This window comes from Haliotis cracherodii, unplaced genomic scaffold, assembly GCF_022045235.1.
Source record: "Haliotis cracherodii isolate W230 unplaced genomic scaffold, xgHalCrac1.p SCAF_11, whole genome shotgun sequence".
Taxonomy (NCBI): Eukaryota; Metazoa; Mollusca; class Gastropoda; order Lepetellida; family Haliotidae; genus Haliotis; species Haliotis cracherodii.
This window is the reverse complement of record NW_027266266.1, coordinates 19,557,284-19,629,372: the sequence shown is the minus strand read 5'-3', so window position 1 is coordinate 19,629,372 and position 72,089 is coordinate 19,557,284. Positions and strand designations below refer to the sequence as shown.

The 72,089-nt window shown below is 40.1% G+C and overlaps 2 protein-coding genes and 2 pseudogenes across 2 annotated transcripts; 3 read left to right on the top strand and 1 right to left on the bottom strand.

The window, feature by feature from the left end:
• The first annotated feature begins 13,742 nt into the window (after positions 1-13,742).
• LOC139454922 (zinc finger protein 585A-like) lies at positions 13,743-33,598 on the top strand (annotated as a pseudogene).
• A 775-nt stretch (positions 33,599-34,373) lies between these two features.
• LOC139454921 (zinc finger protein 568-like) lies at positions 34,374-35,489 on the top strand. The gene has a single exon (XM_071236521.1). The coding sequence runs from the start codon at positions 34,374-34,376 to the stop codon at positions 35,487-35,489; it is 1,116 nt and encodes a 371-aa protein (XP_071092622.1).
• An 8,021-nt stretch (positions 35,490-43,510) lies between these two features.
• LOC139456304 (zinc finger protein ZFP2-like) lies at positions 43,511-46,471 on the top strand. Its single transcript, XM_071237930.1, has 2 exons — positions 43,511-43,579; positions 45,152-46,471. Exon 2 carries the CDS (start codon positions 45,251-45,253, stop codon positions 46,238-46,240), a length of 990 nt encoding a protein of 329 aa, XP_071094031.1. The 5' UTR covers positions 43,511-43,579; positions 45,152-45,250; the 3' UTR covers positions 46,241-46,471.
• Positions 46,472-69,584: 23,113 nt separating this feature from the next.
• Positions 69,585-71,635, bottom strand: LOC139454920 (uncharacterized; annotated as a pseudogene).
• Positions 71,636-72,089: the final 454 nt, after the last annotated feature.

Sequence of the window (72,089 nt, the reverse complement as noted above, 5' to 3'; positions counted from 1 at the left end):
TTGTAAGGTCTGCATATTAAGATAAACAAAATAGTATATCATAAATGGGTAATTTGAAATCATTAAGGAATACACCCCAAGACGGGGGCAACTGTTTCCATTTGCATATTTATTGTAAGGCGTGGCTGAACGGTTCCACTTGCACCTTAGGATAGCTGTGGTGACCTTAGGCTATGAACATTATTTTAGAATCGGCATCTTATCGTTTCTTACAATTGATCTCGGAGAAGGCTTCGCAATTTATGACAGAACAGTCTATGGTCGAATCATCAGCAGCTACGAATCAGCTACCCTTTTACCAACAAAGCTTATTTTCAAAGATGAATTTTTGATAATGAGTCAGTCAGTCAGTCAAAGCTTAAGTGATTAATGATAACGTTACTACACTCGTCCCCGTTACATACAGATATTATTACAACTCGTGTATTTCAAAAAGATAGGTTTATTTAAAGGTCACAGGCTCAAAGGACATACATTTCACAAGATATATTATACAGTTCTTCAGATTCTAACACAATTCTACATCGTGATCCATGCATGATTAAAATGTAATAAAACAAAATCACTGGTGGCGTGACGGGTATAATTTAAAATCAACCTATGTATATTTAGCTAGATTCAACACTGCTAACATTCAGAGTTCATTGAACCGACAAAAGATGTTAGTGACAGGTTATTACGCATCTTCCCGAGACAAGAGAGTTAGGCTGGAATTCGTTGGCTCAGCAGCTATTACGAGATATGTCCCTTCTAAGCCTCTCCTATGGACCAGGGCCTAGATTTTTGAATCGATCTTAGCCCTAAGATTATCGTAAAGTTATCGTAAGGAAATCGTAGGCTATCGTAGCATATTTTCGAAACTCTCGTAGCCATAAGATATCTTAAGTTTGTCGTAAATCTAAGATAGCCCTATACCTGTCGTAAGTTTTTTTTATCTTCATCCAAGATGGCGTCATACTTTTCCATAGATATTTTACCAAACAATTAGTCCGCTTTACGTTCAAACATTGACATTTCTTTTTGTAAAACTTAGTGATTCAAATTGACACTTCGAAAACACGAAGAACGCATCAAGGATTTCACGTCAAAAATGTTCTTAATCGCGACAGCGATACACATAACTGTGGAGTCGATAGCTTACATTATTTTTCTATCCGAGTCCATGCTGAAGGAGTGTGAAACAACATACCTTTTCGATAATTTGGGAAGGATAAAAACGGAAGGTGTCGACAGGTTACAGTAATGACCGTGACCTTATTGATAGTTTAGGGGGAGCTAATCTTAGTTCCAACTCTAGTTGAGAGTGGTTTCCCTTTGTATTCGCCCGGGACACCTTGCTCAATGGTACAGTTTTCATAAAGCGCAGAGTTCCGCTGTTATATTTTCTGAGTCGCATTTGTGTCAATGCTTTAGTCTTTATTTTCGCATTTTATAAAATTGTATCAATCTATATGCGTAAAAACAACCATAAAGGTTTCGCATAAGTTTTTACATCTAAAATCGTGTCGGACGGGTGGTTTTAATAATTGAATTTTAACTATACAGTGTAGTATTTATTGACTTAACAAGGAAATACATGTGATCAAATATTTGTATACAATATCTAATATTTTTCTTGCAAAAGTAATTGTAATTTGTTTCGTTTTAAATTCAATACCTACGTTATCTATATCCTCTTGAAAGACAATTATTTGATAAAAAGTGATTAAAAACTGTCTGTTGAACAATTGCATTCTTTAAAAACAGGTGATTAACGGCATATAGATGTATTCCCTTATAAATATAACAATTTACTGAAATTTTGACAGCAAAAGTTAAGCACAGATTTTTGTATTGACAAACAAATCAAATAAAAAATGAGTTCCCATGCTCGTTCTGGTTCTCGTCAAAATGTAGCATAGATTGCACATTGTCTAAATTTCACTTTCAAATATATGCTCGCAGAAACAAAGTTTATTGAATGAAATTTACTGATCAACATAAAATACACATTTTCAACACAATAATCTTTGCATTCAATAAACCGGTTTTAAAATATTTTGATGTTTTTAACATTTAAGTCTACATCTTCCCGTTTTATGTTTAAAAAATATATAGATATACTTGAGACCATTCAAACAATAAAATCGTTGTCACGTTTAGGGTCAACGGACAAATACTAGTAAACGATCCTCAGCAATGCTGTCAGACAAGCCAAACATCATTGAACTACGTTCTGGAATAGATTTGACACATTACAAAGTATTTCGCTCCTTAGTCAGATTTAAATGAAATCAGACAAATCAGTTTATTAACTCTACTTAATTTAAAAGGATAGAAAATGACTACATTATATGTATGTTTACATTAACTTGTGGCGTGTTCAATGAGACAACATAACTTGGCAATTCCGAAATTATCTCTCTTTGCGAACGAAAATTAGTGTCATTTTAAAATTTAGAAAGAATTATGGATATAGATAGATAGATAAAAAATAATTTCATCATCTGAATACTTATAGCTTGATATTGTATTTAAGTCCTTGGTTAATTCGTGAAATATATTAGATATATAAATAACAAAACAAACTTAACAAGCTTAGATTGTTAACAATAGCTTGTGGGTGCGCTGCTTCCTGAACAATTTTTGTTTTGAGTGTTTCCACGTATAATGTTGGTGTTTACACTAATATAAACTTGACTTTTGACATAAACACAAACATATACAGTATACATCACTGAACATCAGACTTGAACACGCATGTTAAATGCTGAACGCATATGCTGTTCGATCAAAGGTCTCGTCATTGTCATTTAGAATAACGTCCCTTACTTTCGTCCTTGACTTTGTATGCGATGTGTTTATATCATAAAGTTCTGCGTGGTCACGAGAGGACCATTTGAAGTGAAAATAGTGAAGTATCTTTTGGCACACTATTTCCATTCTAATAGCTAAAGTGTGGTAACACTCTACTTATTGATTATAACATTTTTTGGCTTTGAAAAATGCTATTGCATGGCACACGAATGCTTTTTGTGTTCGGTTAGTCATGGTATCTTTTATCATAGGAACAACACGTCTACATGTAGGACATATGTAGGATTGTACAGAATTTCACTCAAATATGTGCATGTTAAACAATGTGACCTGACAATGTAATCATGAATTCCGTGTCACTTATCTATGTTGTTGTTATTGTCAGCAGCTGGGAAATCCCTGTGACGTCATTGGGAAACACCCCGCTTTTCTATCTCCAACACAAATGAGTTCTCTGTCAGAGTTACGATTGGTATCGTAGCTCTGAGCGATCTGCGACAGGTTTACGATAGTTTCGAAAATCTAACTTATCTTAGCCTTAAGATATCTTATCTTTAAACGTAAGTTGTTAAGATTTATCTTAGCTAAGATCGTTTCGAAAATCTAGGCCCAGGGGCGGTCTGGTAGCCTAGTGGTTAAAGCGTTAGCTCGTCACGCCGAAGGCCCGGGTTCGATTCCTGACCTGGGTACAATGTGTGAAGCCCATTTCTGGTGTCCCCCGCCGTGATATTGCTGGAATATTGCTAAAAGCTGCGTAAAACCGAACTCACTCACTCACTCACCTATGGACCAATCAGATTCCACCTCTCATACCACTTCAAACAAAATGGCGGCGCTCACTCAAGACGATCTGATCGATAATCAAGATCTATATTGTGATAAAAAAACGAGTCTTACAACAGTATAATAAACTTTATGACCTATAATAACCTTTAAAGGTTTTTGTTTGGTCAAGGCTAATTATAATTCCTAGAATTAGCTGTCGGGAATTACGAGGGACCGCACACCTTAAAACAACCAAGAGAAGCATCTATTAGTGGCCAGTCTTTATTCAGTGTATCTCATCAGTGAGGTACCCGGAATAAAGGCCGTTATTTATACCACCGATGCTCTTAGGTCATGATACGGTCGCATTTTCAATTATGACTTACTTAAACAAAACCTACACAATGTTGCTAATCTAACGTGCTCACTATCTGAACTTAGAGATTACCTCGCAGTTTTGAAGGATATGAGTATGCAGAAATGACTAAATTTACGTAAGTTTTCTTCGAGAGCGCGTTATCATAGAGTAATGTTTACTTTTCTCGCTGGACATGTAGTCTTAACGATTAGCTCATAACGCTTATAGACTAAATCTTGGGAATGAAGCCAGGCGTATATCAACACCGACTGATAATAACTTTGGACGGAACATGCATGTAGTCTTAACGCTTAATACAACAAGAAGAAGAAGAAATGTTTATTTAAGTGTCACATATTGTACATAAAACACATTTTAAACAAAAGCAAGTTGCCATTAAAAGTACAATATCCAGCCTCTAGGGCTTATGAGACACTCTAAAAGCATTTAAAACATATAACATTATAAAATATACAACACAAAATAAAAATATTATATACAATGTTAAGACTAGATGGACTCTCCTTCTATACGTGCTGTATAATGTGCTTGCTAAAAGCGGCTGTAAAATCACTTCTTGCATCAAATAAGATAATTGCTGAATGCTATTTAAATAATAAAAGTCTTGATTTAATTCAGCTGCCTTGTGTAGTAGTTGATATCTCAGGTCACTGTATACAAAACAATCTATTAAAAAGTGTGATTCATCCTCAATAACATAATTATTTTTTTCTGCACAAAATTTACATATTCTATCCCTTAGATAAAACACTTCGATAATCCCTTCGTTTCACACATTTCACATAGTGGCTCACATTCACATCAGATTTGAAAAGTCTGAAAGTCCTTAGCTTGTTACCATTTGGTTTGTTCTCATCATCCCACACTTGTTTACACCATGATTCACTATCTTTCTCTTTCAAGATATCCTTCAGTACATAATGCCTATCGACTACACGCATGTAGTCCTAACGTTTAACACATAATGCTTATCAACCAAACCTTGTGAATGAAGGCCGGCGTATGTCAACACCGCCTGATAATAAACTTTTAGTACACAAATTATTAAGTAATATACACAAAATATGTTGTTTAGTCTTATTTTATAAAGTCAAAATTATTTACAAAAAATAGAAGAAAATGTGATGTATTTTGGAACTATGACAACAGGAAGTGCATCAAATCACGAGAGCACCTTGATTAAAAACATGAAAAGATTTAGAAAATATCTGTTGACAACGAGTTGGCGGTGCACATAATTCGCAAATCCTGGATGACAATAATAACGAACAGGATTTCGATTTCGTTGCGTGATTTTGATTGGACTAATGGTCTATGAGCCAGACCCCAAAATTTTATAAAGCGGTACCACATGGGGTGGCAAAATCTCAGTATGATTTTTTGAAAGTCTTATATCCATAGATGAAAAAAATCTTTGAAAGCAATCTGGGACTCACAGCTTAGTGGTAGTAATCACCACATAAAGGGGGACCCCAGAGTCGAATCCACGGGACTAGATTTCAGGGTAGGGGAAACCAGAAAGTGGAATAACTTTACAAGCAATAGTCATATGGTGAAGTATGACCACTCAAAATGTTGGTAACCTGATGCTCTACATGTTGGTATGTAATATAGGACTAATACAGAAGAAATGTAGGTCACCAGAGGTCAAAAGGTCACAACATTTGACCTCTGCTTAAAATGTTACCACCTGTCAGAAAATAAACTGCACATACCACTACAATGGGACTTTCTTAATCCAAATGGGCTATGATTGAAGCCAAGAAGTACCCAAGTCCGTTAAAAGTCTGAAAAAAGTAAAATTTATTATCTTTTGTGGTGTGGCAAAGAACGGTTTTTGATGCATTTTAAGACAAATGTCGTTTTGCGCTAAAAACATACAAGATTTGTTTGAAGTTGGACTTCCTGAAATATGTCATTATGTTTTGATAAAAAGGTTTTATATATTTATTCAGATGATGGTTAAGTTACATTTTGATTTAATTTGGTTACCACTAATCCAAGAAGAATGCCATCTAGTACCATATATGAATTGGTTTCAACCTGAATATATTACAAAATATAACCCTTTGAGTTAGAATACGAAGGGAAGCATCTGGACCTTTATTCTGCAAAAGAAAAGACAAACTTAATGTTTTGTACTAAAGTTGAATTTTGAGACAACGACTGCTCGCTTTCAATGGCATCCTCATAAGAACAAGAACAGGGATGTGAGCCAGAAGCATTATGTGAGCATTGAATCTTTTTTTCTATTGGAAAATATTTCTATTGCTAATATTTAACTCTACTTAACATATGGGAAAGTTTAAATGATCAAATACACATTTTCCAAGTCACATTACCGGTACTAAACATTCTTTAAAAGGAATCCAAACAGTGTTGTCTGCTTTTCAAGAGAGATAACTCTCATCTATCGTTTTTCAAAAGGGAGCAGTTAATGTTTTTGAAGTCGCTGCAGAAGGACATTTCCATCGCTCTGTCTATACACTAAGCCTGGAAAGACGCCACAAGCCAAATCTAGTGCCGCTGTAGCTTCCACAGACTCTGTTTCGTGCGACCTTGACCAAACAAATACTCAAATTGAACAACATCCATATGGTACCTGATGAGAAAAGCAAACCTTCGGATTATCCAGACAAACATTGACCCACCTAGTCAAAGAAAACCAGAAGTTGAAGGAACAGCTCCTAGCTGCCAAGCAAGACACTTCTCATTTTGATAAAATGGTGATGAATGTATTTGTTGTGCTTAGAAATGAAGTCAAGGGATAAGATGTTACAATGTCTTGGCCAACAGTATCAACAGAAATGAAAAATGCATCTGCCTACAAGTTCCCAAAGCCTTGCGAGAAGGAATATCCTTTGGGTATCCTGACATGGTGTTTGATGTTTATCAAGAAGAATCAATCAAAAATGCAGAGAAAGCCAACAGAGGATCCCAGCATGGCTTACCATTCAGGACCCTTGCACCCGAACATTGGGTCATACAGTGAATGTCCTCCTGAACCTAGAGAACAAGCCACACCTGATTTAAGTACTTGTTGCTGGCTGGAGTGAAGATGAACGGAGAAACAGACTTGCATAAGACTAACGGTGGAGCCAGTCAACAATGTTAAAGCCCTCAGATGTAGCCAAGAAGAGGCAGACACCAGACTCTCCCGTCATGCGAAGCGCTGTACTGATTCTGGCTTTACTGCAGTTGTGATTGTGTCTGGTACGATACGTATGTCCTTATTATTGACTTGGCATTACCATCACAGCTACCATCCTCAATTTACATGAAGGGTGGAACCAGGACATGAAAATTAATTAATGAATATGTTGACGTCCAGAAAGTTGCTGACACGCAAGGCCTTGACAAATCTGCAGGCCTTCTGGGACTGCATGTGTTCACGCAGGGGATTGCCTAAAAGTCGGGCCAAGAAAGTCGGGCCGGGCCGGGCCAGCGGGTAGTACTATAAGTGGATTGCAGAATATTAAAACGAAACGTGCATATCTAGGCAGATCGCAAATGTCCACAGACGTATAGTTTTGTTCATTTAATTGAGTTTGAATCAAAATGCATCTTCAACAATGTAATAAACTGATAATTATTACTACATACCGTGAGTCCTCGTAGAAAAGTCAGTGTCTTGACTGTGTGTTTTCTTTGATGAGAATGTTTCTCACCGACCTTAGCGTGTAGGGATGTGATGTCCAGGGCAGGAAACGACAGTGTTTTGACTACTCTTCTTTCAGTAATTAACGTGTTGGGCATACCTAATTAACCTTTACTAATTCATGTTATACCAACACAGGATGTTTTCTGGAAGCGAATATTCGCGAATGTCATAGGGTTGACACCACACGTGTTAAGAACTGTCCTAGCACTTCTAAAGTCCCTAAAATTCTTTATATCTAAAGACCAATATTATATCTAATTATATACCACTTTATAATGTCACGGAACACCGCATTTAAAGAAAACGGATCCGTTAAAGTCAAGCACTTTTACTGTATTTTCGCAAGAAAATCTGTCACATGTGTTTTCCCCGACTCGGCCCGGACTGTCAAAATCAACTTAAACCTCATATATGTATCATGCTATGGATTCAGATCTATAGATTAGTATTATATCTAACGATATACCACTTCATAGTGTCTCAGATATTTGCAGAAAACAAGGTGCTCAAAGTGAAGCCCTTTTCCCTCTACATTCTCAACATAGTCTCTATCAGAAGTGTTTGGCTTGTGTTGGGTCCGACTTGGCCCGGGCTGTCAAAATCATCTTTAAACACACAGATGTATCATCAAATGTGTTTACATCCATAGACAAGTGTTATGTCTACCTAAATACCACTTTATAGTGTCTCAGATCGCGGTATTTAAAGAAAACAAGGAGCTCAAAGTGAAGCTCCTGTGTGTAATCGGTTTAATTGTACGGTATACATTGAAGACAGACAGACAATAATTTATTAATGTCTCACTTCTGTACATACATAAAACAGCTTTGTACAAATAAACATTGATAGAATGTACAGAACCATTCAAAAGAATTATGAGAGATTATTAACAGAATATCCCACTGCTAAGTATATGATAAATTGTTGAATTAACATTAGATAAGGTTGAGAATAAAGTGTGTGTTTTTTCAATACATCTTAGACAGGTGAGTCGTCTGCTCGATGATAACCAGCCTACTCATATTTTTACCCTGTTCCCCATTGTTGGAAAGTGTGTCGTCTGCTACCCCAGCTGGAGCCATCTGCATGGTAACAATTAATCACCAGCTGTCAATATACAATACATTATAATACATCAAGATGGCAGTTTCCATGTAACGATTAAGTATTTCTAAGCAACTTAAAGATATGTAAATATCTAGTTATATGTATCTTTAATTTGCTTAGAAATACTTAATCTTTACATGAAAACTGTCATCTTGATGTATTATTCTGTTTTGTATATTTGACAGCTGGTGATTGAGCCGTGATTGCTGCCAAGGGCGGTCACACGAGATACTGAGTTCAGCGCACCCTTGTGGCCTTATGTGACGTGACAATGAACAGTTTTCAATGCCTTTGTACAACGACAACATGTGACTATCGGACTCCAAAATTTCATATTTGTATCTATGATATTAAATTAAATATATCGACTTTATTAGGTTCAATAAATTTACTAACAAATCTACCTATTGCGCATTGAGCGATCTCATTTAGCTGTATGCGTGAGTGAGTGATTATCTCCCTTCCCCGAATAGCTCTTTTGCGCACTACCTTTGCAATGTATCGTATGTTATTAAGGCAGCCAGCGAGAATGGTTCCAGGGAGGAATTAAGGTCAAGCATGTAACGCGCACTCAGTCGTTCTCCCTTCACACTGCTATTGCAAATTATTGTTCAACACGATTAAATAGCAGGCTTCTATGAAGCATGACTTTGTTCAATAAACAACACATGTAAAACAACGGGTTTGATATCAGCTATTTGTAATAAGTTGTCTTCACAATCACATGTATGGTGCTTGCTGTGCAGATTTGAGCACAGTTTCAAGTAGTTCACTGTATGATTCATACCGTTTCATATGGCGGTTTATGGTTCTGCATGGTTTATTGTATTGACAGTTGTTTTAACTTCCTACAGAGATTATACACCCGTATAAGATCTTTGCTTCTGGATACATTGGAAATCAATATGTTGGCCCTTAGTTTGCAATTATTCTCCTGAAACATAATTCGGTTGCATGATATATTCACGATGTTTGGCTTGAACATGGTAACATTCTTCGAAACATACTTCAAATTTAAGTCGGGAGTAATCACAACACAAACCCAGTTAACCAAACGGAACCGTACACAAGAGTAGCGAGTGAGTGAGTTGGGTTTAACGCCGCTTTGAATAGTATAATTCCAGTTATATCACGGCGTGTCAGCTTGATGTGGAAGGAAAGCCCGAAGTGATGCAGGTATTAGACGTCCACCACTTTGGTGAAACCCACGAGCAAGGGTATAATGCTGGCAACATAATCGGGGCGAACCAGGATTCGAACACACTGTCATAGGTTTCTGGCGTGCCCCAAGGGACACCACTCTGCATAGCGAATTGCAGCGCAAACGGCGACTTTGGCCAACCGTGCCCCCGTACACATCTGTAACAAACTATCATACAACAAGATGTTGAAGATGAGATATGTATTGCGTAATTGCCCGACTTTTAGGCAATCACGTTTGAAAGCTGTGATACCGTCAGCTGCTTCACTGGAAGAGGAAAGGTTTCAGCCCTCAGGATCCTCAACAGCGACATACACGGCAACACAATGACTTGCGTAGGCACAAGCTGGAAAGTTTCACCACAGCTGTTCCAGGCAGTAGAGTCACAAATGTGCTGTCTATACAGCACAAGGATACTTATTGAGAAGTGAATTGCGGTTCAACCTGTTTTGCGCAAAGAAAAAGGAAGCTGAATCTTGGCAGCTTCCTCCTTGCAATGAAGACTCATATGTGACCACCCTTGTTTCGGTCTACAATAATCAAGACTTAAGTTTCTAACACTAGTGTGATAAAAAAAAAGTTTTTGTGTCTAATTGTGTGATCTTATCAAATATTAATATTCATTATGCAACTGCATGTTATGTTATTGTGGTTAGCATATCCAATTTGACCCCTAATTGGCCTTCAGTGTAATCTTGTGAGCCAAAAACCCCCAGAACAATGTATCTTCAAAACAACTTCTGACTACATCTAATACATGGCCTTTATAATTTGGAGTTGAGAGTTATAAATTCACGTGAACTTATTTCAAGCAGCCCAACCTCATACAATTTTAAATCTTTTTAGCCCATGATGACATTCGTTTTAAGATGTACCAAAAACAGTTCTGTACCACACCATAAAAGATCATAAAGTTCCTTTTATCAGACTTTAAACAGACTTAGGTACTGCTTGGCTCCAATCATAGCCCATTTGGGTTAAGAAAGTCCCTTTGGTGTGGCATCTGCAATATATTTTCTGGTAGGTGGTAATATTTTAAGCAGAGGTCAAATGTTGTGATTGTGACCTTTTGACCTCTGGTGACCTACATTTCTTCTGTATTAGTCCTATATTACATACCAACATGTAGAGCATCAGGTTACCAACATTTTGAGTGGTCATACTTCACCATATGACTATTGCTTGTAAAGTTATTCCACTTTCTGGTTTCCCCTACCCTGAAATCTAGCCCCGTGGATTCGACTCTGGGGTCCCCCTTTATGTGGTGATTACTACCACTAAGCTGTGAGTCCCAGATTGCTTTCAAATGTTTTTTTCATCTATGGATATATGACTTTCAAAAAATCCTACTGAGATTATGCCACCCCAGGCAGTACCAATATCTGGTCTGGCTCATGGACTATAAGCATAGACACGCTAGTCCAGCCAAAATGTAACTCCGCAATACCAGCCTATAGTTCGGCAAGGATGGAAACTGGACCTTTACTCTCAGTTAACTAACTCACTTGCCCCCGGAAGATGTTTGGTCCAGTCTATTGTTTATTTTTAGATCACCTTTTTTAAACATGTCTTTTTACAATGCTGTTTCGGGTGACTTCTAATTTGCATATGGTCATGTGTCCTCAAGGATGTGTGCCATAGGTCACAACAGCGATACATGGCTAACTAACAATAAGCGAGATGTAGCACATTTAAAAGTTAAAAATGCGAAAAAGGGTTTAGCAAAACTCGAAAAAATTAGACACACACTTGATATTGATAATATTCATAGGAAAGAGTGTCAGCTTCTTTTCAAGGGTTTTCTGTCTTCACGTGTCTTGACGTGATACGCCACTGACATTCTTTCAAGATAACAAGTGTTTCACGTGCAACTCATGATTTTGAGTGTCGGAATAAAGTCGTGCAAATCCACATGGGAATAACTTCAAACATTGATACAACCGCCAGAAGTAAACGACTGTCAGAGACACCAACGTGGAATGCCTGTACACCAACATCACGAGGCAATGGGAAGGTTGCAAACTGGACAAGGTGTCTGTCAAATTGCTGGCCACTTAATGTGAATTACAGCTCAACATTCCGCGTGAACCATCATGAACATCAAACAGTACGACCATTGATGGCCAGGGGGCACGGGGGGCCCAGTTGTCTAAGGCGCCGTGATTCGCTGTGCAGAGCTGCGTCCCTTGGGCACGCCAGAAACTTATGATTGTGGGTTCGAATCCCGATTCGCCCCGATTATGTTTCTAGGTTTGTCAGCACAATACCCGTGCTCGTGGGTAAACGTCTGAGACCTGCATCACTTCAGGCTCTCCTCCCACATTAAGCTGACACGCCTCGACGTCGGTGACGTCATCACGAGGCTTGAAGACTTGCAGCAATCGACTGGAACCAACGCAACCGAACACACTCTCCGTAACTTTTTTGTTGTTGTTGTTGTTGTTTAAGGCCGCACTCGGCAATATTCCAGCTATATGACAGCGGTCTGTAAATACGCGAATCTGGACCTGCAGACAATCCAGTGATTGACATCATGACCATCAATCCACGCAATTGAGATACGATGCATCAACCAAGTCAGCAAGCCTGACCACCCGATCTCGTAAGTCGCCTTTTACGGCAAGCATGGGTTGCTGAAGTCTTAGGAAAACCTTCGCCAGGCAACATGTTTACACGCCCCTCGTCCTGTAGTACAACATCGCAGGTATGACATCCATGTCAGAATGTTGAGATCTGATTGGTTCACGTGATCTTGATAAAGTACAACGAATCCCACCTGGGAGGGAAATAAATTTCTGAGCGAGAGGATAAATCCCTTATACCCCACCATGAAGAAAAAAAGCCTGTTCGTGGATTTCTGGGCGGGACAATAAATCTATTGTACCTTGCTACGCCGCGCTTTGTTTAAGAGTCAATGAAAAAGGCGCGTTACACAGCACAAAATCAGATCAAATTGAACAATGGTTTTCTGTCAAATTTCAGTTTGTTTCAATACTTTTTTTCTGAAATTTACAAACCAGGAATATATTTCTGTCTTTGGTTTTTTTTCGTTGTAGAGTTATGGTTGCAGATTAATATTTATTTCAGTCTTTGCACAAACAGTCGCTCAAGTAATGACGTGGCAATTTGTTCACTGAGTCATTAGTCGTGCACTTAAAAAAAGGGTAAAATACATATCAAGGTGATTGCCCTTTCAGAGTTATTGTACGTGACAATAGCACACATTATGGTTACGGGATTTTGAAAAAGTATTTGCTGTGATGGGAAATAATATTCAGATTGTAAATCATCTCATCTTGTAACGTATTACTGCAAGTTTGTTAGGTTGATTGATGTTTGAACTAAGTTCTATCTCTAACATAATTTAATAAATTCCTTTTGATTAATATTTATATTCGATTTTGAAACAACACAAACATTAGTACATTTTCTGTTGTACTGCATGAAAACAATGACACGAAGATACAGAGAGTGTCCTGAGAAATTGTTTTTAATGTGGCCTAAATATAAAGACTCACAGTAATGGTGGTTTGGAGAACAAAGCCATTGTTTTAGTGACTTAGGTCTGACCAGCACCACATCAAAACAGCACCAAGCGAAAATGGAACATTGAACTGGAAAAAACGGCACCATTTTTACTGACCAAAATAACACATTAAATAACACAAGCTGTCATCATACTATGGAGTTGTAGGTATAAATATGGCACATAACTTATCTGTTGTTTTAGGGTAATTTTCTCTTCAGATGTTATCTTGAGGTAATATCAGCAAAGACTGACTAAAACAGATCGAGTCAGTAGGTCTATGGAGTTATCTCCCTTTGATAAATATTCAATGTCTGCCAGTGCCAGGCGCGCTAACCAGAACTAGAATATTACAGATTGCAGCAACTACAAGTGATAAGTAAGTATAAGTGTGACTTGTTGTTTACGTTGGGTATTCGCACGAAAAGCCTCATCCTTCTGTCTTATCTCTGTGAAGAATGAAGCCAGTGGCAGAAATCAATAGTAAGTCCGCTTTTCAATAAGGGTATTTAATTAGAAACTATTAGCAGATAGCCATGTCAGGAATGTGAACATGATGTGCAAGGATAGACAAGATTGTAGTTTTACGGGTACAGCTTACCTGCTGCCCGTTAGGCCTCAGCCAGAGACCTGATAAGAACCCCTGATACATGTGAAACAGATAAATTCACTTCATGATGTCCACTGATCTGTATTAACATGATTAAGAATATTTAATCAATTTTTTCACTTGTAAAAAGAAGGGGGTTGTGTGTATTTTACTTATTTCACATCTTGGACACCCTTTTGCCTTTGGGTGTCATCTTGATGTTTCACATAATAAGCCCAGATCTACACAGATGAGTTGCAAGCAAAATCGGTAATTGATGAGAGGTATGGACAGAAGTACCGTATTTGACCTAATAAGCGCCCACGGCGATATTTGATTATATATTGGCTGGTGAACATCCCAATTGGCACCCCTTCAGATTGATCAATGTACTCAAGACTTATTTATTCGTGTGTAATACACACTCATGTGTTATATGCACCCTTAATTACAGGCAATTAAATTCTGGAAAAATATGTTTGTCATGTATAATACACACAGACATAAACCACGAAATTTACGATCTTTCAACTCTATATTCTAATAAGAGCCTCCTTATTTCTAATTTTAAGAGCGCCCTGGGCGCTTATTACGTCGAATATGGTATATTAAAAACGTACGCTGTTAAACAAGTTAAATTAACAAAATAACATCAAATGCGGGTGCCAGAGTCTATTCACTTCTGGCCATCAAGTTATCTACCAAGCTTGCATTAAAACTGTTATGTGATTGTCATATACATGTACCTTGTATATCAAGATAAGGTTATGGTAATCATGGTTATCTTGCTGGTCGTTTAGATGGATTTTATGTTCAGATTTCGGGTATGGGTATTCATGACATTCTTCACTTCCACTTCTTTAACTGTACAGACAGAGGGGCGGTCGGGTAGCCTAGTGGTTAAAGTGTTCGCTTGTCACGCCGAAGACCCGGGTTCCGTTCCCAACATGGGTACATGTGTGAAGCCCATTACAATGTGTGAAGCCCCACTGTGATATTGCTGGAATATTGCTTAAAGCGGCGTAAAACCATTCTCACTCACTGTACAGGTCACCCATGCTCGTGGGTTTCACCGAAGTGGTAAACGTCAGAGACCTGCATCACTTCGGGCTTTCCACCCACATTAAGCTGACACGCCGTTATATAACTGGAATACTGTTAAAAGCGGCGTTAAACCCAACTCACTCAATCACGCACTCACTGTACAGGTAGACAGTAATACGTGTGCACCTCTTTCTAATTTTGTAGATTTCAGTGCATATAAAAAAAAAATCAATTTCTTATTTGTTTTTAGTTTTTTTAATAATCAGGATAATGTCCATAAATAAATGGGGAATGATAATTACATGCTGGGAGTGTTTCTCAGTATCATTAGACATGATTGACTTGTTGATTGGCGCATGACTGGATGTTCCCCGATGTAAGCATCCTCTTTTCTCTGACAGGTCAAAACTATATGCCAGATAAAAAAAAAATGTCACATGATTATGTCATCATGGTCATACATGTTAAGAGATAAGGATATATTGTTTCACATTTCTGTTTACCGCCAGGATTCACAACCATTGCATTTTACCCTTCTCTCCTTCGTCTCTCCTTCGTTTCCCCACATGGGTACAATGTGTGAAGCCCCATTTCTGGTGTCAGTCGCCATGATATTGCTGGAATATTGCTGGATACTTACTCTATCACTTACTCTCGGTTCAATCTCAAATATCAATCTGAGCTTAGTATGCGATGTTCTTACCATGCTTACTTTAACCAGTCTACACAAAGGGATCAGACACAGGTTGGTTTGCAAAAAAGGAGTCAGTGAACACCCCTCTTGCCATGCTTGTGTGCCTGTACATTGGAATTTTATTTTGTTTGCATTTTTATGTTTTGTGCTTCACAGCAGTATTTTACCCAAATCTCAGATGACTATATCATGATTTTACATAAATTAATGACATATTGCTGTAAAACGTAATAGGAACATGTGCACATAATCTTTGAGTACCCACAGTTGGATGATGTCAAGCCCAAGAAAGCATGACAAATCACACAAATACAGTGATAAGTGGTGTAGTGTGAAACGTAAAGCCTAGAGGTACGGAATCTGTTCAAAGATCGGTCTGTGTAAGAGTAAGGGTTAGTTAGACACATTTTTGAAAATGTTTTACGTGCACTTGGTGCATGTAAAGATACATATTTGGTTGCATTTTTCAATAGTAGGTGGCACTGGTGCATGTTTTATATACCGCTAGTTAAGTCGATTCCTGCAATGGTAACACAATTCTACTGAGGTGGCTAGAGGCACCAGATAGCTAGCAGAATATTAATCAGTCTTTGATTCTGTCACTGACTTTTTAGAATAAGGCTCTGGCAGCCTTTGTTGTCAAGACTTTGTCTTACATTATCAGGATTAGTAGGACACTTATTTTCCAAATATTCTGTTTTGACATGTGTCACAATCATGGAAGGTTTTTTTATCATGTTTATAAAGTGTTTTATATTGAGTGTGTCAGAATCCATTTATCATGTTTAGGATCAACAACATAGGATATTAATTTTGTGCTTGAAACAGGTGAAACACCTAAACGTTATCAAGAGACTACCAGTATATTAATGGTTTTTTTAAAAATAAAAGCATGAATAGTCATGGTACATTTTCCAACAAAAAATATGAAAGCCAAGTGAGTATGACCCTTTGAAGGGATAACTTGTTATCCAGGAGGATATTCTTGTTGGCACATTTCACACACAAATATTTGTAGCCATGACGCCATGGACATACCCATGGGAGGTCCATCTTCCCGAGGCAAGAGCGTTAACTGACTAAAAAAGTCCAATTTCCACCCTTGCCGATTAAGGCTAAAATTCCTTGGCTCAATTGTACTGCCACCAGTTGCTATCATGAGTTATGTCCCTTCTAACGCTCTCCTATGGACCAATCAGATTCCACCTCTCATATGACTTGCATTTGCTCCAAACAAAATGGCGCACCCAGTCAGGGCGATCTGATTGATAATCAAGATCTATGTTGTGATAAAACAGGTCTTACATCGCGAAATGCATCAAATCACGTGAGCACCTTGATTAAAAACATGAAAAGATTTAGAAAATATCTGTTGACAATGAGTTGGCGGTGACCGAAATCTTCATGACACGTTACAAACCGTAATTCGATTTCGTTGCGTGAACGTATCTCCATAATACCATCCTAGTTCAGCAAGGGTGGAAACTGGACTTTTATAGTCAGTTAACTCTCTTGCCTGGGGAAGATGTGAGAGTCGAAGCTTGGTGTTCTTCTACAAGCTCCAGATTACCTTCAAGAACTTTATATCCCTTTGGTAGCCTAAATACACACGATGATCTGCAAGCCAGGTACAGTTCCAAGTGCCACCTGACAGGAACATAGTGCTAGAACCAACAGAAAGCAGACACTGTTCCACATGTTCCACAGAATGATCTTCCAATCAAAGGGAGGAGATGTCAACAGTTGGTGATCAACACTCAAGATCATCCCCTGGGAATGTGCTTTTGAGAAGCAAGTCTGTCTGCTTTTTAATGATACATTCATCCTTGCCCTGAGATCTGCCATTCAGACTTTGGAAAAGATAACGATGACCATCCTGACAGTTCATTCATCAGTACCGGTATTCATGGAAGTGTGTTAATTTGACATGTTTGAAGTCAAAATGACATTTTGAGCGCTGAGTGATACCTCACAACACTGTACAAAACATTACTTCAGGATCAGCATGCAAGGATCAATGAGCATTTGTAACAGCTGTACTGACAAAGTGACATCAGTATCTATATCCTGCACCTGAATTTATTGAGAAGATTCCACTTAGTTTTACTTTATCGTCTCTTGGCCGATGACTGTTCTGCACACCAGTTCACCAGAGAGGTTTGGGGCCGTTGGGTAGCCTAAGGGTTAAAGCATTCACTCGTCTCGCCGGCGACCCAAGTTTGATTCCCAACATGGGTACAATGTGTGAAGCCCATTTCTGATATCTCCTGCCATGATATTGCTAAAATATTTCTAAAAGCGGCATAAAATCCAACTCACTCCAGAGAGGTTTACTGCAATTATGATATTGTCTCATTCATCCTCAATGCCTGTCTGTTCATACTACCGTATGTGTATTCATTTTGTTTGCCCTTCTTGTGATACCGACAACATGTCTTCTTGAAAATACAACTGTGTGTGTAGTACATACCATGCATACCTCAGCTGTGTTAGTAGTGACTCCAGTCATATCTTGTGAACCATCCTGAAGTTGTCTCTTGCATAATGAGGTTAAAATGAAAAGGAAATGTGATCTGCAATGATCCATTCCAGCCTATTTGGACCACAATATGTCCAGGGCGCAATGATACAGGAGGCCATGATATGATACGTATCTCAATACACTGGTCACATTACATGTATCTCAATACGCCAAAATAACAAAACAAGGGCCATGAACTGAAATACTTGTGTATTTCAGATGAAGGGACAGACTGTTCTTCCGAAACCGTTTTGAGTCCATCACAAAAAGAAACCGGGAAGCCAAAATGATCCCAAACAGCTGATTTGCAGGACGCAGACAGCTTTTCAAACTCAAATTTATTCCTATTTGGATAGCGTTATTCTTTCATGAAGTAAGTTGAAAATATGTATTTTGTATTTTAATGTATCTTGATAACATGATACAGGTCTGTATATATTGTGTATCATATCGAAGGATTACTATTGTTGTGTTGGGGAGTTTTGGTGTATCGTTTCTCCCTTGTTATCTTATTTTATGTGTGTAAACTCTGGGACATAATTTGATGATGAATGTTGGCTAGAGTCTCTCCAAGATTATTTGCAATTTCAGTTTTAATAGTTAATAACTGATCACCGTCCTTAAGATTTTGAACCTTTGCCTTTTAATTTCTAACCCATGTTCCACACCTTGGATATGGGTGCACGGTAATTTATTTTGGAGACATAGTTCCTCCAAGATTATCGCTAATTTTGTTTGAAAGCATGTCTTGCCTTGGTATTTGTGATTTTAACCTTATCAAAATTATGGACTGTAGGACGTCTGCGAAATTGTTGTCTGCTTTCTTCCTACATTTAATTGCCTGTTTGCATTCATTAGTAAACCATGGTTTACGCATATTGGGATTCGCAGAGGACTTAGGAATGGTTTGGTCAGCAATGTCATTCAGTTAGTCCGAAAACAACTGTATCTGATCTGGAATATTCTTGAAAATGTCATGTTTTAAGTTGTCAGTACTCAGTACCTCATATAAGGACCAATTAGCCTTGGTAAAGTTCCACCATCGTAAGTTCATTCACTATCCTACTACTTGACGATTATCACAACTGACTGGTGCATGTTTTATACAGTTAAGTCTGCATGTATTGTGCATCATTTTGAATGCCTCATATCGCGGTGTTTGGGAGTTTTGGCGTATCATTTCTCCCTTGTCATCTAATTTTATGTGTTTAACTAAGTTCATTTACTTGACAGTTATCACAACTGACTTGGCTAATGTCAAATGTTGTAAATTCAACATGTTCATGTTAGCTACAGAACCTCATTGAGTCATCTTTCTTTCCAGAAGGTGACAGGTCTTTACCTCCACAGCTAACACCGTAACATACATGACTTCATAATGGAAACTGAAGGCCAGATACAGGAAAATGAGTGTGTCTCTCAGACAGACACAGCTGGTAACACCGAAAGGAAAACAGCACCACCAGCACCAGGAACAAGCCATCTTAGGAAACCTATGTCATGTCCAAGTCGGTTTCAATGTACTGTGTGTGGCAAAGAATTGACAAGAGCAAGTAGCCTTCGGACACACATGAGGTGCCACATTGGAGACAAGCCGTATGAGTGTACTGAATGTGGAAAAGTTTTTAAGCGATCAGAACATCTGCAGACGCACATAAGGAGTCACAGTGGAGTCAAGCCCTATGAGTGCACGGAGTGTGGGAAAGCATTTTCACGATCAGGAACTCTCCAGACACACATGAGGTGTCACAGTGGAGTCAAACCTTATCACTGTACTGAATGTGGGAAAAGATTTGCACATTCAGGGGGCCTGCAGGTACATATGAGAAGTCACAGTGGAGTCAAACCTTATCAGTGTACTGAGTGTGGAAAAACATTTACAATATCAAGTAACTTGCAGACACACATGAGGATTCACAGTGGAATCAAACCTTATCAGTGCAGTGAGTGTGGCAAAGACTTTACAAGATCAGGTAGTCTGCAGACGCACATGAGGTCTCACAGTGGCATCAAACCTTACCACTGCAGTGAGTGTGGCAAAGGGTTTTCAAGATCAGATAGTCTGCAGACGCACATGAGGTGTCACAGTGGCTTCAAACCTTATGAGTGTGGTGAATGTGGGAAAGCGTTCAAACAGTCAAATGACCTTCAGAGACACATGAGGTATCACACTGGTGTAAAGCCATACCTGTGTACTAAGTGTGGGAAAGCATTTACAGAATCAGGTCATCTACAGAGACACATGAGGTACCACAGTGGTGTAAAACCCTACCAGTGTACTGAGTGTGGGAAAGCATTTACAGAATCAGGTCATCTTCAGAGACACATGAGATGTCACAGTGGAGTCAAGCCCCATGAGTGTAAAGACTGTGGGAAAGCTTTCACACAATCAAGTATCCTGATGCGACACATGAAGTGTCACAATGGACTCAAGTAGTATGGTGAAAGAGGGAAGGCATTAAGTCAGAGACAAACCTTTGAGACAAATTTGATGTCCATGCATTTGAATGTCCAAAAGGGGGCACGGGTGGCCCAGTCGTCTAAAGCGCCGCGATTAGCTGTGCAGAGTTGCGTCCCTTGGCCACGCCAGAAACCTATGATTGTGAGTTCGATCCTGGTTCGCCCCGATTATGTTTCTAGGTTTGTCAGCACCATACCCGTGCTCGTGGGTTTCACCGATGTGGTAAACGTCTGAGACCTGCATCACTTTGGGCTTTCCTCCCACATTAAGCTGACACACCGTGATATAACTGGAATACTGTTAAAAGCGGCGTTAAACCCAACTCACTCACTCACTCACTCACTGAATGTCCTAAAATGGAAACAGAAGTGAACACTAAAAAGCTTAAGTTTTACTCAATGAAGTAAACCGCAGAAACATGTGTCTCACTCATGTTTTTTTACTGACGGAAAATAAGGAATGCTGAATTTAAAGTGCACTCCTAAATCTTTTTGGATCAATGACACATTGTTGCTATTGGAAGTTGCTACCTCTTGCTGTTCTCTACTTAGTAACAATCGGAACCCTGCCATTTGTTCTGAGCAAATCTGCCAACACCGCCAGATTCCATGTATCCATTTGACCTACCATTGCATGGTCAAAGGCAAAGGTCACTATGAGTCGAACACAGATTTGTCTATTAACACAAAATTTTATCATGTAATCAACTTCATCAATCTAGTGGTTATTAATTGCCCCAATTCAATAATTATTTCAGTTTTAGATACGTAAACAGTTAATGTTTCAGTTTTAGATAAGTTAGTATTTTGGTGACCTTGAAGCATAAGTTCATCTTTGATGATATGTGCAGGCTACTGGATCATAAGTTTCCCACATCAGGACTTGAATAGTCGGCTGGACAGGGAGGGTCCTCCGTCCAAGTCGGCACACACATTCTGGTAGATGACATGCCACCAGTTGGGCAGGATACTTCCACCTTTTGATGAACACATGGTATCATGATGATTTCAGACCGATTCATTAACACATGGTTGCAGTGTAGTAAAAATCATATTACAGACTCGGCTATGAACCGAGATTTCTTATGATTATGGATATTTTTTTTGTCACTTTTATTTATCAATCTTACCATTCTTGTCATGATGTCAGCATCAGTTTCAGTGTACAAGTAATATTTTATAGTGGTCTACACTTTGTATGACTAATGAGTTATCTCCATTTAACTTTACACACGGTTTCGTGTGAGGCATGAAAGTGTAGTAGCATCCTTACATCATTTGTTGTGTATGTTGTGTTTATGTATGCTATTGTATAATCATATAATTATGCAATGGTTAAGTTAAGGAATGGGTTCTAGAGAAAAGGTGCACAGAGCATCTGTGACTTTTGCCCTAAACATGCTAAACGAATGAAGAATAAATGTACAGAAAATGTCTGTGTCATGTATCAAATCAAGGAAGCATTCTGAGTGGATTATTTCTTTCCAAGTATTGGTTATAATAGGCTGAAGCTATGGATTGTTTTTTCTCTTCTTCACAGGCATCATTTCAGTCTTAACCAGTCAGAAAGAACATGTTTAAAGATGAAAAAACAATTTTTTATTCTTTAGCCATAGTATTTATGTGAGATCTTAGTTAATTTTCAATGCATTCAAGGCGAAACCAAGTACTTTTCAAGAAGAACAGTAAAGCAAGTTTCATTTGATTAAATGTCTGTCCTGTTTTATTATTATAATCTGACGTTTGTTAATCTTCTTGCAACGTTGTTAATGTTTTTCAAACATGACATGTCATTAAAAAAAAAATCTCACAAACATTTGTATCAGTATTTACTAAATGTCATTAAAAAAAAATCTCACAAACATTTGTATCAGTATTTACTAAATGTCTATAGACGACCTCAAAATGTTTTGAAGAGCCATTTCCGCTTACATTGTGAGTTGTCACCCTAAATGGAAGGGACCCATTGACTCTTCAATTCATGACTTTCAGTGACATTACCAGAGACAAACCTGTGAAGATCCGGGGTAGAATAGTTCTTCGGCAACCCATGCTTGCCATTAAAGGTGTCTATGCTTGTCGTAAGAGGCGACTAAAGGGATCGGGTGGTCAGGCCCGCTGACTTGGTAGATGCATGTCATCAATTCCAATTCTGTGGATCGATGCTCATGATATCAATCATTGGATTGTCTGGTCTACATTCGATTATTCCACAGACCGCCCTCATATAGCTGGAATATTGCTGAGTGCGGTGTTAAACAACAAACCAACCAACCAACCAGAGACAAATGACATGATGTCACCAACGTTTGATTGATATCCTTCTGTATCATCACCAAGTTTGAAAAATAAATCTTCAGGACATTATGAATATCATTCAGTCAGTGTACTAGAAAGTGAACTGATCTGAAGCCTTTGTGCAGCACTCTGTGTGATTATGTCAGTTTTCATTATTGTCTGTCCTCAACAACCTTTATCCATCTCGTCTGAAACAAGCAAGTGCAGAATGGATGATCCCACTGATGGTATATCTCAGCATCACTACTAAGAGTATTCCAGGTTAGAATCGGTTCTGGGGCACGGGTGGCCCAGTCGTCTAAGGCGCCGTGATTCACTGTGCAGAATTGCGTCCCTTGGGCAGGGAAGAAACCTTTGATTGTTGGTTCGAATCCTGGTTCGCCCCGATTATGTTTCTAGGTTTGTCAGCACCATACCCGTGCTCATGGGTTTCACCGAAATGGTAAAAGTCTGAGACCTGCATCACTTTGGGCTTTCCTCCCACATTAAGCTGACACGCCATGATATAACTGGAATACTGTTAAAAGCGGCATTAAACCCAACTCACTCACTAGACATTGGTTCCCAGGAATAGTTGAAAGAGGCCACTAATAGACTGGGTGATCAGTCTCTGTGACTTAGCTGATCGCGTGTCATCATCATACCCTGACATCATGAGGTGCTGCTCATGATATCAATCATGGGTTTGTCTGGTCCTTGTTTATTAACAGGCCACTCTCATTCAGCTTGAATGTTGCTGAACAGGCTTGTGCATTACACAAACAGAATTACAGCTGAATCTATTGCAATATCTGGCATCTAAAAGCAAAAGGACAAAACACCATGCTTATCACACTTATATAATATGCATGGTTTAAGTTGTAAACACCAGCAAAACTTCAAGTGCTGCTGTCTGTCCACAAGTTGCTACATAGATAGCTCCAGTGAAGCTCCCACGAACCACCATCCCAACCTGATCACACTTCCAGGTCTTCAAACCAACTACAACTCTTAATGCAACGAGCCCTTCAAGAAGCAGGCCCTATAGTAATTCTTTGGAATTTGCTGATGTTACAGTGTAGGATCAAGACAAAAGAGCACCTGTTAACACATCTGGGTATCATGTCAACATTATGATTATGGCTTAAACTATGATTAAACCTAAAATTTCGAAAATGAAAGGCTCTTATTGGTGGATTGCTCATATATTAAAGCTTTAATACATCTTCAAACAGAAATGAAGAAGAAAGTTGCTAGAGTTTAAACAATTAACCGTGTTGCACAGTTTGAAAAAACATCACAGGTGTTTCGTATTGAATAATTATAAAACTAGTGTTAGGAATATATTCAAAACTTTCCAATGGAGCTCCAAACAGGGGCTTTAGTTAATATTTCATGACTTGAGAAATTTTGAATTACATCAAGGAGAGCTTAACCTGTTAAGCATGATAATCCTTTGAAGGGATAAATCTTTATCTTAGCTGATATCTTATCAACAGCCAATCTGCGATTGTAATGACCAGATTTTATTTGTTACAGGTCTTCATCATATTTGCTGAATGTGTTAATTATTCAGCCTTCTAAACACAGACCTTGTTTGGGACTTCAATACACATATTCCGTAAATTTTAAAAAAATATATAAATTTATCAGCTTAAGCAACTGAACATGCTGATGTTTCAGATAATATTTACATGGTCATATTTAAGAGTATTTCAAAAAGAAATTGTGAACTGCTTAATAGTTAATAATCTCTGTACGAGATCTTGGACAGTACGTAATAGACAACAACCTGTGGTTTAAGAATGTGCATATTGGGTGCGTTTAATCCCTGTTTGATTGTGTCATCGTACCTGTTGGCTTGTTGCTCACAAAATTGATTACTGGTTTGACTGTTCCTGAAAAGGGATGCCAGCATTTTTAACTCTAAAAATCTGTACATGTATGTTCAAATACAACTTTACCATTCCCTTGCCTGCTCTGAGGACATTCATGTTGACGCATAGAGTGTAAAAAATGACATGAATGGACAAAGAAATATTTGGAATAGACAAGTGTGTGAACAATATATTTAAAACTGCACACTACTAAAACATGAGACCGATATGTAACCAACATCACAGCTGTATCATTGATGTTGCCTTCAGAAACAAGCAAACATCATTTTCCAACAAGACAACCTCGACACAGATGGCAAGACCGACAACAGCCTTTTTCAGGAATCACAACATCCAGGTCCTTCTATGGCCCTCCAGGTCTCCATATTGAAACCCAATCAAACATTTATCGGATGCACCAGATCAATGTCAATATGACTGTGAGCATGTCAGCAACAACCACAGAACCTCCGACAGTTGGGACGAGAGATGGAGGCAGAGGGGGTGAACATTCCCCAAGCCACAATTCGGGATCTGATTGCTTCCATCGGATGACGATGCCGGTCAGTTATGGACCATTCAAGATATTGAGAACAGATGACCATCACCTCGGGACAATGACAATTTTGAAGGAGCAGTTACCGTCTGTCTAACTAAATGCTCTTGAGCATCAAATATATCTGGGTGTTTTTTTTTATAAATTCATCCTTGCCGTGAGATCTGCCATTCAGACGCCGGATAAGATAAATTCTAATGGTGGGGATCTTTTCATCAATCCTTGTGGAAGTTCACTTGTGTCATTTGTGTTCTGAGGGTTAAATCACATAACACCTTACAGAACATTGCTTCAGGACCTGCAGGATCTACTGACCATCTGAACAATTGTACTGTCATTCTTAATTTGGTCATCACTATCTCTACATCCTTCACCTGGATTTATCAAGAGTGAGTAAGTGAGTTGGGTTTAACACCGCTTTTCACAGTATTCCAGTTATATCGCGGTGTGTCAGTTTAATGTGGGAGGAAAACCCCAAGTGATGCAGGTCTCGGACGTTTACCACTTGGGTGAAACCCACGATCACAGATATGGTGCTGACAAACCTAGAAAGATAATCGAGGCGAACCCGGATTCGAACTCACAATCATGGGTTTCTGGCATGCCCAAGGGATGCAACTCTGCACAGCGGATCGCGGCGCTTCAGATGACTGGGCCACCTGTGTCCTCGAATTTGTCAAGAAGTTAAAACATTTACTTACTTAAAATACTTGGTGTCAGCACTATTTGATAGTGGTTCATAAACACATGCTCATGATACATTCGGAATTGTACAGTCGACTCGGCTTTTAGCAGAGATTCCTTGTGGCTGTGGAAAGGGTTTTGTCACTTATATTTATCTCTTGTCCCTTGACAGTTCTGCACATCAGTTCTCAGGCGTGCTTCCCATTGCATTCCATGTTTGCTACAATTGTGATATTGTCTCTTGTCCCCATTATCCTCAATGCCTGCCTATTCATACAATGTGTATTCATTTTATTTGTCCACCAAATTATATGGAAAAGATGTCTTCTTGTAAATACAACTGTGTGAAGTACATACCTCAGCTGTGTTAGAACCATCCTGAAGTCTTATCGTGAATATTGAGGTTACAATGAAAAGTAAGTTACAAATGACACTTATTTATTCCCTCAAGTTTGGACCATGTGGAAACTAACAGTTTTAGTCCACTAGTCCTTATAATAATAACATATAGCAAAACCCTTAAAAAGGGCAAATGTCTACTCCTTATGATACCCTAACTATTGGCTAGTTTGGCAAGGACTACGGGACTAGTGCCAATTTGTAAAGCTGAATATACTCTAATTTAATGTGCGGTGACTTTGTGTACATAGTGAGGCTCCTGTATCACCTGTATGATTATCATATTTGAACATAAATCAAATGTTGAAAATCCAACAATCTTCAACAGCACAAGTTAGTCACAGAGCCTCATTGCTCCATCTTTCCTTTCAGATATTTACCATATGACAGGACTCATCTTGGGTATTAGCTGAAGAAGGTGCATGACGGAAGATGACAGCTATTTCACCAACACAGTTAACATTAAATACATGACTTCATAATGAAAACTGAAGGCCTGATTGAGGATGACTGTCTCAAAATCAGAGAGTACCCCTCAAGGGGAGGGTATGGGAACAAGTGCTGGTAAGAAACCAATGTCATGTCCTATTAGCTGAAGAAGGTGCATGACGGAAGATGACAGCTTTTACACCAACACAGTTAACATTAAATACATGACTTCATAATGAAAACTGAAGGCCTGATTGAGGATGACTGTGTCTCAAAATCAGAGAGTACCCCTCAGGGGGAGGGTATGGGAACAAGCGATGGTCAAAAACCAATGTCATGTCCAAGGCTGGTTCAGTGTGCAGAGTGTGGCAAAGAATTGACAAGATCAAGTAGCCTTCGGACACACATGAGGTGCCACATTGGAGACAAGCCGTATGAGTGTACTGAATGTGGGAAAGCTTTTAAACGATCATGTCACCTGCAGATGCACATAAGAAGTCACAGTGGAGTCAAGCCCTATGAGTGCACGGAGTGTGGGAAAGCATTTACACGTTCAGGAACTCTCCAGACACACATGAGGTGTCACAGTGGAATCAAGCCTTATCACTGTACTGAATGTGGGAAAGCATTTACCCAATCAGGTGGCCTGCAGACACACCTGAGAAGTCACAGTGGAACCAAACCTTATCAGTGTACGGAGTGTGGGAAAGCATTCACACAATCAAGTAATCTGAAGACACATATGAGAAGTCACAGTGGCCTCAAGCCCTATCAGTGTTCTGTGTGTGGCAAAGACTTTACAAGATCAGGTAGTCTGCATTCACACATGAAGTGTCACAGTGGCATCAAGCCCTTTGAGTGTGGTGAGTGTGGGAAAGCTTTCACACGATCCAATGATCTTCAGAGACACATGAGGTATCACAGCGGCATCAAGCCTTACCAGTGTGGTGAGTGCGGAAAAGCATTTACAGAATCAGGTCATCTGCAGATACACATGTGATGTCACAGTGGAGCCAAGCCTTATGAGTGTAGAGAGTGTGGGAAGGCATTCAGAACTTCAAGCCACCTGAACAACCATATGAAGTGCCACAGTGGACTCAAGTCTTAGTAAAGTGAACGAAGGAAGGCATTGAAACAATCAGGTAATCTTCTTGAGGTGTCACGATTCTTATTGTCTCATCTGCTATCATCCATCTTGAAGACCGCCTCCGTGGTCTAATGGTAGAGCGTCCACCCGGAGAGCGGAAGGTCCAGGGTTCGATCCCCAGCCGCGTCATACCAAAAGACGTAACTTGGTACTTGTTGTTACCCTGTCTGGCACTCGGCATTAAGGGGCTAAAACAAGGACTGGTCGGCTCGGAGTCATACTGTGTCTGAGTGGAGTATTCAGTGTGCTAGCACTATAAATTGGCATCAGTCCGGACTAGTACAAGCAGCCACACACACACATACACGTGCATGCACGTCAATATATAAGTATATAAGTGCAATAATCTTGGAAGCGATGTTCAACCCCATTTCACCTCAACTCACCACACCCATCTTGTGTTACTCTCAAATGATTGGTTAGCAGCAGTACTTCTGTCATGCCATGGAAGCCTACAAACACACCAGACAGTCAAGTCATGGATCAGAAAGTCCATTCAAGGCATATTTCACCAGGAAAAGTGGTTATTGTTGAGATTTGATGGTCATATGCTGAAAGAAAGTTAAAATAAATCAAGATCAATCATTTGCTGTTGTTGCGGCTTTAAACAAACAAACAAACTGTAGGTCCTTAAAAGTTCTGTATGTAATACTAGAGGCATGGTACTCTGAAAGGTTAACTGTATTCCAAATTGGAAGTGATGAAATTATACTGGAAGTGCAGATGACTTTCTTATGAATTATTAGGGGGCACAGGTGGCCCAGTCGTCTAAGGTGCCTTGATTCGCTGTGCAGAGTTGCGTCCCTTGGGCACGCCAGAAACCTATGATTTTGGGTTCAAATCCTGAACTCTGCACAGCAAATTGCAGTGCCTAAGATGCCCAGGTGTTTTTGTTGTTGTAAACAATCCCTTCTGACTGGTAAACTTTGGCAACTAATTCATACACTGAGTGTCATCTCAATGAATGTGATTAATGTGTTAAATCACCCAAACGTGATAACACACTCATACATTACCCAGAGGTTTCCCGATCACAGATTATAGGTAGTATTGAAATTTGCACAAAAATATTACTGGAGAAGCACCTCGTAATCTGCAAGCTGCAAAAGTTTATACATTAATCCTTTTTACAAACATAGGATTACTCTTTAGTCAGAGGGGGCACGGGTGCCCCAGTTGTCTAAGGTGCCATGTCTCTTGGGCACGCCAGAAACCTATGATTGTGGGTTTGAATCCCGGTTCACCCCGATTATGTTTCTAGGTTTGTCCGCACCATATCCGTGCTTGTGGGTTTCACCAAAGTGGTTAACGTCTGAGACCTGCATCACTTCGGGCTTTCCTCCCACATTAAGCTGACACGCCATGATATAACTGGAATACTGTTAAAAGCGGCATTAAACCCTCACTCACTCACTCACTCACTCACTCACTCACTCACTCACTCACTCTTATGAATTAGCTGGAGGCATTGGATTTTGTGTTTTAACATGATAAAGCCATGACATGTGCTTTGCCAAACCGGAGGTAATGTCTTCTAACATGCATGCATGCAAACTTTCTTGTGAAGGAAGCTGGACGAATGGGACTTGATGTTGTCAGGTCATGTGTTAGCAGAGGCAAGGAAAGGAAGTGTTGTCTGAGGTTGTTGTGGGCATGTAATTCCCCAGACTGATACAATAGCATCAGACATGAAATGCTTGGTGGTATGTTGGGATTTACGGGGTCTTGTGAAAAGGGGGATTGACTTACAAATGCTTCTCTACTTACACTTGGCTTTTTAGGCTTTCACCTAGCCAATGATTACTGAGATTCATTTGCACAATGTAGAGGATAATACATGAACGTTAAGTCAACAAGAGACTGATTTATAGCTCACCTGGCTGAAAGTCAAGCTTATTGTCTGTTGTCAGTTGTCTTTCCAGTTGTCTGTCCATTGTTTGCATTTTACATTTTCAATGAGGCTGAAGTATAATAATTTAGTTTTTCATAATTCAGGTGAGTTGACTGAGATTTGTGGCTCCATTTTTTCATTATAGTTTCAAGGATAAGTATGATAAGTGAGTTTGGAGCAATGTGAAGTGAAAGGGGTAGTACCTGGCGATGCAATTGCATTTGAACCTCTTCTCATGTTTTCATATAATATTTTATTCACTATGTGCAGTGACTGTCTATTTTGTAGATCTTGTATTACCAGTATGATGTATATAATTATCATTTTTCATTTTTGAGCATCACAAAAAATATACAGTTCAGGTTAGCCACAGAGCTTTATCACTCGATCTTTCTTTTGAGATATGTACCCTTGAGACAGATGGAACTTGGGTATCCATCATTGTTCCCATGGTAACACCTAAGGAAAGTGACAGCTCTTTGACCTGTTCCAGTAGCTTTGGATACTTGACATCCAAATGGAAACAGAAGGCCAGATTCTGAATGATGGCTGAGTCTCTACATCAGACAGTGGAACTGAAAAGGAGAGTGTAGGAACCAGCGATGTTAAGAAACCCAAGTCGTGTCCACGTGTATTCAAGTGTCCAGAGTGTGGCAAAGAGTTGACAACATCAAGTAACCTGCGGAAACACATCAGGAGTCACAGTGGAATCAAGTCTCATGTGTGAAGAGAGTGTGGGAAAGCATATTCAACATCAAGTGACCTGAAGAGACACATGATGACTCACAGGGGAGTCAAGCCTTATCAGTGTAGGGAGTGTGATAAAGGATTTGCCCAATCAGGTACCCTCACCACACATGAGGAGCCACAGAGAAGCCAAGCCTCATCAGTGCACTGAGTGTGGGAAGGAATATGTAGAATTAGGAAGTCTTCAAACACACGTTAAGTGTCACAGTGGCTTTAAGCCTTATGAGTGTGGTGAATGAGGGAAAGAATTCCCAAGATCAGCTGACCTCCAGCGACACATGAGGAGCCACAGTGGAGCCAAGCCTCATGAGTGTAAAGAATGTGGGAAAGCTTTTACACGATCTAGTATCCTGATGAAACACATGAAGAGTCACAGTGGAGTCAAGCCTTAGTATTGTGAAAGATGGACAGAATTTAGACAAGCAGGTATACAAATTTGGAGTCATAATAAAATTGAGGAGTCTAAACATGTCCAAAAATGCTAGTGAAAGTCAAAAGTAGCCATGGTAACTTACAGAAACACAAGACTTGCACAACTCACAGTACAGTCAGACATAAGGGGGAATCTGCTGCTGCTACTGTAAATAAGGAGTGCTGCTTCTTACCATGCAAACTGCAATGGCTGCCACTTCGGCCATATTGAAAAGGTGAATTTTGCCAATATATTGTTGGTAGGATGGTCCAGGCAAAGTTTCACCATCCTTCACCTTTCCATACATATATATACAATATATTGTGAAACAAGTTCATGCAGGTCAAAGCTGAGCAAAAATTGTTTTTTCCTTTTCTGAGAAACTGTTGCACCAATTTCCCTTTAATATGTTTAACTAAAGATGTTTGTAACCATTATAAAGTTGAAGTGTCATGAAATGATGTCTTCATTATTCAGGTGAGCTTCAGAGACTTCTGGCTGTATTTTGTTATTTAATATTCGGTTTGTACAGTGACTGTCCATGTTGGAGACCATTTATAACTTGCTTTATGCCTATGATCATCACTTCTTACATTTGAGGTGAGGTGAAATGGGTTTAACGTCGCGTCCAAGATTATTGCACTTATATAGCGACGTGCATGCACGTGTGTGCGTGTGTGTGTGTGTGTGTGTGTGTGTGGCTGCTTGTACTAATCCGGACTGATGCCGATTTATAGTGCTAGTTCACTGAGATACCATGCCGCAGTTTAACATGAATACCTCACTCAGACACAGCATTCTGACTCCGAGCCGACCAGTCCTTGTTTTAGCCCCTTGATGCCGAGCACCAGACAGGGTAACAACAAGTACCATCTTTTAACATCTTTTGGTATGATGCGGTCGGGGATCGAACCCCGGACCTTCCACTCTCCGGGCAGATGCTCTACCACTAGACCACAGAGGCGGTCTTACATTTGAGCATCAAGAGTGGTAACAAATATAATGTAAAATTAGTGTAAACAGTTCAGGTTAGCTACAGACCCTTATTGCTGTGTCTCTCGTTTCAGATATATTCCTAGGTGACAGACCACATTTGGATATTCATCATTGTTCCCATGGTAACGCCTAAGGAAGGTGACAACTCTTTGACCTGTTCCGCTTACTTTAGATACTTGACATTCAAATGGAAACAGAAGGCCAGATTCCGAATGATGGCTGCGTCTCTACATCAGACAGTGGAACTGAAAAGGAGAGTGTAGGAACAAGCGATGTTAAGAACCCCAAGTCATGTCCACGTGTGTTCAAGTGTCCAGAGTGTGGCAAAGAGTTGACAACATCAAGTAACCTGCGGAAACACATCAGGAGTCACAGTGGAATCAAGTCTCATGTTTGTAGAGAGTGTTGGAAAGCATATTCAACATCAAGTGACCTGAAGAGACACATGATGACTCACAGTGGAGTCAAGCCTTATCAGTGCAGGGAGTGTGATAAAGCATTTGCACAATCAAGTGACCTAAAGACACACATGAGATGTCACAGTGGAATCAAGCCTTATCACTGTACTGAATGTGGGAAAACATTTACCCAATCAGGTGGCCTGCAGACACACCTGAGAAGTCACAGTGGAACCAAACCTTATCACTGTACCGAGTGTGAGAAAGCATTCACACAATCAAGTAATCTGAAGACACATATGAGAAGTCACAGTGGCCTCAAGCCCTATCGGTGTTCTGTGTGTGGCAAAGACTTTACAAGATCAGGTAGTCTGCATTCACACATGAAGTGTCACAGTGGCATCAAGCCCTTTGAGTGTGGTGAGTGTGGGAAAGCATTTAAACGATCAAATGATCTTCAGAGACACATGAGGTATCACAGCGACATTGAGTCTTATGAATGTACTGTGTGCGGAAAAGCGTTTACAGAATCAGATCATCTGCAGACGCACATGAGGAGCCACAGTCGAGCCAAGTCTTATGAGTGCGCAGAGTGTGGTAGAACATTTGCACAGTCAGCTACCCTCACCAGACACATGAGATGTCACAGTGGAGCCAAGTCTTATCAGTGTAGTGAGTGTGGGAAGGAATATGTAGAATTAGTCAGTCTTCAAACACACATTAAGTGTCACAGCTGCGTCAAGCCTTATGAGTGTGGTGAATGTGGGAAAGAATTCCCAAGATCAGCTGACCTCCAGCGACACATGAGGAGCCACAGTGGAGCCAAGCCTTATGAGTGTGCTGAGTGTGGTAGAGCATTTGCACAGTCAGGTACCCTGAAGAGGCATGTGCTGAGCCACAGTGGAGCCAAGCCTCATGAGTGTAAAGAGTGTGGGAAAGCTTTTACACGATCTAGTATCCTGACAAAACACATGAAGAGTCACAGTGGAGTCAAGCCTTAGTCTTGTGAAAGAGAGACGGAATTTAGAGAAGCAGGTATACAAATTTGGAGTCATGATAAAATTGAGGAGTCTAAACATGTCCAAGAATGCTATGAGTAATGAATGGTGAAAAGTGATCATGGTAACACTCACAGTATAGTCAGACATAATGGGAAATCTGCTGCTGCTGTAAATAAGGAGTGCTACTTCTATCCATGCTAACTAATGACTGCCTCTTCGGGATATTGAAAAGGTGAATTTTGCCAATAAATTGTTGGTAGGATGGTCCAAGCAAAGTTTCACCTTCCTTCACCTTTCAATACAAGCGAAAAAAGTGAAACAAGTTCATGCAGAACAAAGCTGAGCAAAAGTTTGGTTTTTCGTATTCTGAGAATCTATTTCATCGATTTTCCTTTAACATGTTTAGCTAACTTAAGATGCTTTTAACCAATATCAAGTTGAAGTGTCATGAAATTATGTTTTCATTAATCAGGTGAGCTACAGAGCCGTCTTGCTGTATTTTGTAATTTAATATTCAGTATGTACATTGACTGTCTATTTGGAGATCATTTGTTACATATATTTAATATTCATATTTTTACATATGATCATTTATAATGTTTATCATAATTGGACATCAAGAATGATAATGCATATTGTGTAAAATTAGTGTAGACAGTTCTCGATAGCTGCAGACCTTTATTGCTGTGTCATTTTTTTTTCAGACACATTCTCTGGTGACAGATCTTTGGTATTCATCATTGTTCCCATGGTAACACCTAAGGAAGGTGACAGCTCTTTAACCTGTTCCAGTAGCTTTGGATACTTGACATCCAAATGGAAACAGAAGACCAGATTCCGAATGATGGCTGCGTCTCTACATCAGACAGTGCAACTGAAAAGGAGGGAATTGGAACAAGTGATCTTAAGAACCCCAAGTCATGTCCACGTGTATTCAAGTGTCCAGAGTGTGGCAAAGAGTTGACAACATCAAGAAACCTGCAGACACACATGTTGATTCACAAAGGAATCAAGCCTTACAAGTGTAGTCAGTGTGGAAAAAAATGTTACACGACTAGTGACCTGAACAAGCACATGAGGATTCACAGTGGAGTCAAGCCTTATGAGTGTACTGTGTGTAGCAATACATTTACCGAATCTGGCAGTCTACGGATCCACATGCGATGTCACAGTGGCATCAAGCCCTACGAGTGTACTGTGTGTGGTAAATCATTTGCACAATCAGGTAGCCTGGGTCGACACATGACGAGCCACAATGGGATCAAGCCCTATCTGTGCAGTGAGTGTGGGAAAGCTTTTCCACGATCCTGTTCCTTGCAAAGACACATGATGGGTCACAATGAAAACAGGTCTTTTGAGTGCAGTGAGTGTGTGAAAACATTTTCAACATCTAGAAACCTGCAGCGACATATGAAGTGTCACAGTGCAGTCAAACCCCATGTGTGCAGCGAATGTGGCAAGGCGTATGCACTGTCAGGTAGCCTGCTTGCTCACATGAGGTCTCACAGTGGGAAAAAGCCTCATAAGTGTAGTGAATGTGGAAAAGCATTTACAGAGGTATACCAACTGCGCACACACATGAAGAGCCACAGTGGAGTCAAGCCTCACCAGTGTAGTGAGTGTGGGAAGGCATATCTGGAACTAGGTAATCTGAACATACACATGAGGTGTCACACTGGCATCAAGCCTTATGAGTGTGGTGTATGTGGGAAAGCTTTCGCACGATCGAATGACCTGGAGAGACACATGAGGCATCACAGTGGTGTGAAGCCTTACCAGTGCAAGGAGTGTGATAAAGCATTTGCACAATCAGGTACCCTGAAGCGACACCTCATGAGCCACACTGGAGTCAGGCCTTTTCTCTGTAATGTGTGTGGGAAAGCTTTTACGCGAGCCACCATCCTGAACAAACACATGAAGTGTCACAATTGAGTGAAGTGAGTAAGTGAGAGAATTTGGTTTAATGCCACTTTTAACAGTTTTCCAGTTATATCACAGTGTATCAGGTTAATGTTGGAGGAAAGTCCCAAGTGATGCACGTCACAGACCTTTACCACTTTGATGGAACCCATGAGCATGGGTAGCCTGATGACAAACCTAGAAAAATAATCAGGGCAAACTGGGATTCGAACCCATTGCCATAGGTTTCTGGCATGCCCAAGGGACGCAACTCTGCACGGTGAATTGCAGCTCCTTTGACGGCGCACCACTCGTGCCGGTACAGTGTTAGAGGGAAGGTATTAGAGATCCAGGTTTTAAGTTTATACAAACTCATTAAAATCAGACTTTTGTTCTCGCTATCACTAAACAAAGGTCTGAGGACATTCCATTATGGGTCCAACAGAACGACCTTACATCTGACCAATCAGAGCATCGCTTAGCAGATCTGGTAAGTGACTTTGGGAATGTGTTTTGTAATTCTGCGCCTCAAAATGGTCAAAACTTGGTATTTCGAACGACTGCTATGAGCTGTACAATCGATTCCATCGCAATCATTGTTTATATCTTGCTTTAATGAGATAAACAATTGAAACGGAAAAGATTTTCCATAGCCCGTGGGAAGTACTGCCATTCAATCAAACCCTATTAGACCTTCAAGAATTTGCATGTGTTCAGTTTTCAAAACTTTGAATCAAAATTTATCAAAACATAGTCTGGAATGGGAGTTATAAGTTTGCAGCTGGTGCTGTATAGCAAGAGAAAGCTGCTTTCTGTTTGGCTAATGTCAATTTCTTGTTCATCATTTCACTGGCTGGTCAAAGTTTGCAACAGGTCATTCTGACATGACCCGTGATGGGAAGTCCCCAGATCTATGTGCAGCAGTGGTGAGTACTAAGATGTGATTTTGAAGAGATTGAAATCTTGAATTTTTCATCATGTTTGTCTACTGGTATTCATGCATGAGTAGAGCCAATCTGACATTATAGCTGTTTAATTGACTCAGTAAAAGTAGACGTGTCACTACTACATGGAATAAACAGCCGATTGTATTGACAGGTGATGGAGGGTTGAAGTGCACTGAAAACTGTCTAGTACTGACTATGTATCACAGGTGATGGTCTGATGGAGATAATAAGTGTATACAAACACCTGAAATATTTTGTTGTGCATAATGCACACTCCAAAATACAGTTGTGTAGAGGGTGTTGCACATATTACATGCAGAGAATCTTTTTTTTTCTAAAGGAAACACGTTACCCTCAGAATGTAAAGATGAAATAGCTTGTCAACAAGTCTATTCTTTAGTTCTCAAGTAGTTCTGTTATTACACTTATCTTTTCATGAAAATTGTATTTTGCACTTATGTTTCGATCTATTTAATGCAATATTGTTTACATTAATTTTGTGAAATAGTTTTGTTTGTTGTTATACGCCACACTCAGCAATTTTCCAGCTATATGACGGTGGTCTGTAAATAATCAAGTCTACACCAGAAATGGGCTTCACACATTGTACCCATGTCGGGAATCGAACCTGGGTCTTCAGCGCGCCGAGCGAACACTTTAACCACTAGCCTCCCCGACCGCCCCACTGGATGACTTAAAATTGGACTGCCTGTAACTGTCATGACACTGCAAACATCATTTTAATGTCATGGATTAGCAGCACATCTCCCCTCAGAAACATGTTTAGTCATAAGCATGCTAAGTGTGACCCAGTTATGAAGAAACCTAATCATCTATTTTTCATCCTCTGGTAATTTGAGTTTTGCAAAATTGATGACATGACATGAAGAAGTAGATAGCCATGTTGTCTAACTTTATCACGTTTGATTGCACTGTTAACTATTTGTGTTATTTTTTCATTGTCATACTGATGCCCTTTTCAGATGGCATGGAGTAGTTGCCATGAAAACCAGTCCAGTTATCTTCATGTATTGTGGGTGAAAAAAAATAAAGTTGATGAATATTGTGACAATATTGTTTTGTGTAAAACATATGCACATGTGCATGCACTGCATTGGTATGCATTACCAGATATGAATATTCATATATATTCCACGTCGTGATATAACTGGAATACTGTTAAAAGCAGCGTTAAACCCAACTCACTCACTCATATATATTCCTCACAAAAGATAAGACAACCTCCATGGTTTAGTGGATAGAGTATCTGCCTGGAGAGCGGAAGGTCGGTGATTTGATCCCTGGCTGCGTCATACCTGAAGACTTTAAAGAATGGTATTTGTAGTTACCCTGTCTGACGCTCGGTATTCAGGGGATAAAACAAGGACTGGTTGGCTCATCAACCAAGTCAGCGAGCCTGACCACCCGATCTCGTACCGGTAAGTTGCCTCTTACGACAAGCACAGTAGCCTTTTATTGCAAGTATGGGTTTCTGAAGATCTATTCTACCCCGGATCTTCACGGGTGTTATTAAGTGGTGCGTCACAACTAGTGGTGCGTCACAACTGGAGATGAAACATCAGAGAGCAACTAATTGAATGAAGTCGTGCATCACAACTGCAGCTGAAATACTAGAGACCACATCATTACATGAAGTGGCGCCTCACAACCGGAGCTGAAACACATGAGGAAAAGTCATTATATGAAGAGGCGTGTCACAACCGGAGCTGAAACATAAGAGACAAACTCATTGTAACAGGAAGTGGCGCTTCTCAAATTGATCTGAAACATGGAAAGGCCAACTCATCAAAATAGGATTTTGCACGTCTGAACTGGATCTAAAACATTAAAAGACTAAATTATCGTCTTGTCTTGATTTTGTTTTCACAGCGATCCTTTGGTAGTGATACGCAAATCAAATCGTTATACACCTCTCATGCCTCTACAAAAGTTACTTGCCGGAATGGGTACACACCATATAGGTCCATAACTCCAAATCTTTGCACTGACTATTGTGCTAACTTAATGGTCAAACGGTCGGCCTTCATTTTAACCTGAAGCTTTTAGAGCTTTTTAATATCTATCAGTATATGTGCTCTAGAGATAGACTTCCAGACGACCTCAGCTGACACTACAACTGCCTTTCTACGGTAACTGGGGTATCATTGGGTGTGGACAGCACCCGCAACTCATTCTTACACTTCACCATGAATGCGGAAGGTTATACTTTCCCTACTACTCGGAACATTCGGACCAGCAAAATACACCCCTATATCTACTGACCACATTCTTCACAGAGAAAGTCCAGCATAGCATGGCTTTCTCAGAATGGAGCCCACATGACCACGGACAGTTGCAATGTGTAACCCATGTCCAGGCACCTTGGTCGTCTAGGTATAATGTACAATTGTTGAAGGACATGCTTAAATTCAGTCAAAGTCATCGTGACTATAGAAACTATATGGAGTTAAAGTCCCAACGAGTTTACACCATAATATTGAAAAAAGGATTATGTCTGGAAAAATAATCTGCTTCGTCTAAGTGATGCGTCTCAACTGGACATAAATCATAAAAAAACAGCTCATACTAGTAGGAAGTGGTGCGTCAAAACTCGAGCTGAAAAGGTAGAGATCAACTCACAATATGAAGTGGTTCGTCACAACTGCAGCTACATCACGAGAGGCCAACTCATTCTTTCATATGTAAAGGTGCGTCACAACTGGAGCTGAAACATTGGAGACCAACTCATTATATTGTTTAACGCCGCACTCAACAATATTCCAGCCATATGACGGCGGTCTGCCAATAATCGAGTCTGGACCAGGCAATCCAGTGATTGACATCATGACCATCGATCCAAACAATTAGGATACGATGACATTCATCAACCAAGTCAGCGATCCTGACCACCCGATCCCTTTAGTCGATTTCTGAATGACAAAATGATTTCAGGGTAGACTAACTTTGATTTGATTTGTTTTGTTTTGATGTTTTAAATAGTTTTCATTTTGTTTTGGGTTTTTTTACCGTGCATTATATAAATTATCAAATACTTCGATCAGTGACATACGTATTTAGTAATAATTACTTTGTTATGCATCCTTAGTAAGAAAGATAATTTGTAAAAGAAAAATCTTGTCTAAGAGCAAAATGAATACGTTCTTGTGGTTCTTTATTCACAATTTTATATTGTGGTATGTTCCCTCCAAGCTGTAGTTTAGCTAGGCCAAAAGAAATAGGAAAGAAATAATAACTGAAAACCATTAATATTAAAGATTGTGTTCAATACTTAGAATATATGACAAATAATTCCATTACTTTCATTCACCAACGGTCATTATCTATTTAAAACATTTCCATTTGTAGAATGGGATGAATGGAAAACTGTACTGGAAATAAACTATCTCGAATGTCTTTGAATGTGCATGTATACATACCTAGGTGTAAAGTACACTTCTGAAGTCGTATTTATAATACAAAATAAAAGAAAAGGTTTATTTCAAGGACAGACCATACAAGTATATTTTGAGCAAAGGTCTAAGTGAGGCAGCCAAATTCGAAATACATGCTGAGACGAGGATGGTGCCTGGCCGTATGGCAAGCCGTTTTCACATTTATTACGGATTAAATGATATCTTGCCAGGCACCATGAGACTCTACAGCGTTGTGAGACCGAGCGGGTCGCGGGGTAGCTGCGCCAAAATTGCCTTGTGCGCTGAATGCAGTGGGCTATTGTCAAATTGAGCAGAAGTGCTGTGAGTAAGCTAGGAACAACGCGCTAAACGAATTGTGTTGATTGCTACCTAAATGCGAGCCGCGAACTGTGATAAAACAGCTAACGCGCGCTGTACCTCATTATTTGAAGTAGGGTGCGTACTGGTTGATTGAACCGGTGGTACGTTTGATACAAGTAAGTCTGGATTAATATTTATTGTTGCATCTACACCTGCTCCTAGCGACAATAACACCATTTAGCTAAATATTCTTATTTATATGAAGTGGCACGTCACAACTGGGGCTGAAACATTAGAGACCACGGTCAAGATTTTCGAAGCGATCTTAGATAAGATTAATCTTAACAACTTACGTTCAAAGATAAGATATCTCAAGTTTAAGATCAGATACATTTTCGAAACTATCTTAAATATGTCGCAGATCGTATAAAGCTACGATCCCTATCAGAGCACTCATTTGTGTTAGAGATTGAAAAAGCCTGGTGTTTTCCAGTGATGTCACGGTATGACAATACAACAACATGGAGAAGTGACACGGAATTCATAATCACTATGGCAGGACACACCTTTTAACACGCAACTTTTTGAGTGACAGTCCGTTCAATGCTACATATGTCCAACATGTACGCGTTTTGTTCTTATGATAAATGATACCATGACTACCGAACACAAATAGCATTCGTGTGCCATGCAAAGTGAGTGATTGAGTATGGTTTTACGACGCTTTTAGCAACATTCCAGCAATATCGGGGTGGTCGGGTAGCCTAGTGGTTAAAGCCTTCGCTCGTCACGCCGAAGACCCGGCACAATGTGTGAAGCCCATTTCTGGTGTCCCCCCGCCGTGATATTGCTGAAATATTGCTAAAAGCGGCGTAAAACCATACTCACTCACTCCAGCAATATCACTGCTAAAGTAATGCGTCTTAGCTGGAGCTAAAAATGATACACTCATCTTAATAAAAAAAATGGGGCGCCTCATTTGACACTGACACATTAAAAGACCAATTCATTTCAATAACCATTAAACTGAAAACGATAATGTCTGTATCTGCATCGTATAGGAGATCTAGACGGATCTCAACTTGAGCTAAAACATTAAAACTATAACTCATTTTAATAGGAGGTGACGCGTCTTAAATGGAACTCGTTATTGTAGGAAGTGGGATGTCACAACTGAAACTAAAACATACGAGCCGAACAGATCATAATAGAGTTTCACGCATCTGACCTGGGACCAAAACATTAAAAGACGCACTTATTATGATTCATTCATTCACATTATTTCATGGTATAATCGGCCGTAGCTAGAACTATCAACGACAGTGCTTGCATCCCGTCATCAACATCAGCACAACGTCAGACTCGCCAACAGCTTTCAACCTCCACCACTAAAGTCTCCATCTAAAGCCTCCGACCCAACCACAATCCAACAAAGTCCTGACCCCATTCTTCTTCAAATAAATAAAGGAGACAATACCCTTACCACATTCAAAAGAAATCTCTGCTAAAAGCAGAGTCGATTGTACGATTCCGACCATGAATCACACGAGAACAGTAATGTTACCAGGTGTTCGCGAAAAGGTGAGCGTATCCTGCACCACCGGTGGCACTCGTCACAAACACATGAAAGGCCAGTTCATTGTTCACCTGAAGCAACATGGGAATATACCCCATGCAGCCACCACACCCGCCGCCATTGCTGGCGCCGGTCGACCCCCGACGTTCATTCAGTTGGGACCACACTCTATGAAGGTTCATTCGTCAATGAACTCACACAAAGTGAAAGTCCATTCTTAGGTAATCCCTAAAGAAAGCCCCGAGGGCAAATACTTATATTATCTGACCTATTATCTACCCCCGCCAACTCTAAAACTCTTAAACTTAGCAAGAACATTAATATATGATAGCATCTAATTTCAAAATTTCAAAATTTATATCCCAAATTTTAAATCTATTTGGGCATAAATCTCTTCACACTAAAAGTATTATTAAATGGCATATTTTTTTCTAATTCAACCCATTTAGACAAAATAAGTTCAAGAATTCACATATCCATTGCAAATCTAAACTCTGCAACTAAACACCACTGTGATCAATGTACAAACTGCAAAACAACCGATGACCTTGACAACTGATCTTAAAATCACGATCAGTAACAAAACTCTGTTCGAGCTCTATACATCAACATATAAAAGCAAGCTTTACTCTTCAGGCAATTTAATGCATCGAAAGTATTCTCAGCAATTTACAATTTCATTATAAATATTTAAGATTAATCTTTGGCCAAACAAAATTCCAAACAATCCAATTGCCATATGTATTGAGTCTAAATTCGGTTTTTTAAATCTTTGTATGCAGGGGTTTAGCAAAGTCTCACCTTGTGAAGATTTGTTGATAAAAATTCCGAACTCTAAACAGCTTGTTGAAATTAATTTAACATGCATCGTTGCATTTCATAAAGTAAGCGTCGTCTGCTTCGACTGACAGACTCCCGATTGCGCGCAGGAAAAACTCGTGCAACGGAAGTGTTTCCCGATTGGCTAAACTCGTAACCATGACATCACGTGACTATTCTGGTGAACACCTGAATGAAATATACAACACTTCTAACCTGATTTGACATTTGTTTATACAAATTATCTTAACCGACAGAGCCATTGGCGGTGGGATTTGTCTAGCGAGGTGAAAGCGTTGACTTGTCACACCAATTCACCACATGGGTACACCATGTAGAGCCGATTTTGAAGCCCCTCTCCGCAATATGGCCTGGATTTTGTTCCAAATTTCGCAAATGATTTTGTAAAAATACATGGTAATTTTTAGCAGTATTCATCATAATAGAATGGAGATGTAATAGAGTGAATGGTCGACCATGAGTTGCCTAGCGCCTAAACATATTAATGCATTTTAATCATAATGATGATTATAGGGGAGGGGGAGCGTTTGGTCCTCACTCCGAATGTCCGGGTTCGATTCCCCAAATGGGTATAAGCCGTGAATGTGCCGTAAAAGGCGACTATGCTTGTCGTAAGAGGCGAGCGACTAACAGGGTCGGGTGGTTTGCGCATGTCATCGATCCCAATTGCGTTTATCGATGCTCATGATTTTAGTCACTGGATTGTCTGGTCCAGACTCGATTACTTACAGGCCGCGGTCATATAGCTGTAATATTGCTGAGATCGGCGTTAAACAACAAAAAACAAAAAAAACTATAAAGAAGTGAAAACCGAACTTGTATATTCTCAAGCAGCGATTGACTGATGTATACCAAGTTCACGAGGCATGTAGAGTGACTTCCCTTTGATAAGGATACCGCCAAGCTCCTTCCCAGCGCGTGACACAGCTCCGCGAACGGGCTATCGCTGTGAGGAGCGTGAGGATGAAGATCAACAACAAGACTTGACTCTTGAATAACGTGTTTCCATCTTCAGACGTAGACATGGTAACTGAAAATTTATTTATACATTTTTATGAACGGATGAACGCAATTGCGAATGTTGGTTCATGATTCACGTGTAAATAATGCTGATGTTCGGTCTTCTGTTTTCGTGATATATAGGCCTATTGATACCACCACAGGGCTTGTAAGGTAAAGAAATACCACCAATATAGGCCTACCAGTGGTCACTACCGGTGTCAGAGTACAATACAAGAAAACTGTTACTTCAACACAGCGGCAAACCCTTTGTTCATCATATTAAATCTGCAATAAAATAATTTCCCCAAAATATTTAATGAACACTGACATGTTTAAAACATTATGAAAATTTCTTTCCAGTTTCACATCAAAACCATTTTTTCACTACTATGCGATAACATCCTATACATACTGAATGTGCGTTCGATTATGAAAATTTGTCAACCGAATTTACCACAAATATTTCTGGCAACCAGTCAACTTATGTCAACCAGAGTTAACCTTTGTTAATCTGGGATAACTGAGATGAACCGCATAAAATGCCACCATAGATATAATAATGATTGCCAGGAACTGTAGAAACACAGCAGCCATTGCTATAAGCAGAGGGCGGTCAGGTAGCCTAGTGTTTAAAGCGTTCGCTCGTCACGTCGAAGACCCGGGTTCAATTCCCAACATGGGCACAGTGTGTGAAACCCATTTCTGGTGTCCCCCACCGTGATATTGCTGGAATATTGCAAAAAGCAGCGTAAAACCATACTCACTCACTCACTCACTCACTATAACCAGAGCTCCAGATAAACCTTTGGTGTGGGTATTTTTCCCATGCATTTTAAAATCATTGGGTATCAGTAATTCTATCTGGGTTTTCAAATTTCTGTTACCCACCAGTTTTCACACATGTGGGTATCTAATTTAAATATTTAAAAACACTATTCATCTAGTCACTGCAAACTGGTGTCGTGTGGGTTCGAGAGCTTTATAGGACTCAAAAATACCACAATGCTTCCACAAGAAAGTGTTATGGCAAATAATTATGATGTAAATGTCATCGTGGCAAGGTTGACGGAATGCCTGTTTATAATTTCAAAATAAGTTGCTGATTTGCTAATTGAATACGCAGGGTTACTTCACAATATTTTGTTGATATGCACATGTTTTATTTTTGTAGCGTATCTGTAATGTTCGTTGCGTATTTGATACGCTTGGATTTTATTTTACTGCGTATTTCTGCATTTCTGATGCGTATTTTACGCAGATACGCAGCATATCTGGAGCTCTGTATAACACACTACTATAAGAGTTAAAAAGGGTTCTATTTCTTGACAAAGCTCAAATTGTATCTATTCTATTGAATGCATGCAAAACGACAAGAACTGGAGCAAACCATCTGACTTGTGATTTTGAAAGAGAGCTACATCATCCCTAGAACCAAGGAGTAGTTGATAAGTAGAAGTGACCATAGGTAGAAGGGTAAAGTACCCGGAACCTAAGGTTACAGTTGCCTCTTACAACGAGCATGGGTTGTTGAAGGCCAGTTCTTCCTGCGAAAATAACTATAACCATATATAAACTGATTTTGTGTTTGCATTGCAGTTGTAACCTCTTTTCATGTATGGTGCTGATCCACGTGAAGAAGATGTATGAAGAAAAAACGTCAGATCTTTGAAGGTCAAAGCTGTCTGAATCTTTGTCATGGAAATAAAAAGTCAAACACAGATAAGTGACACTAACATCGACAAAAACACTGGATGTGAGAGCGAACTTCTCGAAACAAGTCATCCCCATAAACATGTGGAGGATGGGAATGGAGTTAAGTTGTATGAGTGTAGTGAGTGTGGAAAAGCATTCAACAGAACAGGAAACCTGAAGACTCACATGATGTATCACACTGGAGACAAGCCGTATGAGTGTGTTGAGTGTGGGAAAGCATTTACTCAATCGAGTAACTTGCAGAAACATATGCGACTTCACAGTGGAGTCAAGCCTCATCAGTGTATCGAGTGTGGGAAAGCGTTTACACAGTTAGGTCACCTGCAGACACACATGAAGTGTCACAGTGGGATCAAGCCTTTTGAGTGTGGTGAATGTGGGAAAACATTCACACGATTAGGGAATCTTCAGACACACATGAGGTGTCACAGTGGAGTCAAGCCTTATGAATGTAGTGAGTGTGGGAAAGCGTTTACTATATCAAGTAACCTGACCATACACATGAAGCGCCACAATGGCATCAAGCCGTTTGAGTGCAGTGAGTGTGGGAAAGCATTCACAACTTGTAATCAGCTTGAGCGACACATGCGGTTTCACAGTGGAGTCAAGCCGTACCAGTGTGGGGAGTGTGGGAAAACATTTGCAGAATCGGGGAACTTGAAGACCCACATGAGAAGTCACAGTGGAGAGAAGCCTTATAAATGTACAGTGTGTGGCAAAGAGTTAGCTCGATCAGGAAGTCTGAACGAACACATGAAGTCTCACAGTGGTGTGAGACCTTACGTGTGTCGTGAGTGTGGGAAAGCATTTACAACTGCAGGTAACTTGAAGACACACATGAGGTTTCACAATAGAGTCAGAAAGGTCAAGTCTTATGACTGCAGTGTCTGTGGTATAGAGTTTAGAAATTCAGGTTTCCTCCAGAGACACAAAAGGTGTCACAGCAGAGCATCTCCCAAGGACACTGTTTAAATTAAATGTCTAAATGTCATGCATTTTAGAACCAACAAAATATGTATATCATTTTTATCGAAGGCTTGACCATATATTGTACAGGTGGAGCATTCATCACATTTTGTCAGACTAAAGAGTGAGTGAGTTTGGTTAAACGCTGCATTTAACAGTATTCCAGTTACATCACGGCGTTTCAGCTTAATGTGGGAGAAAAGCCCGAAGTGATGCATGTCTCAGACATTTACCACTTCTGTGAAACCCACGAGCACGGATATGGTGCTGACAAACCTAGAAACATAATCGGGGTGAACCGGGATTCAAACCCACAATCATAGGTTTCTGACATGCCCAAGAGACATGGCACCTTAGACAACTGGGGCACCTGTGCCCCCTCTGACTAAAGAGTAATCCTATGTTTGTAAAAAGGATTAATGTATAAACTTTTGCAGCTTGCAGATTAAGAGGTGCTTCTCAAGTAATATTTTTGTGCAAATTTCGATTCTACCTATAATCTGTGATCGGGAAACCTCTGGGTAATGTATGAGTGTGTTATCACGTTTGGGTGATTTTACACATTAATCACATTCATTGAGATGACACTCAGTGTATGAATTAGTTGCCAAAGTTTACCAGTCAGAAGGGATTGTTTACAACAACAAAAACACCCGGACATCTTAGGCACTGCAATTTGCTGTGCAGAGTTCCTTCCCTTGCGCATGCCAGAATACTATGATTGTGGGTTCAAATTTCAGTTCATCCTGATAATGTTGCTGGGTTTGTCAGCACCATACCTATGGTTGTGGGTTTCACAAAAGTGGAAATCGTCTGAGACATGCACCAATCTTCAGCGAGTCCTCCCACATTAATACTGTTCCATTAACCCAACTCACTCACTTGCGAGAAAAAAGTTGTTTTTTATCCCAATAAAGTATTGTTGCCAACCCCTTCTCTATCAGCCAAAAATTTGATTGACAAGACATGCTTTTGTGAACAGTTTAAGCTTTTGCCTAGACACTTTTTGCCTTGAACTCAAACCCACAGGCTTTCTGTGTAAATCTTGTGGTGCTTGCAACAAAATTGTATAAAACGTATTGGCTGGACATGTAAATCATGCTTAACGTGCATTAGTTGTAAAACAAGAGTTCTTATCTTAATACTGTTGCTGAATGCATTTGCACCATTTTGCCTTGTTATGAGATGCTATTAAAAAAATCAAAGAAATGTGTATATAATTATTTTCAACGGTTTAGCTTATAAGAAAAAATAATGTCAATGGAAAGTCATTAAAAAGTCAGTCATCTTATGCGCCGCGATTCGCTGTGCAGAGTTGCGTCCTTTGGGCATTCCAGAAACCTATGATTGTGGGTTCGAATCCTGATTCGCCCCAATTATCTTTCGAGGTTTGTCAGCATCATACCCGTGCTCGTGGGTTTCACCGAAGTGGTAAAGGTCTGAGGCCTGCATTACTTTGGGCTTTCCTCCCACATTAAGCTGACACGCCATGATAGAACTGGAATACTGTTAAAAGCAGTGTTAAACCCAACCCACTCACTAACCTATTGGAAAGTCACACATGGAATAATATGATGTTAGTCTAGTATTTGATGACAATTTGTTTGTTTTGTCAGCAATAGTGACACTGTAATTGACTTTTATTCTAAGTTGGAAGACATCGGTCATAACATCCTATTGTGTTTTGCGTTGGACTCATTCTTTCCAAAGGTGATACTTGCAAATATACTGAACTGAAAAACTTAGGGTTTATGAATATTTTGGGGAATGTTTTTTGGTAGTGAAGACTTTAGCACAAAATTTCATAAAAATATCCCCCAAAACATCATAATACCTAATTGTTTGTGTTTAGTATACATGTAAATGGTGAAGCTTCAATGTTTTGCCTGAATTAGGAAAATGCTGTCGCACTTTATTGCACTTTAAGAATAGATTTACAGACTTATAAATGTACCCGTTCCAATCTTACAGTTTAACATTATCCCCTAATTCCACACCTGTAATCAATAGTAGATATAACAAGGAATGAAATAATTGACAATTTGTTTCTGCAGAAAAAAATACTTTACTAATATACTGAACTGCAAAAGAAACATCACCATGGATAGATATATAAGAAGCCTTATTTGTCTAAACACTGTAAATATACTTTGAGACATATTAAAAAGATGAAACTTGGCAAAACTGATCAAGGTTGAAATTAAAATGTGAAATGTTCTTTAAGTGAAACACCACACTAATCTCTGAGAAAATGGCATCACGAGTCAATATCTGGTGTGTCCTCATGTACATTGATGACTGCCGTGCAACTTCGATACATGGAATGGATGAGGCGGTTGAATGGGTCCTCGGTATAGCCTGTGACAGTGGAGGTGTCTGCTCGTCAATCGTCGACGCACGGTGTCCGCACTAATGTGTCGCTGGTGTGTCCCCATGTTCTGTAGAGCAAATTCTGCAGCAGTAACAAAGCGACATTAAAGATGCTGTCGCACAATTTGACGATCCTGTCGTCGGGTGGTGACCCTTGGTCTTCAACTACGAGGTCGGTCATCTGTAGTGTTGGTGGTCTGGTACCGTTGCTGGGGCCTGTATATGGTCCTTACGTGGACTAGAAATGCATTGCCTACTTGCCGGGCGGTTTGTCCAGCTTGCAATCGTCCAAGGGCATGGTGTCGCTGATTTCTTGTCAATCTTAGCATGTTTTAGCCAATGAATGTCATCCGATCTGGGTGGATTTTTATAGGGCAAGAAATGGGGGAGCGCATGTGCATTTCAATTTGCACGGAACTCGTTTGGGCGATCGGTTTTATTGTCATCTGCTTTGTTTTTTTATCATCAAATTTCATTTTTCCGGAAAAGGTAATGTAAAATTTTTAGAAAGTTGGACAAAAAGTACCCAGATATTTAAATGACAACTTTTAATTTCTTTTGCGGTTCAGTTTATAATGCAGTAAAACTGTCACAGCTTTTTCACCTTTACCAACCAAAGGTTGCTGGGCAATGCTAAAGTTTCCAGTATGGGTAATTACATTTCCTAAATAATTAGAATTATCCACAACCTCATGTTCCTTACCATGAAAAGACCAATATTCATCTGCATTTTAACCGACCCTTCTTACAAAAGAAACCAAACCAATTACCTTTGTTTTTGCTCTATTTACCACCAGGCACAACCCATTGTTGTAGCAAAATAGACTGTCCGGGGATATCTGTAGTCATCGTGACCTTTCAGATCTCAAAATCAAAGCATCCACAAACAATATGAGGAATCAATCTATATCCATATACTTTCCTGCAGCTTCAGACAACTAACGGGAAAGCATTTGACCCGTGATGATCCATGAAGATCCGGGGTAGAAACCCATTAAGCAATCCATGCTTGCCGTAACAGGCAACTATGCTTGTCGTAAATTGCGATTAATGGGATCGGGTGGTCAGGCTCGCTACCTTGGTTGAAGCACGTCATCAATCCCAATTACGTGGATCGATGCTCATGATATCAATCACTGGATTGTCTGGTCCAGACTCGATTATTTACTGACCGCCGTCATATAGCTGGAATATTACTGAGTGCGGCATAAAACAACAAACCAACCAAAATCCTGCAGCTTAAGCTGTCGAATCTGTGACCACACAAAACTGGTTCATTATGGCTCGCTCATTGCAGGTGCGTACAGGAGCATTTCCAATAACAGTTGTGTTAGCTATCCACGCTAAGTATTCACAAAAGCCACACCACAGAAGTTTGCTTTGAGACATACGTAGATGTTTTTTTTCAAACACTATCTTTGCGAATTCCTATCTGACGTGACGCCTGTCTGCACAAAGCTTTCGTGATATGTACTTGCCTCATAAGCCATTTTGCTCCTGCCAGTTCGACTTTCAACACTAGTCACTCACCCACTCATGAGCCAAGGGTGCTCCTACTCTCAGTCGTCTCGGTAAAAGGCGACTGTACTTTTCGTAAGAGCCGATCGCGACTAACGGGATCAGGGGGTCAGGCTCGCTGACTTGGTTGATGCATGTCATCGTATCCCAATTACATCGAGCAATGCTCATGATGTCAATCACTGGATTGTCTGGTCCACACTCGATTATTTACAGCGTTAAACAACAAACAACAATAGTTGTCTCGCTAGTGCAGCTTTAATTAGCCGCGTAATCACCAGTTACCAATTTGTGCTGAACACAAGTCAAACCAGTCTAGATTATAGTCCACATTAAGTACAGTTTGAATCAAAGAAGAAAAAAAGCCATCCACATTTCAATACGTTCAAAGTTGGGTGTTGGTGCCCAATTAGCACGACGGTCTGTCATCATGCAAATAGAAAGCCACCCGTTCGGATAGTGAGTGAGTGAGTGAGTTGGGTTTAACGCCGCTTTTAACAGTATTCCAGTTATATCACGGCGTGTCAGCTTAAATTTGGAGGAAAGCCCGAAGTGATGCAGGTCTCAGACGTTTACCACTTCGGTGAAACCCAGGAGCACGGGTATGGTGCTGACAAACCAAGAAACAATTGGAGAGAACCAGGATTCGAACCCACAATCATAGGTTTCTGGCGTGCCCAAGGGAATCGCGGCGCCTTAGACGACTGGGCAATCCGTGCACCCCGTTTGGATTGTGTCACCAACCGAATAACGTACACACAACGGACACCAGTCAAGTAATACGGCCCACTGATTTGGTAAAAATGGCTGGCCACTGATAAGTTTTTAATATTCAACACGCTGAATTGACTCTTTTGCCTCCCCACACACACTTGCACTTTATTTGGCATGTACATCTTACAGATGTGACGATTTTTTTATTATGTCAGACAAAAAGATATCATCAATATTCATGTCTACTTATACTACATGTACCTATTTATATGTATATTCATTCAACATATCATAAATCACCCGTTGACGGTGGAGATATGGCAGCGTTGCGTTACCAAAAACGCAAACGAGATAGAGTCAAGATACTGGTCGCGTGATGGGCTTCAGCAAGCAACAGTCCCAGTTGTGAGCAATATTCCGGCAATATCACGGCGGGGGACACCAGAAATGGGCTTCACACATTGTACCCATGTCGGGAACCGAACCCGGGTCTTCGACGTTACGAGCGAACGCTTTAACCACAAGGCTACCCGACCGCCACCTACAGCTGTGACCATCAGCAGTGACACAAGCAAGTCCGAGGACAAGGGCTGTGACATGAGCGAGTAATATTGCGATTAAAATTATCACGAGATATGCTTCCATTCCCTGTACCGTTGCACTAACTATGAGCCTGATTTTTTTTATCGAGAAAACCCTTTATTCTTTGTTTTCAAACAATCTGAAGCATAATTATTTTTGTTCTAAATTTTTCGGGGCCTTTTTTCAATCCCAGCCCACGAGTTTGACTTTACTCCTAAGCCAGCTCAAACCGTAATGTATAGACTGGTTCTCGTTCGTTCCTTGTCTTTCAATATTACCTATGAATCAGTATACAGAATATGCCACTATAAATGGACATTATTTTTGTTCCACAAGCAGATTTACATTGTATCCTTCAAAGAATAATATCCCGTTCACATGCGCCTCTATACATGTGTGTGTGTGTGTGTGTGTGTGTGTGTGTGTATAAGTGTGTAGAAATACACACGTGAGTATACTTGTCACGTGAACGCGTTTACCCGTGTGTGTATTTACTCCAGGAGCAAATTTGCATCATGTCTGGAGCAGGTTCAAATGTACATGTAAATTTGAAATGTGTGTATATGTTGCTATGTGAACGTTTATGTCAACGTAAGAGGATGATCTAATTAATATCTGTCCTTTTGCCAAAACCAAACAAATTGTCAACAGTTGCCAACTTTTATGCGCATATACAGAGTTGAACGGACGGTGTTTTTGTTTGGTTTCAAGGAGTCAAAACTTTGTGTACAAATTGAATCAAACACATGTTGCTTCACGCGAAATTTTTCGGTGTAGCAACTCTCTTCTCATTCAACTTTGATTGGAAAACAACCTGTTTTGTGAACCGACTGACGAATATGTGTGCCTTACACAATTAACATACTTTATTTAGACGCCTAAGATGCTTTTCATGCGAACGCATAGTAGATTTACGTATACGCACTTATGTATATTTACACATGTGTATAATTACTTACGTTATTAAATGTTGTGCATGTGAACGGGGTATGAGTCAGTTCGAATAAAATCAAATCGCATTTGCTTCGCAGATTTACCATTTAAAAAGAGTAGCGATGTATGTATTTTTTTCTAGCTGTATGTTATTTTTTATAATTAATACAAGAACACAATTATATAGAATACATTTTTTTATTTAGTATCGTTCTGTTTCCGGACGCCCCCGGGCGTTATTTAGTCCGGCAACCAACAACCTGTTTGGCATTCGTCACCACTCGCCCCTTTCCGTAACCTGCAAGAAGACTCGTTCCCCTATCGATGAATGTTATGTGCGAAAATACGACAAACCAATCAGAATCCGCGTATGGTTTCAAGTTCTTCGTCAAAGAATCCCTCAGAAATAATTTTTGATTTTACATACGTCTTGTATCTAAAAATATATCCAACACACAGTTAAATGTGTTCAATCATACTGTATAATTCCGCATGTCCCGATGTGCTTTATATTGCTTCTGAAATATATATAATATATGGGGAAATATATGTGAACCATTACGCAACGAGTTGACAGTTGTTTTAGGTATGCCCGTTTGCGCTAAGACGGAACCCGGTCACAAAAATGGCCACGAGGGGGGCACGAGTCGCTATTCGGCTTGTCCCGGAATAACACGAGTTGGTCACGAATGCCTGTTTGGCATATAGAGTAACTTCCCTTTTGACAGAAGCTCCTGCGCAGCGCGTGACACCTTCGTTACCTTCTATCATGGCACGGGTTTCCAGTGATGCACGAACTCTCGACAAAACTTCATCTTTCAAATAATGTCATTGTGTTTGGTTTGACGTTTTCGTCTTCAAACTTGGGGACAATGGTAACTGTAAGTATCGGTGTTTTGAAAGATGTATGTAATACAACAAGCATATAATATACTCATATTCCCCGCCATGGGTACTTTCGTATTCACGTGCAGAAAAAAAGTTTGTTAGCTCATCTGAATAGGGTCGATGTGAGCCATGATTTGTTATCAAATGACTGATAGTTGGGGTGTATGAAACCAAGAATTATTCCCCATACAAAAAGTTCCAAAGGAATATTTACCAAACAGAAAAAGTTACAGAGAAACACGTACCACCCCAAAATGCACTAAATATTTCATGAAAAACGGAAAAATGAAAAATATCAAATGACCTGATTAGCTAAAGCCACCAATTCATCCCCAGGTCTGTACATATTCAAGGTTTTGTGGAAAATAAGTAATAGTTTACAATAGGGCAGGGACGAGTTACTACCCAGGTACTGACCCCCCACCCACCCCATTACCCCACTAGACCGGCAGCCCAGAGCACTTTGGTCAAACGAACAAGGTACCAATATCCGAACACAGGAACATTTACTGTGTAACCCAACATATTCATATATGGATGTCTGCCGGGGAGCCCCTGCTGCGTGTGGCCCCTGGCCCCTCAAAAGAAGGGGCCATTCAAGGGCTGGATCAAACATTGGAGGTACCACATGAAAGTAAGTGTAAATGAACTGGTACATCTCACAGAGTACAGAATGGGCCACGCCAGACAAATCTTCCTCTGCAAAAGGCCTGCCAGACACCCCCAAAGAGGGTCCCCAAATTTGGGCTGGGTTAAACAATGGAGGTACCACATGAAATCAACATAAAATGAACTATTTCACTCTACTAAGAATAAAAAACCCATTGCCAGACAAATCGTCTGCTGCAAAAGGCCCGCCAGACACCCCCAAATGTTGACCCTTAATGCACTCAGTGAACACTCTGGTAAAATTTGACTAGAGTATACATTCAAAGTACCAGATGGAAGTAAGTTTAGATGAACAGGTACATGTTACTGACTACAACACGGCCCATACCTGACAAATTTTCCTCTGCATAAGGTCCGCCAGACCCCCCAGAGAGGGTCCCAAAATTTCGGCTGGGTTAAACATTGGAGGAACCACATGAAACCAACATAAAATGAACAATTGCACTCTACTTATTGCACAATACCCATTGCCAGACAAATCATCTTCTGCATAAGGCCCGCCAGACACCCACAAAAAGTTGACCCTTCAGGTATACACGGGTAAAATTGGTGTGGAATATATATCGATTGTACCACATTAAGGTACGTTTGAATGAACAGGTTCATATCACAGAGTACAGAATGGGCCACACCAGACAAATCTTCCTCTGCATAAGGCTTAAACATTGGAGGTATCACATGGAACCAACATAAAATGAACTATTACACTCTACTTATTACAAAATACCCATTGCCAGACAAATCCTCTTCTGCATAAAGACCGCTAGACACACCCTCACCCCACCCCACACAGTTGACCCTCTGTAATCCCAGTGTGCATAATGAAACATTGAACATCAGCTCTGAGAGTCAACAGATGGTCAAATTTATGTTTTGTTCTTAAAGATGGAAGAATTTTATTGAGATTAAAATCACGTATTTATAAAATCAGGTCTTTGAATACTAGTATTGATATCATAGATTAGGCCTATCGTTGAAATGTAATGAAAATGGCATGAATCTGAATCTTGTGAATATATATTTGATCAGCTATGAAGTCCTTAAAGCTACAGCCTGATAGCTTGGCTATGGATTCCTACAAGCCAGATAGGCATATGATGCTATGTGCCATGATTTTTATATACTGAACAACAAAAGTTCCTGTGACATTGAATAAGATTTAATGCAAAGTTATGTTTTTACCAAATCTGAAACAATTTCGGCTTGCAACAGATAAAAGACTCCTGTAAGTGTTCAAATGGTTTTAATTTGTCATACTGACTTCGGAAAATGCGTGATTTCATTAAAAAAAACATGAACATGCCAAAATGTCAATTTACAAATCAATAGCGAGTGTGTCTGCCTCTGGCTGCGATGCAAGCAACACATCTTCGTCTCATGGAATGGACCAGGCGTCGCACAAAGTTCTGTGGGATATCTGTCCATATCTGCTGGAGCATGTTTCGAAGTTCCAGGAGTGTCTGTAGAACACGTGGTTGACGTCGAAGGCCCCGATCCATCTCATCCCACATGTCCTTGATTGCTGATAGATCAGGGGAGCGAGCCGGCCAGGGGATGACATTCACGTTGTTTTTGTTGAAGAGATCCTGAACAAGTCGAGCAATATGAGGCCGGGCGTTGTCATGTTGAAAGGTAATGCCTGGGCCATGACGACTCCAAAACGGTAGAACAACAGGTCCGATGATCTCGTCGCGGTAGCGCTGTCCATTGAGATTTACCTCTACCACTATCAAACGGGTCCTCTGTCTTGCTGTAATCTGACCCGATACCAAAACGCTGCCGCCCCAGAACCGATCTTCTTCCATGACACAATGAAGACAATCCCTGCACATCTGAGGCGGAGACGTACGGTTTGTGAAGATAATCGTCGAAGGCCAGGGATGCTTCTTGCAGTAACTGTTGCTGGATAGAATCGATTTTGTAGGTGTGCTCTTCGAATCCAGTTGTCTTGTCGATTATTGGTTACGCGTGGCCTGCCACTCCGAGGATGGTCTCTGACTGCATTCGTCTGTTGCCAACGTTGCCATAAACACAAAATGGTGTTTCTGTGGACGTTAAATTGTCTTGCAACATCACGTTGACTCAATCCTTCTTCAAGCACACCAATGGCTCGCAGACGCTCGTTTTCGGACAAGCGTGGCATTTCATAATGTTGAATAATTGCATAATTTTATTGTTTTTCTGAATGGTTGTTGTCAGCACGATTCTAAACAATGCATATGGAATCCCGTTAACGCACACGAAATGCATGGGGCTTGCATAAACATTTGCATGGAATGCATGCTTTTCTGTAGCATTTGCATTTGTGACTTGATTCCATACATGTACTACAATAATGAAAACCAAACTTTACTTGTTTGAAAAATACACTATACACTTTTGTTGTTGAGTGTTGCTGAATGGATAATGATAGCCCCTAATGCTACTTGGAAATGTTTTAGGATGATAATCTGGAAATTCGGGGTGATAATTGTGTTTAATAACCTATGATCTCCATTTATTTAGCAAGTTTTATCATCTAAAAATCTGAATTCAGGCCAAATATATCTCCATATTATCAATTTTACATTCAGCTTTTTAGATGATAAAACTTGCTAAATAAACGGGGAGATCATAGGTTTTTAAACACAATTATCACCGAAAGATTTCCAAATGGTATCAGGGACTGTCATTTACAATTCTTATAGCAGGCTTTGAGGACTACCTAAGCATGTTTGGGTTTGTAGGAATCCATAGCCAAGCTATCAGGCTATAGCAGGCTTTGAGGACTTCATAGCTGATCAGATATATATTCACAAGAATCAGATTCATGCCTTTTTTTTATTACATTTCAACGATAGGCCTAATCTATGATATCAATACTAGTATTCAAAGACCTGATTTTATAAATACGTGATTTTAATCTCAATAAAATTCTTCCATCTTTAAGAACAAAACATAAATTTGACCATCTGTTGACTCTCAGAGCTGATGTCCAATGTTTCATTATGCACACTGGGATTACAGAGGGTCAACTGTGTGGGGTGGGGTGAGGGTGTGTCTAGCGGTCTTTATGCAGAAGAGGATTTGTCTGGCAATGGGTATTTTGTAATAAGTAGAGTGTAATAGTTCAATTTATGTTGGTTCCATGTGATACCTCCAATGTTTAAGCCTTATGCAGAGGAAGATTTGTCTGGTGTGGCCCATTCTGTACTCTGTGATATGAACCTGTTCATTCAAACGTACCTTAATGTGGTACAATCGATATATATTCCACACCAATTTTACCCGTGTATACCTGAAGGGTCAACTTTTTGTGGGTGTCTGGCGGGCCTTATGCAGAAGATGATTTGTCTGGCAATGGGTATTGTGCAATAAGTAGAGTGCAATTGTTCATTTTATGTTGGTTTCATGTGGTTCCTCCAATGTTTAACCCAGCCGAAATTTTGGGACCCTCTCTGGGGGGTCTGGCGGACCTTATGCAGAGGAAAATTTGTCAGGTATGGGCCGTGTTGTAGTCAGTAACATGTACCTGTTCATCTAAACTTACTTCCATCTGGTACTTTGAATGTATACTCTAGTCAAATTTTACCAGAGTGTTCACTGAGTGCATTAAGGGTCAACATTTGGGGGTGTCTGGCGGGCCTTTTGCAGCAGACGATTTGTCTGGCAATGGGTTTTTTATTCTTAGTAGAGTGAAATAGTTCATTTTATGTTGATTTCATGTGGTACCTCCATTGTTTAACCCAGCCCAAATTTGGGGACCCTCTTTGGGGGTGTCTGGCAGGCCTTTTGCAGAGGAAGATTTGTCTGGCGTGGCCCATTCTGTACTCTGTGAGATGTACCAGTTCATTTACACTTACTTTCATGTGGTACCTCCAATGTTTGATCCAGCCCTTGAATGGCCCCTTCTTTTGAGGGGCCAGGGGCCACACGCAGCAGGGGCTCCCCGGCAGACATCCATATATGAATATGTTGGGTTACACAGTAAATGTTCCTGTGTTCGGATATTGGTACCTTGTTCGTTTGACCAAAGTGCTCTGGGCTGCCGCTCTACACCCCCCACCCGCCCCTTTTTCCCGACCCTAAGTGGGTTGTACGGTACCACTGTAGGTCTAAAGAGATAGGTACAAAATGTCCTATTAGGCAGAAAACATATTTAGATGCATGTATTAAACAATCTGGTCATGCATACACTGCATATATATCTTTATTCAACTATATGAAAAGTCAGAAAGAATGGTGCACACTCGGAAAGAAATGTGAACATCAGTGTAGTGTAACCATAGAGTTCCAGGTAATTTTTGTCATTAAACAATATCACGTACCACAAACTTTTCAAACACGTCACAATACCCTATGACGTAATTTGTAATATTTTGTTTCCAGTCACACTGGCAAAATAATGGCCTGTAATGTCAGGGGTCAAAAGCTCCTATCAGTGATCTATCATCTCTACACGCAATGTCATTAAATAAGCCCAGCAATGTTGAGATTTATAAATATGTGTTTACTGAATATAGCATGTTGCAGCACATTTTATAGCAAGGGCTAGCTTTTTAAAGCACTCGGATTTTCAATTTATTTTTTTCTTTCGTTTTTGTCTTGATTCAAGTGGCTAAAATGATTATGAATGGGAACTCGTATGCATATATTATTTTTTAGATTTATTCATTTTCATTATTATGCACATGAATGCAGTTTATTTATGAGGTATGGTGTCGCTGGTGTTAGGTTAGGTTACCGCGAACGTGGATCCCCTTGGATCCCCTTTATGATCGATCATCCCTTTACGATCATTAGGGTTAAGTACCTGTTTAGTGGCAATAAGACTACCCAAACTCTATCCTTAGTCCTTGGATCCCCTTTACGATCCATTAACCTTAGCTTTACGATCATTAGGGTTAGGTACCCGTCCGGTGGCTATTACAGATTCTATAGCAGCTCCAGATTAATGTCGAATATTTTGGCTTCTGGAAACTGTCCTTGAACATTCACACAAGCCACTTTCACCCACTACATTTATTACCCCCGCCACGAAGTGGAAGGGGGATAGTGGAATGGGTGCCGTATGTCCGTCGCATATCGTTTCCGGAGCAGAACACAAAAACCATGAGAGATATCTTAACCAAACTTGGCACATAGATAGGTCTAGTGGTGAACTGGTGCTTTTTGATAGTTTTGGATTTTTAAAAATATTTTTTTCCAGTTTCCATGGCAACGGCTTTGACTTAGACTGAAAATGGCGGTGGTCCTCGTTTCTGGAGCAGATCTTGAAAACCGTACAATATTTCTTCACCAAACTTGGCACATAGATATGTCTAGTGGTGAACTGGTGCCTTTTGATAGTTTGGGATTTAAAAAAAAAGAAAATTCAAGTTTCCATGGCAACGACTTTGACTAACACTGAAAATCACCAAACTTGGTACAGATCTTGAAAACTGTACAATATTTCTTCCAAACTTGGCATATGAATAGGTCGAGTGGTAAACTGGTGCCTTTTGATAGTTAGGGAGTTTTTACAAATGTTTCCTTAGCAAGAGCATAACTCGGAAACCGTTTACATATTCTACAAAAACATCTAGTCTGAGAACTGTTACAATAATAACCTAATTGAGATGTATACTGCTTGACAAAGGAACTTGGTCAAGGTATATGGGGAATTATTGTTAAAACAGTTTATAAGTGGCACCCGAACCAGCCAACTTCATAGCAGTGTATCGTGGTAACATGAACAGGGGCACCCGAACCAGCCTACTTCCTCACAGTGGGTACCAGTTACATGAACAGTGGCACCCGAACCAGCCTACTTTCTCACAGTGGGTACCAGTTACATGAACAGGGGCACCCGAACCAGCCTACTTCCTCACAGTGGGTACCAGTTACATGAACAGTGGCACCTGAACCAGGGTACTTCCTCGCAGTGTAAGTTTGTTGGTGTCTTTATCTTTTGTGTTTCACAGAAACACACATCGATGATTGCAGTGAAAGAGACCTGCCAGGATATCAAGTCTATCCAGGAGACACTACACATGGTATTGCTGTGTATATTTCAACAAGTTTCAAGAACAATGTCCAGCTATGTGATGTAATGTCATCTTGCAGTTTTGAATACATTTCCTTTGCATTGCTTATGTGTATGTTCTTCCAAACAGCATGGATGTGTCCTAGTTACTGGGGATTTCAACTGTGATCTGAGTGAAAAGCTGAAACTTGAAGATTTCTTTAATGTACGGAAAAAGACTCAACTCACTCACTCTCCAACTCACTGTCTTGGAGCTACACTGGACTTTACTGATCATGCCAGTGTGTAGCATTCCAGACTCCAGTCTACTACTCAGATCATCATATGATTGGTGCTGTACTTCTCAGTTCACCTCTTGGTGACCCATGCTCTCATTAATCTCTAAGTAAAGTAAGAACTCCCTTACTTCTCTGATTATTGTTTAAGTAATAACACAACTCATTACAAATACAGTTACATATTCTATCATAAACTGCAGATGGCAAAACAACACCAGTAATAACATTTTTAGTGCTGCAATTATGCCATTTACAAAAAGATCCAGTGAACATAGTTCACAGGAGCTAATGCATTGCACACAACTGAACATGTAATACTGGCAGGGGATATGAGTATTTTATGCTTGTTCAGTACTGATTCAGCGAACTCGGGCGGTCGCTTAGCCTAGTGGTTAAAGCATTCGCATGTAACGCCAAAGACCGGGGATTGATTCCCGACATGGGTACAATGTGTAAAGCCCATTTTTGGTGTCCCCCGTTGCGATATTGCTGGAATATTGCTAAAAGCGGCGTAAAACCATACTCACTCGCTCACCCCAAAAGCGGAATCACCCTGGTGTCGTCACTAGCCATGCTTATGCCTTTCTCAATCCTTACTATTATCCACATCATCAGTGTTCCCTACCACACTTTTCTGTCACAAAAATCACCCGACGAATTATTAAGTACCATGTCATTCACGTGTACCCATGACTTCGACATCTGATGCCTGACGCTTGTAGCTGTTTTCAGTTCATGCCATATCGGCTAATTCCTCACCACTCAGTATCTTGTAGATTATGGAATGGGACGAGTGTGCTATATGGCATTGGGGCCACTCGTAAGTGTCCGTAGAGACGCAATGCCTACCATAACCTTCGTAAGTGTCGGTCACCTATTAGAACCTTTCCATTCAGTTCCTTTAAAGTAGAAGGGATGACTAGGTAAATGTTAACTTAGTTTTACAGTGTGGTCATAGCTTAGTCGGTTAGCTGTCGGGCTAACTATCCTCTGGTCTTTTCCTCATTTTCTGTGTTTCTTCTCCCGTTCTATATTTCCTTTTCCTTGTCCTTGATTGCCTGTATGGTCTAGTAGGAGAGCAGAAGGTCAGGGGTTTGATTCCCGGCTGCATCATACAAAAAGACGTTAAAATATGGTACTTGTTGTTATCCGGTCTGGCGCTCGTCATTAAGGGGTTAAATGAAGAATTGGTCGGCTCGGAGTTGGTATACTGTGTCTGTGTGGGGTATTCATGTTAAACTGTGTGCTAGCACTGTAAAATTAGTCCGGACAAGTACAAGCAGCGCCCAGGAATATTACTAATCATGTTTGAAATGGTTCTGTTTTCTTTACAGTTGTAATCTGGTGTTGATCCAGCTGAAGAAGAGAACTGAAAGAGTCCCTACTGGATACTGAGGCAACAGTGTCTGAGACATTGTCATGATACTACAAGGTCAAGGTCAGATGAGTGACACTGACAAAATCACTGGATGTGAGGGAGAACATCTTGAAACAAGTCATCATGCTAAGAAACTTGTGTTGGATGAGACTTATGAGTGTAAAGAGTGTGGGAAAACTTTTAAAAGAAGAGTAATCCTGAAGAAACACAGGCTACAATGGAGCCAAGTCATGTAAGTGTATAGAGAAAAGTGGGAAAGTATTTACACAATCAAGTAACATGCAGACACGCATAAAGTGTCAAAGTGAGATTAGCCTTTTGAGTATGGGAGAGCTTTTTCCAGAATCCTTAACATGCAGACACACATTACGTGCCAAGTCTTACGGATTACGGATTCAAGTCGTTGGAGTGAGGTGAATGTGGGAGAGTTTTCGCACAATCGGTTAACCTGCAAAGACACATGAGGCCTCATAGTGGTATGAAGCCTTTTGAGTGTAGTGTGTGTGGGAGAACATTTACAACATCTGGGAACTTGAAGATCCACATGAGGCGTCACACTGGAGTCGGACCTTTTGAATGTGGGCGAGCTTTTTTCACAATTGGTTAACCTGCAAAGACACCTGAAGTCTCATAGCGGTGAAAAAGCCTTTTGAGTGTAGTGTGTGTGTGAGAACATTTACAACATCTAGTAATGAGGCATCACACGAGGCATCACACGAGGCATCACACTGGAGTCCGACCTTTTGAGTGTAGTCATGGGTGTGAGTGTGGGAAAGCATTTACACCATTAAGTCAGCTGAAGAGTCAGATGAGGTGTCACGGTGTATTTAAACACATGTTAAGTGACGAATGTGTTGATTGTGGGAGATCACAATCTGGTCGCCTTCAGAGACACAAGAGGCGACATGACAGAGAAGTCCTGTCTTATGAGTGCAGTGTGTGTGTGTGTGAAAGAATAAGGAAATCCGGATTCATGCAGAGACACTTTAAGAGGCAAAGTGGAGTATCTCCGCAGAGGAAGGTGGTGATGTTAGGGGTGGTGCTGTCTCTCACTATTATGTTATCTTCAGGGATTTGTCCAGGATTCTAAACTAATGCCTCTGAAAGGCAATTTCGTTTTTTGGTTAAAAATTGGGATTTTAAAAAATTTCCTTTCTCTCTCGTAAATTCAGCCTAAGGAAGACCTTTTTTTGACATTTTAATTTGAGATTGCATTCAATGCAATAATATAAGTAAGCATTACAATCTCTTCCTATTTAATCGTCCTGTTATCTGTGAAAAACAGGTTATTTCTACAAAGCCATGAAATTAGCTATTTGTTATTATATTATTATTAACATGACTTGAAATTCCATTTACTGCAGACTTGGGGCCGAATATTGGCCTCTGAGCACGTCTTGATAAGTCCCTGATCTTGTTCTTATTGAGCATCCCCATGTGTGTGGATGTCAATTGGAAATAATACAGGCATACCGTATTTGACATAATAAGCGCTCTGCTCTAATAAGAGCCCACTGCGATATTTGCTAATATATTGGCTAGTGAAAAATCCCAATTAGCACCCCTTCCGATTGAACAATGTGCATAAGACTTATTTATTTGTGTATAATGCAGCCTTAATTATGGGTAATTAAATTCTGGAAAAATATATTTGTCGTATATAAACATTTCAGGCTGTCAGCATAAACCTCGAAATTTACAATCTTTCACCTCTGTTTTTTCACCAAAATAATATTCTAATGAGAGCCCCCCTATTTCTAATTTTGAGAGCTCCCTGGGCGCTTATTACATCGAATACGGTATTCCATTGTTTACCCCTTTATTTTGGGCCATGTTCTCTAACTCTTTCAAACCACATTTCTTTACACTGTAAACATCATCTCATCAGAAGCTAGTGGACCAATGAAGCCAAGACTTTACATGCATGACCCGTGAAGATCCAGGTTAGAATAGATCTTCAGCAACCCACGCTTGCCGTAAAAGGCAACTATGCTTGTCGTAAGAAGCGACTAACGGGATCGGGTGGTCAGGCTCGCTGACTTGGTTGATGCATGTCATTGATCCCAATTGAGTGGATGGATGCTCATCTCAATCACTGGATTGTCTGGTCCAGACTTGATTATTTACAGACCGCCGTCATATAGCTGGAATATTGTTGAGTGCAGTGTTAAACAACAAACAAACAAACAAACAAAACATGCATGGTTCCACCAGCGAGAACACACAATTTTTTTCAAGAGTTTTAGATCTAATTTTTAAAATGGGTACCAGGGCAGCCATATTGATAAACTGTTTATGACCTTTACACTGAGATTTTGGTTCAAATTTCTGAACGTTGATATTTATGTTTTGCAGTATGATAACATCCTATTTTGTTCGAGTCATTTAGGATTAGTTTTAGGTTTAGTCCCCAGTATTTATGCAGAAACTATTTAAATATCGATACTGACAGAAACATTTGTCTTTTTTGACAGTTGAAAGTGTTATTCACATACCCAGGTGATCTGCAGTTACATGGCACATTTTTATTTCTCCTCCTATTGCATCAATTACGGTTTTATTCACTGTCATTTAAGTATTGACTTTGAGTTACTTGCTTTGTTTGTTGTTTAACATTGTATTCAGCAGTATTCTATCGATATGACGTGGGGGCAGGTTTCTAGGTTTGTCAGCACCATACCCGTGCTCTTGGGTTTCACCGAAGTGGTAAACGTCTAAGCCCGGCATCACTTTGGGCTTTCCTCCCACATTAAGCTGACACGCCGCGATATAACTGGAATACTGTTAAAAGTGGCATTAAACCCAACTCACTCACTCACTATATGACGGTGGTCTGTAAATAGGTCTGGACCAGACAATCCATTGATTGACAGTCAGGGTGGCCTCTTTGAAATGTGGCTTTTCAATTCCTACCACAGAACCCAGCTTTTCGCGTGCGTGGGCAAAGTCACTGAAGTGCGTGTAAAAGGACTTGGAATATCCTGTGTACTGGTGTCACCGCTCCGTAAGCGCTTGATTGATTCCTGGCCTTCATTACAGCCAGGAGACTTGTTCAGGTGTCCGCGGCCTGTGTGTTTATCAGCTGAAAGCTTAAGAAGACTTGTGTGTACTTGAATGTGAGTGAGTGAGTATGGTTTTACGCTGCTTTTAGCAATATTCCAGCAATATCACGGCAGGGGACACCAGAAATGGGCTTCACACATTGTACCTCGGTCGGGAATCGAACCCGGGTCTTTGGCGTGTCGAGCAAATGCTTTAACCACCAGGCTACCCAACCGCCCTGTGTGTACTTGAATGTGTGTGATGTAAGATGGTAGTGTTGCACTATCAGGATCTTTTGTTTAAAAATTATTACGTGAACTTCACGAGTTTAGTGGTTTATCTATTCATCCTAGCACACAATGAATGGTCTACAATTCAATACGACAGTCAGTAGATGTTGAGTGTTCACATTTTTTGCGTTGGCTTTTCCTATATCAATTAGCAGATTTAGAAAATATGCTGATTAGTTATATCATCCTTGTCATGGAATAGTTCATGCATATCATGTTGATTGTTTATTTCAGGATGTTAGTAATGAAATTATACAAAAGAAATCTGTACGTCGGTTGTCTTGTTTCTTTGCTTTACGAAATATGTAGTTCTACCAAATATTGATGTTCTTTCTGTACTTGTACAGATGTTATCATTGGCCTGACGGCTCCGTAATTATTGAGCGCAAACAGTAATAATTATGCCAACACCAGTCACCAAGAGAACCAGATGTTTCAGGTGGGCGTTTGTAACAAGTTAAGTCAACAATAAAAAGCAATGGTTATTTTCTATGATTTACAGTGTACGGGGCAGTCGGGTAGCCTCGTGGTTAAAGCGTCTGCTCATCATGCCGCCAAAGACCCGGGTTTGATTCCTGACATGGGTACAATGTGTGAAGCCCATTCCTGGTGTCCCCGCCGTGATGTTGCTGGAATATTGCTAAAAACGGCGTAAAACCATATACTCAATCACTCACCTATGATTTACACTGTAGCAATTGCAAGAATAAATATAGATGCAAGCAGCGATGGCGGGCTCCCTATCGTAATAAGTAGCAGCGGATCCTGTTCTCCATTCATAGAAGTACTTTTGCAAAATTGCACTTTGGTTATACAGAGTACTAAAAACCTTTGAAACTGAGTTCTTAATGGCCCTAATCTATTACCATGAATGCATTTTCTCCTGTTGTTAAATAAGTGCATTCCGATATGAGGAAGGATATGTGCACTACTGTGTACGACTATGATATGATCTGGATTATCAATAGGATATTTCACCGGTCCGTTTTGACCAAGCAAAAAGTGTCCATTTGTCCACTCTGGACCTGTTTAGGATGGATGATACCAGCATGCAGGGGTGTTGGTGACATGTTATTGTAATTGGCAGGAAATGGATCTTGACATTTGACACATGCTAAGGGATGAGATGTCTTGGGACATTACTTAACAGTAACAACACATGTCAGTGACTTCTTGTCATCTTCTTGTTGAAGCAATTCAAGCAATCAGCGAAGAAAACCCCAGTCTTCCAAGCTTTTGTTATCAAAGTTGAAAAGAAAATTGTGCCCTGTGAAGCTTCAAAAGTGTGGACCTTCTAAAACAGGGCGTTTTTGCTGTTGACTTACAAGTCACTACCGGTATCAAGAAGGATATCTGCATTACCAGTCGCAGACTGACATGTACGCGTGACGGTTCTGCCGTCTCTTGTACGCGAGACGGTGCGGTCCGCAGTACTCAGTGAAGCGCTTGATACTAATTAATTCAATCACCGTGGCTGTGCTGTCACCTGCGACCTCCGCGAAAGTAATTAAAGCGCTATGTAAAATCACCCACTGCCGAGAGGGACCACAATCCACTCAAGGTCGTGACTGGCGGGTCACGCGTTCATCGAGGCATCTGCCTTCCTATTTTCACATACCCTATTTTCGAACAGTTAAAACATGTCAACATGTCATTCTGGACTGGATACACTTGAAAGTGTACTCGTCGAAGCTAGCGACCAGTTATCGCCATTTTGTTCATGTTATTTCTGAAATATTCCGTGTATACTCGGACCTCGTGGTATCGCGGCATTTGTGATTTCCGGTCACGCGGACACGCCTTTTAGCGGGTGTTTGTTAATGAAAATCAGTAACCAGGAAGTGCTCGCTCCGTAAACAATTTCCTCGGAATGTTCCGTCTGCTGCAAGTTAGGGGTCATTATCGCATTGATACTTACTTCTGGTATCTTTTTATGTTATTATTATTGCCCCATCTGTCAATGGACAGCGATATGATCGGCAGTTTCCCAAATAAACTTCCTCTCTCTCGACCTGAACTAGATCATCTACATATTCATGGCGACTAACGGAAGTTACGTAGCCCGCACATTTTCCCGCGCTGTGGCCAGGATATATTAGGAGATAATAAGGGCCAAAATGTAATACTTAGCAGTACTTTTTTCACTAGTAGCCAAATCATACATACTTGAAAGTGATATGGAGTGCTTTATATATATTTTGAACATGTTTCCATTTTTTTACAATTTATTTTCATCCAATTTTTATCACAAAAAATCTTAAAATATCATTTCTGATATTTTATAAGTTTATAAATATTTTGTTCTAACTTTTCAGTTACTTTTCAGGAAATATGCTTTGAATACGTATTAATGTTAACACATTCAGAATTTTTCTTGTGTTGTCTTTGGACAAATCACTGAAGTCTGACATCAACATACTTAGAACACGAATAATCATAAATGTTAGTGAGTGCAATTTGTTCCGTTTAGAGTATATGACAAGTACCGCGAAACCCGAGGCTGCGGGCTACTAAGTTGAATGTACCAATAACGTTAATTTTTTTAAAACTGTGAGCATATGCGCTTTCTTGAATAAGATTCAGTTGATTTCGGTTATACCGTTACGATGTCTGTCTCTGCTACGATAGGGAACAGTGGAAACTTTCCCGGTGACTTATTGTACCAGTGTTTTTGTTGTCGATGGCATTATCATATTATGCGCAGTATCCTTTATTTTCTGTTTTGCTTGGCATTGTTTTATATGCCGATATTAAAATTATTTGTTCGGAAATTATAGGCAAACAGCTCAAAACTACCTGTTCGTTAGCGGCAATTTGACCGTGTTTCTGGAAATAAATCAGAAATATATGCACAATTTAGACACAATTTACATCTGAGTATTGAATGGAATAGTGTTAATAGTGTAAACTTGTAGAAAGTGTTGTTCACTGAAAATCATAAAATCAGTTGATGGTTTAGCAGTATTGATTCTTCAGTGAATAACACTATTGATTAAGTTAATTTGTTCAGCTTCGAGCTGGACACAATAGAGTACTAAATAACGGGTATAGCGAAAACCTGTGTGTACTAGCAACAACAGTACGGTTGTTAATACGCTTGGCCACTCACGTGTCAACGATCTGCCTATCAAAATGCGCGCGTCTGTCAAACGACAATAAGCAATTGCACCCTGTCTTCAAATTACACCCTGAACTACTCAGGAACAGTGATTAGCTATAAGACACATAGCTATGCCCCCTCCCATATATATATTTTGTAACTGGTGATGTATTGACAGCAGACCAAATACATTACATTCGTGTATCAACAGAAATGAAAAAGCAATGATAATGTTTAATATTCCGTATTTAATACCGAATAATAAGCAACATGAAAAAATATAAATATAGACGAGTGCATATTTTAACACCATTCAGTTTTATAATGATCGATCACAAGGGGATTAGCCAATGTGAGACAGTCGGCGTTTAAATAGGCCGGGGCGCGGTTTACATACAGAGAAACAACAATACAATGACCGGTCAAGAGATAGCGCTGAACCGCATTTAGGCGCATTAATAAAAATGACAAAGCATTTCTCCAGTGGCACCAGCCCGAATTGTATGTCATTTTTATTAATGCGCCTAAATGCGGTTCAGCGCTATTCTTGCCGAGCCTCAGCGTCACCTATCGGAGTAACCGCAAGATGTTACACGTTCCTTATCATATTATGCGCAGTAAAAAAAGACCCGTATCCCTTTTTTTCTTTTTGTTGAATGATAGTGTAAACGTGTAGAAAGTGTTGTTCACTGCAAATCATAAAATCTATAAGAACTGAATGAACTTGTGAATACTTTTTTCAGGTGCTACGGTATTATGCTACTTGTGATTATTGTTGCCATTTGTGCATATCATAAAATCATTTAACCTACGCTGGCTTGTATATTGCCAAGGACAGATTCACGATGATCCCGCGTTAAAGTGCACACTTACCCAAGGTACCAGTACCAGATATTGCGTACCCCGTACACTGAGCGGAGCTGCTCACGTGCCACCAATCTGCCTATCAAAACGCGGGGCTGTTCAAAGCGGCAATAAACAATTGAAGGCAATTGGCGTTGACACTTTGTCCTCAAATTACACACTCAATTACACAGGAACAGTAATTAGGCTGTGGCAGTATACTTGCTGTAAGAAAACAAACTTTGAGAGACCCGACCGCGACCATTTGTTACCACTCATTCCTTGCGACTAAATGTAAGACTGTAAGGGGCGAGTGGGGAAATATGTGAACCAATATACAACGCGTTGGGGTTTGCCCGTTTGCGCCAAAATGACCATGAGAGGGGCACATGTCACGACTGGAATGACTGTGGTGGTATATTGGCAGCAGACCAAATACATAATTGTCGTGAATCACGAGAACAGAAAACAGAAGCAGTGATATAGCATTATAATGTATAGCATTTCGTATTTAATACCGTATGTCTTATTTCTATTTTTATGAATATATCTAGATTACAGGGTTTACAATATATACACATACAAATCTACAACAAAAATACATATAAAAATCTACAACACAACACATATACAAAAATCTACATTAAGTCCCTAAATTCTGCATAAAAGCGGGAACCAGAAATCTTTGTTTCTGGTGCCGCCAAAACCTTGATGATATCACCACTGTTGATGGTGTCCCTGTCATCCTGCTCCAGGAACCTCCAGGATCCTTTTCGTTTTGTTTGGCTGGAGGTACTTCACCCTGAGTGGGTTCTCTGAAGTAACCTGTAAAGAAGAAAAAATCAGCACATCTTTTTCAGGTAAGATTTGGTGTGGTAAGTGGTAAGTCGAAATCCATGTTCAGACTTGCCGTACAATGGTATCTAGTTGTAATGGGTAGCTCGAAGACGATGTAATATTTTCGAAAATTTAATAAGCTACATGTTTTTTATCTGGCTAAATGTGTACTAATAGACGCGTAACTAATTTGTTAACCAACCTCCGCGACAAACGGCACGGCTCTGTTCGACTGAGTCGGCACGGAGACATAGAGGAATGTCCCGGGTCGTATGCTGGCGACACTGAAACACATATAATTCATTAATATATATATAAATATTAATATTTAAGATGAAATATATCTTGTTACAAATCTTTCCTGATGCAATAAATAATCTCTTTCATGTCTTGTAAACTTACCTCATGGATCCAGTCGGCCCTCGGGCAGAATTATCCTGGGTTACTGAAATATGAAAGTGAATTGTATAGAAAAGGAAAAGGAAATATTTAAATAACACGTGACGCTTGGTCGTCCCGAGCAGAGGCTCTCCTGGTAGTCCTGGTGGCTGCAATGCAGTTACGGGTATTGTATGAATAGCCTGCCAATTTGTATGTTCTAGTATGAATCGAATGTAGTTGATATCCACGTAGGGGTCGACATTAGTAACTATCTTAGTAGAAATTCTTTTGAAAAGAGGCACATTTTCGTTCGTATTAACAGGAAAATGAATAGGTTTTACAATAAAGGGACCATGGTAAATGTGGTGGTGTGAAAGTACTCACGTGATGCTTGGACTTCCGCTGTGATGTCCCGAGCAGCGGCTCTTCTCCTGGTAGTCCTGGTGGCTGCAATGCATTATTGGCATTGTAGAATAAGTTGTGTATGAATAACCTGCTAAACCCATGTTCTAAAATAATTTTTGAAGTTATTGTGAGGAGGATGTAAGGTTACTCATGTAGTGGTTCTATGCCGCTGATGTTCCTGGCTGGGGTGGAGACGATATCGTGAGCTATAACAAAAATATAAAAAAATATATAGAAAAGATAAAAAATAGAAAACGTGGTTTGGCTATATAGATGCCGTAGTCCATATCTGGACCCAACAAAATAGTAACTAATAATGGTAGTAGTACGAACCTTTTCGGACTCTTTTCGGCTCCCTCGCTGCTGGTTCACTGTAACAGACAACATGATATGATTATAGCCTGAGAAAGGTTGGCTAGAAGAGTTTAAAGTCATGTCGATGTACGGTAATGGTTATCAAAACTTACGGGTTATTATCGACGTCCAGTAGGGGGCCTTGTGGAACATCAGGTATTAATCTGAAAGTAAAAATGTTCAAGTACCTTTAGTTGGCTGACTGGCCGATAGAAATGCAAAGCACGTGTCGTAATTTCGAGAGAATACACAGTACATATGTATGATGCTGAAGGCTCTGATCGAAAACCGGACATGTACATACGACACGACGTCGTGCTTAGCTTTCTTCAATATGCTTCAACGTGGGGAAAAGGGTCAGACATTGCACGCCTGTCTGTTGTAACTGGACTCTTTATACTTACTGTCGTCTTACGCTGTTATACATCTCCTGTAGCTGTCCCCCTGTCGTCGCTGTCCCAAGACAATCTGGTGTGGCCACTTCCACGAAGGGTGGTGTTGATAGAGCATCTACAACTTCACTTAGGGTGTCGGCGGTGTAATTGATCCCGGCTGGCTTACCAACTGTCAAGGGCTCTCCATTCCTGAAGCATTGCTCCGGCGCCGGCAAACTTCATACTACCTGGATAAGAGAGAACAACGATGAACTCCATTTCGGGGACCTCTTTCTGAAGTTTTTCCGTGGCACGGACCATGGCCTTCATCGTCCTCCATTTCCTCTGTTTGAGGGCGTTCTGTGCATTTTTCTCCATACGCCTGGCGTCTTCGGTGACAACTTTTACACCCGGCTTCACACGAGAGTGATCACTGTCCATTATCTAAAAGTGAGTAATACAAAGGAATAAGGAGGTTGTGAAGGAATGTGAAATACAGCATTCCAATAGGATTTGTTACACTCTATCATAAGACATTATATAATTGAGCTTTATCAATTTGAAATGTACGAATATCGACGGATCAGGGTCCCTGAGCACGATGCACCCGACCCCTTTCATACAGGATTTCCCACATTCAATGGGGATCCCGGTCCGAGATTGAAAGAAACCAAATTTTTTAGCTATTAATGCGAATGCTTGAGCGCAATCAGGGGATATGGGATCATCAATCCGGGCGTGACCAGGGTGATTAAAAACGTTAATGTACTAATATATACATATGTACATGTTATGGATATAAACAAATAGACAGACATCTTGAATATGAAAACAAAGCTTTATTTACCATATAATTATATTACATGCAGCTGGCTAACAGAACAAAGCATTATAT

Excerpts from the sequence above, each read along its gene's own strand:
- LOC139454921 (XM_071236521.1), top strand. The coding sequence starts at position 34,374 with ATGGAAACAGAAGACCAGATTCCGAATGATGGCTGCGTCTCTACATCA.
- LOC139456304 (XM_071237930.1), top strand. The coding sequence starts at position 45,251 with ATGGAAATAAAAAGTCAAACACAGATAAGTGACACTAACATCGACAAA.